Source organism: Opisthocomus hoazin, chromosome W (assembly GCF_030867145.1).
Source record: "Opisthocomus hoazin isolate bOpiHoa1 chromosome W, bOpiHoa1.hap1, whole genome shotgun sequence".
NCBI classification, from domain to species: Eukaryota; Metazoa; Chordata; class Aves; order Opisthocomiformes; family Opisthocomidae; genus Opisthocomus; species Opisthocomus hoazin.
Window position 1 is genome coordinate 21,109,314 of NC_134453.1, and position 71,584 is coordinate 21,180,897.

At 47.6% G+C, this 71,584-nt stretch overlaps 1 protein-coding gene and 1 long non-coding RNA gene across 3 annotated transcripts; one reads left to right on the forward strand and one right to left on the reverse strand.

Moving 5' to 3' along the window:
- Window positions 1-1,936: 1,936 nt before the first annotated feature.
- On the reverse strand, window positions 1,937-18,677 carry LOC142365602 (uncharacterized). Its single transcript, XR_012766502.1, has 5 exons — window positions 18,600-18,677; window positions 16,951-17,075; window positions 16,094-16,159; window positions 7,010-7,081; window positions 1,937-4,052 (listed from the first exon to the last, which is right to left on the reverse strand). It is a non-coding gene; the product is annotated as an uncharacterized LOC142365602 (long non-coding RNA).
- Window positions 18,678-18,691: 14 nt separating this feature from the next.
- On the forward strand, window positions 18,692-26,740 carry LOC104335587 (ATP synthase F1 subunit alpha). 2 transcript variants are annotated; one of them, XM_075446524.1, is made up of 12 exons: window positions 18,692-18,856; window positions 19,906-19,984; window positions 21,055-21,224; window positions 22,326-22,499; window positions 22,576-22,742; window positions 22,883-23,031; window positions 23,987-24,138; window positions 24,269-24,493; window positions 24,598-24,705; window positions 25,263-25,407; window positions 25,634-25,784; window positions 26,528-26,740. In XM_075446524.1, exons 1-12 carry the CDS (start codon window positions 18,797-18,799, stop codon window positions 26,610-26,612), a joined length of 1,665 nt encoding a protein of 554 aa, XP_075302639.1. In that variant the 5' UTR covers window positions 18,692-18,796; the 3' UTR covers window positions 26,613-26,740. The 2 variants fall into 2 exon arrangements, with proteins under 2 accessions (XP_075302639.1, XP_075302640.1); XM_075446525.1 differs by having other exon boundaries at window positions 26,531-26,740.
- The last annotated feature ends 44,844 nt before the right edge of the window (window positions 26,741-71,584 follow it).

A 71,584-nucleotide genomic window follows, 5' to 3' on the forward strand; every position in this document is an offset into this window, starting at 1 on the left:
GAGCAGGGCTGAGCTCCGGAGAGAAGCAGGCGAAGGCAGCAGGAGCCTGGCACCACAAATGCCTCTTGCCAGTCTCTTGGCCAATGCTCGTTCTCCCTCCAAGGCCAATGCCAGTGGTCCTGCCTCGGTGCTACCAGAGACCTGAGGGCTCGGTGGGGGAAGCCACCTGTGCAATTAGGGCAATGTTATAATGCATACATTAGACATCATTCTGATGTTTCTTAATCATTTACTTTTGCAGCCCTGGGCATCTGCAGCTCAGCCTGGCTCTGGCTCCAGCTCCACAGCATCCCGCACTGCAGGCAGCTGCCCCAGCACAGCTGGAGCCCTGCACGAAGCTCACAGCGAGCATAACTGCTCTCGGCTTGCAGGCATTAATAGACTGGTGTCTCCAAAACTCAGGCTGGGAGCTCAGAGCAGCTGTTGTCATCTGAAGTGAGGCTGAAGCAGTAGAGGCTTCTCCAGGCATTCGTGTCATTCTCAGTTGAGTGATTATTTCATAACATACAACAGCTGAGGGGTCCAGCTGGCAGCCTCCCTCCAGGCTGCCGCACAGCTCCTTGCCACCCACTGTGACCTCCATGGAAACACTCAACAGTTGCCAGGGCAGAGGGTGAAGCCCAAAAAATCAAACATTTTCTCAGCAGGATCTCTGCAAAGTGTTCCTGCACCAGCATCCCATCCCTGTGCTGGAAAAGCTGGGCCGCCCCAAAACACCAACAGTGAGGAAGGACATCTCTACTTGCCCTGCAAGGCACTCTGCCCATGCAAATGCGTAACTGAAGAGCTGAGAAATCTTACTGGCATGGCAGTCCACTGGCTGCATAAGTCATTTATTTGACTTTCCCCTTTTCCATCAAAGGCTGACCTGTTGGACCTGACAACTGGCATCTGACTGATGTTGCATGTGCTGCAGATGGCTCAGCTGTGGCACATAGTTCGAATGCAGCTGCTGAGTATTTTTTTTCCTCCTTGCATTTCCAGTGCTAGGCAGCAACACGTGGCTATCTTTGGACAGCTTCCACTGTCTGTGTTCGGGCTCTTTGCCAACGAGCAGGACACAGCACATGCTGTGAAAGAGCAGCAGCTGGGGAGCGGTGCAGCTGCCACACAGGCACAGGGGGAGAACACCCCCCAGGTTTCACAACTGGTGCAGTGTTACATGATGAAGCGGTGCTAAAGGAGCACCACAGCCCCAGGAAAACCTCCCAAGACTTGAGTCACAGTTACATGTGTGCAATAAAAAGCCTTCATCTAATGTTAGCTGAGTAAGTCTTGAGGCTCTCATTGAAAAGCAGGGCTGGTAGCACCCTCAAACCCTCATCTAATCCATCCTTCTGTCCCAAAACACGATCAACACTCTCTCGCATTATAAACACTTAAGCAAAGCATTTCTGATCTGCTCTTAAAAGCCTCCAGTGATTAAGATTACTTAATTGTCAGGCCATGACCTCCAGTGCCATACAAGGGCTTTCCTGTTAAATCATTCTCTGCTGTCTACCCAGCTATGTTTCAACACTGTGACTTCTTTCCCCTTCCACAACAGGAAAGATCAGATTATGCTCTTTCTCTTTCCAGATTCAAAGACTACTCCCCTTGCCTTCTTTTGGTGTTTTTTTTTTTCATAAGCAGTAGCTATACCTGTAGTCATCCCCGCACTACTATGCCTGCTCTAGATTTCACATCAGTTACCTCCGAGGTAATTTCCCTTTAGCCAGTTTAATCCCCATGTACAAAAGCTATTTTTTCCACTCGCTCTTGACATCTTGATTTCTAGCCCAGAAGGAACTGAAGATAAACAGCCACAAAACTAAGGCAACTAACCTTCTCCTAACGTCTCTGTTTAAAACCCTGAAACTAAACAGCAACTCCCTCTGTCACCGAAATCAGGAGTAAAACTTCTTAACACCAATGTAGTATTAAAAAGCAGGCATTCTTTATTATGGCACCGGATGCACGGGGGATCGCTCCTCCCAACATGCATGCCGTATGTCGCCTCACCCCAAGCTTATATCACCCTGTTACATACATGTGCATTAAGTTTCCCGGAATGTTCATACATATTTATTCTATTTCCTGGAACTAATTACCATATTTGCATAGTCATTACGCTTGCGGCCTGGATCTCTGTGGGGCTTCCATGGGGTCCTCGATGGTCTCTGGTGGTCCCTGGTGGCTGCAGAAGTGGTACTTCTTAGTGTCCTTTCCATGAATTGAGTCTTTCCTCCCATATATGGTCATGAGTTGGCTCACTGAGAAGTTTCTGAATTTCTCAGGATCTTGGTGTCTGCTGGTTTATCTGCACTTCTTTAGGATGTGCTTGTTACATGACCTTTGGTGCATTCTTGCCTGAGGCCTCTGATAGTCAGTCCTTTGTTTTCTGCTTAATCTTTGTGAAATTCCCTATCATTCTTATGCATCACGTACCCCTCCTGTACATCACATCAGGCACCCTGTTTTACACCACCTCCAGTGTATGGAAGATGAGGCTGAAGATTCCCACGAGCACTGGCTTTCTGAACATCCTCCAGTTCTTCCCCATCACAGTGAAAGAAATGAGGTGAAGAAGGTCACAAGGTGAGGCAGCTGTGGCACTTCACCAACACCCATGTCATTCTGAGCTTGCAGCTTCTTAGAAACCAGAGCTACACCCTAAGCATGATCAGATACAGATCTCATGATCCTATCACTTCAATGAAGGACATGAAGCAATAGAATCTCTCTTCCTGCAGATCAGCAAAATCAATTTCTACAGTGAAGTAACAGCTCCTGGGGACAGGCACACCATGCTAAATCATTACCATAATCTTTTGCAACTAATTGCAAACAGATGTAGCTACAAATTGTCACCACGCACACCACAGTTCTTTGTCCGGACATTGCCTGGTACAAACGGGCCCTAGTCCATGCTTCATGTTCTTAGGTGCTGCCACTATTTCTAGATTTTGCTTTTTCCCCATCCACAGGAGCTTTTCAGGTTTTTTGCTTTAGTACAAAACAGCTTTTAAAAGTTGGGGTGTTTAAGGCTGATGTGGTGGTGGCATGGAAGTAAGAGGAGGGCTCTGGGGACCCTTTTGGAAGATGACATTTGAGGTAGAATTGGAAAGGACAATCTAGCTTCAAAATGATCACATCCTACAGTGGTTCTGCAAAAATACCCATGTATTTTCAGAAATAGAAAGGTCTTACTGTAAAGCTCTTTTTTGTTTTTTTAAAGCTATCACTTCACTATCCATAAAGCTATTTATTACTTCCATTTGCTTAGCTCTATTTATAACGTAAGGAGAAACAACAAAGAGTCAACAGTAGACTGGTATCTCTCAAAGCCTTGAACATGGGCAAACCTTACAGGTTAGTGCCACGGGCTTCCATTTTCTCAGATGACAAAGAAACAACAGAACTTTAGGAGGCTGATACTGCTACATCTCATCTCTTACCTTCCAGCAGTAGTTTGCCAGTAAAGCCAGTACTATGACCCACGTAAGACAAGTCAGAGCTCAACCTGTTTCCATGAAGGCAGACAGCCATCATACACACAGGGCTCAGAGGCTGCACAATCTATCAGGGAAAAAGCACAATCCAAAGCCCAGACAGGAAAAAGAGGAAAACCAGACTCCCTGACGAGTTCAATTCTATGTGGTAATGGTGAACCAAATCCTGACAGGGACATCTCCTGGTGAAGGTGCCATCTGGAGGCCAATTACAGGTGTGTATCACATATGGAAAAAGAACTGATAAAGAAAACAGTAAGTTTAGGGGTTATTTTATGAAAAATAGGTGACGTTTACAAATGGAGGGCTACATGAACCCCTGAAAATGAGCATGCTTGCCGAAAGGTGACAAACATGCCATCCAACAGCAAGAAGAGTAAGACGGAAAGCTGCAGAAGTACAGTAAGAAGTCCAAAATGTTTTACTAGTGCAAATAAATAGACAATAGAAGGGAAATCATCTTCCACGCAGGACACTTCAGGTGAACTGGAGTTTGCTGGGCTCTGACATCTCAGGAGTCAGCATATCAATCTGCTTTGAGAACTCTGCCTCCAAGGCATTCTAGCAGGAGGAAAAAAAAAAACAAACACATGACCATGAAACAGTTTTCTTACGTTCTTGTTAGACAAACATACCTACAATGATCAAATCTTGGGATATTATTAGCCCTGATCAACCCAAGCATTGAACTGGAAGGTCTCACTACTGCAAACGGCAGCAGTCTCTGTAGACAGCTACAGAGAAATCTCCAAATGAAGGGCTAAACAAGCTCAGTGCCCCAGTGTGGTATTAGACACCCTCAAGCTGAACAGGTACACTCCAGAGGTGAGGGTTCTGACCTGCTAAAAGCCTCAGGCTGGTAAGGTGAGCTTGTATTTCTGAATCAAAACCCAGTGGCTTAGCAACCCGAGCAGTCCCATCTGAAAATGTACAAAACACTCTCTAAGAGCCGCAATTTTTGATCACAGCTTTAAGGCTTATCACCGACTTGTGTTGTATCTATGATCAAGCAGATAGTAGCCCAAAGAAATAAAGACAGGTTTTATGCTCAAATGTGGCCCAGCTCACTCAGGAAAGCTACATGTGAACTTCCCAACAGCGTGATATGAATGTTTCCCCAACAACTATACTTGCAGATTACATAAACATGGATGAAACAGGCATTATGTTTTATAGGGGAAAATCCCCATTGCAGTCTACAAGGCAACTGTTAAAAAAACATGGGCCCTAGAGCCCTCAGAGTTCAGGAGCAGCAAGGAAAGTTGTGAGACCAACAAGCTGCAACACAGCTGAGTGAATAAACATTCTGACAGGTGAAGCAGACAAAATCCAGAGGGATATAGATACCTAATCCCATCGATACCATTATGCCTAACTGCCTTTGTAGCTTAGATATCATTCTTCCACCAGTTCCTCCTACCAATATGTACGGCTTCTGTCTTACCAGAGCAAAATTTCCCTCTAGAGATCATTAAGACTACAATCTGAGGTAGATAAATCCACAAACAATTAACATATATAGCTTGTTTTGGAACAAGAGCACTCATTCAAATCTCTGTGAAAGATAAACTCTTAACAGTTCTCGTTTCACTTCTTCAATCTTCACTCGTGCAAGGGAAGGATTCTAATGAGAGAAAATGGCATAAAAATCAATATTTCAGCTGGAAACACAGAGTCCCTGCATCATTGCAAGAGTCTAATGATGTGCCACAGGGGAATTCAGGGATAATTAAATCAGTTTTGCATACACCGTTCACATGCAAAAGGTACAGACATTAAAAGCCTAGTATCAGTTTGGTTTGGGCAAGCATGTATTTTTCAAAAGTCTGTTATGGCTTAAAGCCTAAAAAAAATAAACCCCATGTTTTTAGCAAATTCCCAAACCTATCAGTTGAGGAACTGGATTTTAAACATATCTGTGCATGAATTTTCCAAAGCACAATAAGCTTGCAAGGATAAACCTTTCTCCCTCCTTCTGCCTGCACCAGAAGCGAGGCATCAGGGCTCTCCCTGTCTCCACCGACAGGAAGATGGGAGGGAGGGGGGAATCGGAGAACCTAATCCAATTTGAACATCATCCTGTTTCACTTGAGGAAAGGAGGCAGCTGCCTCTCAGGGTAAGATGGATTTAAAAGAGAAGCAGTACAACCCTCTCCCTTCATCCTTTTCTTCTAGGAGGGAGACATGTTGAGAGGCAGGAACTTGATGGAGGGGCTAAGGAGGTGAAGAGAGAAGTGTGGCCCAGCAGACAGGTCCCTAGTTCATAATACAAGAGGCATGGTTAATCGCAGAGTTTCTATGTGATTTTGGACAAGTCTCTATTTCTCTGGACCTCTATGCCCCACTTATAAGAACTGGAATAAATCTTTTTCACCTCTTACACAAAAAGGTCTGAGGTTAGCTCTATTAAAGGCTACGGGGCGCTCAGATGAGGAGGTAACAGGGGCCGTTTCAGGTACCTCAAATACAAAACTGCAAACTGAAGTTGCAATTGTATTTAATAAAACCAAAACCCATTCAACTATTCACCCTCCAGTTTTTTGCTACCTCTCCCCTGAATGACAAAGAGAAAAGTCCTTAATACTAATCTATAAAAGCAATGGCAATCTTCCAAAGGAGATTTGAAATACTTGGGTTTAGTAGTCCCAAATATCACAGGTGGAGATGTACAGACATCACACAAAGCCAATGCCTTCTGTTTCATGGACTAAAGCCTTGTTTACCCATTATTTCTTTAAGCCACTATAAAATTGTTCACAAAATTACCCTTAACTGAAACAATCTTTTGTAACAAGCATTCTAATTCGAAAAAAGTAAAATCCTTTTCATGAAAGATGCTTCCCACAGCAGTCTGATAGTGACTCCTAGCACCAATAGACACAGCAGCCAAAATATAAAATGAAGAGAAGATACACAGACAGGGGCTTTCAAAAACTGCAATTCAGGCAAAATGAGAAACCTGCGTTTTCAGAGAGCTGAGTACCCAGCACCCTCAAGAGAAATTGAAGAAAGTGATGGAGCAGCCAGTACTCACACAAGCTAGAGTACTTGTTTAGGGGACAACGCCTACATTTGGCTATTTCTTCATAATTGTTAAAATCTTGCTCGGAGCTCCAAACTCTGCACAATGTGCTGTGTCGACCATATCAACAGCCTGATCACATGTATAGCTAAAATATCAATAAATCTCAAAAAAATTGTTATACCAAGGAATTATATTTTCTTCCTCTTTTTTTTGTCTAATTTCTAGCTAATTCACCTTGACACTGAGCTCACCCAGCAAATCCGTGCGTTTTGTTAGAAAAAAGTTTGCCTGGTAAGCATACTTAATTTCTTGGCTTTCATTAATAAATAGCTAGCCTTCCATTTAAGCAAAGTCTTCTGTTTACACCACTAACAGACCTGTAGGACATCTACCTGTCCACTGAAACCATCACAATAATATCCTCTACATTCTGAAGTCCATTAAAATTAATCTGATGGCAAATACAATAGAACAGTGGAAAAAAAATAATTACAGGAGTTACATCTAGGTAGTACTCCAGTTTCTTCTTCAAATTTACAACTTCTTCCTGCAGTCCAGCCAGTTTCTGCAAAGAGAGCAAGGCAGATTATATCCTATAGTCTTACTTGTAGAAGTGACATATATCAGTGAAGTACATCCACAACTACCTACAGCATTTCAGAATTCACAGATGTTGGTGTGAGCTTTCGTTACCCTTCTCAAATCCCACGGAAATCTAAAGATCTGCTATTTGTTCAGTTATCAGTCAGTCAAACCCAGGTATCAATTTTTTTTTAATCTGAAGACATCTTCAGATATCTTTTCTTACAGTATAACCGCCTGATCTCACCTGCCTGAAAGGAGAGGGGATTTCAAATGAGAATCCACCAGACAGAGGACTTTCACTGTAGGCCAGAGAGAGAGAACTAAGCCCCAAGGAAGGGGATACATTCTCATGCCTATGCCTTCTGCGTGAAAAGTTTTGCACACGCAGCAGCAAAGAGACTCCCCTTACACTTCCACTGCTTTGCTTATTCTGTTAACAAGGGGAAATAATTTCTCTTTGGGGCTGAAAAATGAGCACCTTCCAGTCCTCAACTCTTTTCAAATAATCAAACAACCAAACCCCCAAAAACACCCACTCCAAAGATCACAGAATCACAGAACAGTAGGGGTTGGAAGGGACCTCTGTGGGTCATCTAGTCCAACCCCCCTGCCGAAGCAGGGTCACCTACAGCAGGCCGCACAGGACCCCGTCCAGGCGGGTCTTGAATATCTCCAGAGAAGGAGACTCCACAACCTCCCTGGGCAGCCTGTTCCAGTGCTCTGTCACCCTCAGAGGGAAGAAGTTCCTCCTCATGTTCAGACGGAACTTCCTCTGCTTCAGTTTGTGCCCATTGCCCCTTGTCCTGTCACTGGGCACTACTGAAAAGAGCTTGTCCCCATCCTCCTGACACCCACCCTTCAGATATTTGTAAGCATTTATAAGGTCCCCTCGCAGCCTTCTCTTCTTCAGGCTGAACAAGCCCAGTTCCCTCAACCTCTCCTCGTAGGGGAGATGTTCCAGTCCCCTCACCATCCTCGTAGCCCTCCGCTGGACTCTCTTCAGTAGCTCTTCATCTTTCTTGAACTGGGGAGCCCAGCACTGGACACAGTACTCCAGATGAGGCCTCACCAGGGCAGTGTAGAGGGGAAGGAGAACCTCCCTCCTCCTGCTAGCCACACTCCTCTTGATGCACCCCAGGATCCCATTGGCTTTCTTGGCAGCCAGGGCACACTGCTGGCTCATGGTTAACCTGTCGTCCACCAGGACACCCAGGTCCCTCTCCGCAGAGCTGCTCTCCAGCAGGTCCACCCCAAGCCTGTACTGGTGCATGAGGTTGTTCCTCCCCAGGTGCAGGACCCTGCACTTGCCCTTGTTGAACCTCATCAGGTTCCTCTCTGCCCAGCTTTCCAGCCTATCCAGGTCACGCTGAATGGCAGCACAGCCTTCCGGTGTGTCTACCACACCTCCCAGTTTGGTGTCGTCAGCAAACTTGCTGAGGGTACATTCTAACTCTTCATCCAGGTCGTTGATGAAGAAGTTAAACAAGACTGGGCCCAGTACTGACCCCTGGGGGACACCACTTGTCACCAGCCTCCAACTAGACTCAGCGACGCTGATGACAACCCTCTGAGTTCTGCCATTCAGCCAGTTCTCTATCCACTTCACCGACCACTCATCCAGCCCACACTTCCTGAGCTTCCCTAGGAGGATATCATGGGAGACTGTGTCGAAAGCCTTGCTGAAGTCAAGGTAGACAACATCCACGGCTCTCCCTTCGTCTACCCAGCCAGTCATGTCATCGTAGAAAGCTATCAGATTGGTCAGGCATGATTTCCCTTTGGTGAATCCATGCTGACTACTCCTGATAACCTTCTTTTCTTCCACTTGCTTCATGATGGCCTCCAGGATAAGCTGCTCCATCACCTTTCCCGGGATGGAGGTGAGGCTGACCGGCCTGTAGTTCCCTGGGTCCTCCTTCTTGCCCTTTTTGAAGATTGGAGTGACATTGGCCTTTCTCCAGTCCTCGGGCACCTCTCCTGTCCTCCAGGACCTCTCAAAGATGATGGAGAGTGGCTCAGCAATGACATCCGCCAGCACCCTCAGCACTCGTGGGTGCATTCCATCGGGGCCCATGGATTTGTGGACGTCCAGATTGCTTAAGCGATCCCTCACACAGTCCTCCTCAACCAAGGGAAAGTCGTCCTCTTTGTAGGCTTCTTCTTTTACCTCCGGGGCTTGGGATTCCTGAGGGCCAGTCTTAGCACTGAAGACTGAAGCAAAGAAGGCATTCAGTAGCTCTGCCTTCTCCGTATCCTCCGTCACCAGGACGGATCAAGTCATTTGTGCTACCAAATTCATTGAGCTCTTGGCAAAGCAGATATAGACATGTCAGGGAGTCAAACCTGCCCTTATGCTCAGGTTCTAGAAGATGACAAGTCTAGAAAATTGCCTATGACTTTTTGTACATAAAATTCCAACACAAATTATTACTGGTTAGTACTCTTCTGAAACACTGGGACAGTCAGCTACAAAGGAGCAAAAGCTCCATCAAGAGATTTTACAGAGAATTTTGAAAGAACAAGGCTTTGCAGTATCAGTTACAAAGTTGGTTAAATTGTTAGTTTGGATAAGAGACTATTGCTCGTGGTACCCTTCCTCAGGTTCATATGATAGCTCGTTGTGGGCAAAGGTGGGAGAGGAATTGCAGACAAAAAAGGACTTGCGACTTGAAGTCCCTGAGGAAATCATTATGACTTGGAAAACAGTGTATACAGCTTTAAATGCTCTAAAACCTGCAGAAACTATCTTACAAGTGTCGGCTGCCCCTCCTCCGTTCTCGCAAAAGCAGGAACAGACCGAGTTGCAATCTTTTGAAACATTTAGTCCTGCGTAGGATGAAACCCCTAACTCAACACAGGGAATGCGGGGGGTAGATCCGCCAGAACCTGACGATCCTTTTGATCCCGGGGAAATAGACACCGAGGACAGACCTGATTTATACCCGCCACTAACTCCAGTGAAGATTGTGGAAACCCCCGCACCCACAGCAGATGAAATATTACAGGCACAAAGACAAAAATCAATATCGTGCATGTCACTTATCAAATTCCACCCGCCCTTTTGCTCCTAAACTGCTCCCTTCTGCTCCTACACCCCCCTCTTTGGCTCCTACACAGCCTCTGACTCATTGAATGTTGTTGGACGGTCGAACGTATTGTTAGACAAATGTAGGATTGATGCGCTCTGCAAAGGAGATGTTTCCATCCTTCAAGCTATGCCTGTAGTATATAAGCCTAACCAAGCCCCAGAGTATGCTTATTTATCATATGAGGTTATTAAGGAAGTTTGGAAATCCATACAAGAATATGGTCTCCAGACTTCATTTAGTATGAACCTCATACAACCTATAGGAGAATCTTATGTCATGACCCCTTCTGATTGGCGACCAGTACTTAGAATGGTTCTGTCATCTGCACAATACACCATCTGGGCATCAGAATATAACGAACTTGTAATTGTACAGGTTATAGAGAATATTTCTGCTGGATTAGGTATTGGAGAAGACGAGTTGCTGGGTCGAGATAATTACACCACGGGGGGAGCACAAGTGGCATTGCCAAGAGCAGTATTTACACAAGCCTAGGGAAGCTCAGGAAGTGTGGGCTGGATGAGTGGTCAGTGAGGTGGATTGAGAACTGGCTGAATGGCAGAACTCAGAGGGTTGTCATCAGCGGCGCTGAGTCTAGTTGGAGGCCTGTAACTAGTGGTGTCCCTCAGGGGTCAGTACTGGGCCCAGTCTTATTCAACTTCTTCATCAACGACCTGGATGAAGAGTTAGAATGTACCCTCAGCAAGTTTGCTGCTGACACCAAACTGGGAGGAGTGGTGGATACACCAGAAGGCTGCGCTGCCATTCAGCGAGACCTGGACAGGCTGGAGAGTTGGGCAGAGAGGAACCTGATGAAATTCAACAAGGGCAAGTGCAGGGTCCTGCAGCTGGGGAGGAACAACCCCATGCACCAGTACAGGCTTGGGGCAGACCTGCTGGAGAGCAGCTCTGCGGAGAGGGACCTGGGTGTCCTAGTGGACGACAAATTGACCATGAGCCAGCAGTGTGCCCTGGATACCAAGAAGGCCAATGGGATCCTGGGGTGCATTAAAAGGAGTGTGGCCAGTAGGTCAAGGGAGGTTCTCCTTCCCCTCTACACTGCCCTAGTGAGGCCCCATCTGGAGTACTGTGTCCAGTTCCGGGCTCCCCAGTTCAAGAAAGATGAGGAGCTACTGGAGAGAGTCCAGCGGAGGGCTACGAGGATGGTGAGGGGACTGGAACATCTCTCCTACGAGGAGAGGCTGAGGGAGCTGGCCTTGTTTAGCCTGGAGAAGAGAAGGCTGAGAGGGGACCTTAGAAATGCTTACAAATATCTGAAGGGTGGGTGTCAGGAGGATGGGGCCAGACTCTTTTCAGTGGTGCCCAGTGACAGGACAAGGGGCAACAGGCACAAACCGAAGTACAGGAAGTTCCAGCTGAACATGAGGAAGAACTTCTTCCCTCTGAGGGTGACGGAGCACTGGAACAGGCTGCCCAGGGAGGTTGTGGAGTCTCCTTCTCTGGAGATATTCAAGACCCGCCTGGACAAGGTCCTGTGCAGCTTGCTGTAGGTGACCCTGCTTCGGCAGGAGGGTTGGACTAGATGACCCACAGAGGTCCCTTCCAACCCATACCATTCTGTGATTCTGTGATTCTGTGAAACCGTGTATTTAAGTCTCAAGGCCTTGCGAAAGGTGCCAGATCTTGGCTGGTGACAAGCGTCTTTTGCGTCAATTCGACAGGGATCTCAGGAACCCTATGTTCAGTTCCTAGATTGGTTACAAACTGCTATTATCTCCATCTTCAATGGAGATTATTACAAGATCTGCAGGCTATAAATGCAGTGATGAGCTGAATGCAGCCACTACACCTGATGTCCCTAACCCAACTATGATTCCAGAAGATTGGCCTCTTTTTATTAATGATTTAAAGGACTGGTTTTTTACAATTTTTTTGCACCCTGATGATTGTGCCCATTTTGCATTTTCTGCGTCTTCAATTAACAACAGTAAACCTATGCAGCGATACCATTGTGTCATTCTGCCACAAGGCATGATGAATAGCCCCACAATTTGCCAGATAGCTGTGGATGCAGAACTAAAAGAAGTGCGGCAATCTTTTAAACAGATCTACTTCTATCACTATATGGATGACATCCTCCTTGCTGCTGAAACACAAAATGTGCTGCTCACTGCTTTTGCTAAATTAGAATCGTCATTAAAAATCTACGGGATACAGATAGCCCCGGAAAAGGTACAGACAGAGCAGCCTTGGAACTATCTAGGATGGAAACTCTTTACTTCACGAGTGTTCCCACAACCATTGGGTATTGTTGATCAAGTCACCACTCTTCACGATCTACAAAAATTATTAGGAACAATTAATTGGGTATGAACCCTTTTGGTCATCACAAGTGAAGAGTTGTCCCCTCTATTTACCTTGTTGAAAGGGGACTCAGATTTGTTATCTTCCAGGAGATTGACACCAGAAGCAAAAACTGTCTTGCAGAATGTTTCTGATAAAATCGCAACTGCCTTTGCCTCTGTCCTGGGTTCGGCCAGGACAGGGTTAATTTTCACCAGGAGCCAGGAGGGGACACAGCCGGGCAGGCTGACCCAACCTGGCCAAACAGAACAGGGTTTTCAATACCATGTGCCGTCATGCTGGGTTCGGATTAGGGGGAGCTGGACGGAGGGAAGGCAGTCGCAGCTCGGGAGTGCACGGCAGTGGCAGCGGGCGGTGAGAGTTGCTCTGTGCGTTCTGCGGTTTGTGTTCTGTATTCTCCTTATTGGTGGTGGTGTTGTTACTGTTCCCTTTTTTTGCTGTTCTTCTTAAACTGCCCTTATCCCGACCCATCAGTTTTTGCCTGTTTTCTTTCCATTCTCTTCCCCACCCCAGTGGGGGGAGTGGCGGCAGAGCAGCCGCATGGCCTGTTTCTTGCCGGCCACAGCCAAACTACAACATTAAATTTGGCACCCAACGTGGGGCGGGGATAACGGCAGGGCTGAGCAGAGGGTGTTAAAACAGCTTTCTGAGATTTTGTTATACGCATTTATTGTGTTTGTTAAATAGTCGCTGGTAAAAAATGTTTCTGACTTTGATCAAGTGGCTGTGGTATGTAAACCCATACCTGCTGTATATGTTCCCTGTGCTGATGTTCATTACCTTGGAGAAAAGGATCAGGATTATGATTTTACTGTACTGTACGATATCGACTTATGACATGGTAACATCACTGGGCATGAAATTAGGCTTATATTTGTATGTGGCACTGCGGTCATTTCCATACCTCGGGTGTTATCTCTTAGAATTTATTAATAATCGAACCCACTCTGTGGGGAAAACCGGAGGGGATGCTTTCCCCCATTCTTTCACCCCTCTTCTCTCCTTCAGGCTAGTCCTAACAGCTTTCGAGAATTTTGAATACCCGTGGGATCCTCAGACCAGCATGTTTCTATTGTTATTCCTCCTGAATGGGTTTCAGGTCTTGTTTAGGGTTAAACAAGTAGTTAACAACAGCGCTCAAAGACCTGCCCCAGGGCTGGACAACTATGAGTGGCTGGGTGTGTGGGACAGCATGGGCAAGTACCTAGGGCAGTGGGCAACCCCGGTGTTTTTAAAACTCACTCCTGAACAAGTGCAGAATCACGACAAACTAGTAAAATATCTGCAAAAAGTGTGCTGCCACCCTGGGAATTCCAGGGAGACACAGATCACCGCAACGTGCTGGGGTCTGGCCCACACCTACCGAGCTGCCCTTGAAGGAAGGGGTTAAAAGGGATTTTAGTAGAAGTGGCATTACCTAATAGTTGTGCATTTAAAAAAAAACACAACTGATAATGCTTATCTATTGTGTAAATTAACTGAAGCAGAGGGTCTTGCATCTCCATACAAAGGGGTTAGTTCCTGATAGGGGCTGGGAGTCGCCTAGAACCAGTTAAGACCGACCCTGCTGTGTGGATGGGAGCCACAAGAGAACTGAGTTTGCACAGAAACAAAGGTCAATCAGCGAACACCGTGATAAAGAGGATGAGCCTTCATCTTGGGACCCCCGACGACCACCACCAGGAGGCACTGCACAAGCACAGCTGGGAGGAGTCTATGGAAATTACTTCTTGGAACTGATTTTAGTATGGAAATTACTTCTTGGAACTGATTTTAGTATGAAGCAGGGATAGGTTATGCATAGGTATAGGCGTACTGGTAAATCTAATGCATATGTAATACTTGATTGTATAAGTTGAAGAGACAAGTTACTGTCCGGCGCACACGACTTTGGTGGGACTACCCCCTGTGCCGCCCGGTGCTGAATAAACATACCTACTTTACAATCTTACAGATTGTGGAGTCTGCTTTCCGCACGTCAGTTTTCGTGAGCCAGCCAGGAGATCTCTACTCGGCCTTGGGAGCGACTGCAGAGCGGACATAGCCAAACTATAACAGCCTCCAGAATTAATGTCAAGTTACCAATAGATTTGTATATAATTTATGCTTTTTTCCAGCCTTATGCTCTTTTAGGTCAATGGTGTGCTAATGCGCAGGAGTTGAAGACTCTGGAATGGATCTTTTTGTCTCATACGCCCATGGAAACATTAACCACAAAGGTAGATATGATAATGTCCTTAATAGCACAAGGTCGGAATCGTTGTCAGCAATTGACAGGACGTGATCCTGATGCTATTTACCTGCTGCTGGCTACAGACGACTTTGTGGTATTAAATAGGGAATCCTTATCGCTGCAAGCAGCTCTAGCTGATTATTTGAATGACATACGTTATACCCTTCCACAACATAAGCTGTTACATTCCCTCTCTCAAATTCCATTGCAGCCAAAGAACCAATGTGTCCCTGTTCCTATTAAAGGAGCACGAACAGTATTTCTGGACGGATCAGGATAATATAGCCACAAATGTTATATTTAAAGACACAAGGAAAAAAGCACACAGTGACTCGGGATTTGGGCTTCACTCGACCTCCTCCCCTTGCTCAGAAGTGTTTGAAAGCAGGTTTATTTCACACAGGCTATGTGGAGTCCTGGCTGGATGAGAGGGGACATAGTTTGGTGCGTTGAGCAACCCAGGTTCCGATCCGGAAGTGAGCCTTGGGAGCGGCTGATACGGAACCCTGTTGGGAAGGCAGAGCGACGAGCTCGGGACACTGGAGCAGGGGGAACGTCACCATTTCCTGCCACACTGTCACTTCCTTCCTGCCACGCTGTTGTTTCCTGCCACAGCACTGTTTTCACATCGAGATGCAGCTCTGCACCAATCACAACGAGTTGCAGTAGTTTTGCCTATATATGGATTGGGGGTTTAACCATTCAGATGCTGTAATAGTTTTGCTATATAAAACCTTGTTTTTGCTGACTAATAAAGGTGAACGATCATACTCATATTGGGGTCACATCATTACAACGGATCCGTAACCCATGCCAACAAGGCTAGAAGGAATGAGCAGCCACACCTAACAGGATATAGTCCACAGAATATCCACTCTGTTTACAACGCTGATCACAGAGAGAAGGCAGATCACGGGCTGCCAATTTCCTTTCAGCATTGGGGAATTTATTCCATGGAAATTCTCCAATAGACTATATTCCCAATTACAGACATAGACAGAAAGAGGAGAGGAAAAACCAAAAGGCAACAAAAAAGATGCCAGTTGTTCCCCTCAAGCAGTCCAGAAGGAAAGCTTCTTCCTAACTCCAAAACAAGCCCACATTTAACTCTGGTTAAAAGGTGCCACTTCAGCACCCAGACGCTCCTCAGTTTCTAGGAGAGACAAACCCACGTAACACACCCCTGTTCAGAGGTATCTGCCTATGGAATTTTTATTGGTGGTTCTCTTTACCATTGCTATTTGTTCAGGTAACTAAATAGCAAACTACATTTCCTGAAACCACTCAACAAACCAGCCTGGTCTGTACCACTGTAGAGATATCCACCTTGTACCAAAAGACCTACCTCAGACATGCTCACAAGTGACTCGTGTGTCAGCGACTGGTCCAACCCCGTGGCAGCAAGCTGCTCCTACAAACAGGAAAGGGTTTGTTCATAACTGACCACAAAATATAACAGGGAGGAGAAAGATTTTACCATTTCCTTGGGTTTTGATCTAAACAGGCAAACAAGAACACAGCTTGTTAACAACAGAAACACGTGCTATTTCAACCACAGCTATAGCTGGTATATGAAATCAGTTGCTACTAAAATTTGTATAGAGAATATCAAGTCTTTCTGGAAAACTACTGGGAGAAGAGCACATGGCAAGGCTGGGAAGAGGCTTCTTAGTAAAATGTCATCAACTCTAATAAAAAATTTTCCATCTCATATTTGTCAAGGTATTGGACAGCATCCAAGTGTTAAATAAAGCATTCACATCTCCATCACGTATGAAAGGTGAAGGAGAAGACAGTACAACTTCTGACGTCTGTGTTTAATCATTCACTAATTTCAAAAAACTGCTATATTCAGAATTTTGACACACATTTTACCTCAGTGAATCAGTTGCTCTACTGGTAGCTGTTTGTATACTCTTACATGACAGTACCTCACAATAAGCACAAGGTAGTCCAAGCTAGTACAATTCTCAGTGCAAGAAGAGAAAGTGTCCTTGCATTTACCATAGGATGTCCTGGGGCGAGACCATGAATATAGCAGGAACAATGGAATTGTAGTAACACATTGTCCTTTAGCCCAAGATTCCTAAATCATGGAGTTTAGGAAGATCCAGGGATGTCTTTAACTACAATTTTGGGCCTGACCAACCATGACTGTGCCATCCTGTCACAACATCTTGTTAGAAAATTCCTTCCATCTACCTCAGCAGCCTTGATCCTGATTTTTAAATCCTCAGATTTATCTTTCAGGAACTTCAGGTTCTGGGATCGGCTGTCAGCTTTGGCCTTTTCTACTTCCAGAAGTTACTCCATTTTTTTTAAAATCCCTTAAAAAAAAATACAAAAAGAAACAAACTTTTACATTCAAAGAGATACCAGTATACAAACCCTGCTTAGTTATCTATGCTCAAGCTATACCCTGTAATACAGCCAACAGCAGAAGGGAGAGAATGGAGAAAAACTTGCATTTCCCTATGAGATTTCCTGGTGGAAACATCCACAGCTGTTACAACCAGAGTCCCAAAGGCCAGGGGAAAGCCATCTGCATAAAAGCAAAGAGTAATAGTCTTCTGCATAATTCCCTAATTCAGTCAGGGACTTGTTACACAAGCTAAACTTAAGATCACAGAGAGGGGCCATGGCAAGCCTGCATGAAGGTCTGGTGTCTTTGCTACAAGCAAACCACCACAATTACTGCTTTAAAAGGCAAAAACCAGAAAGTAATTAGAGTGGAAGGGAGCTGAGGAGATCATCTGGGCCAATCCTCACTCAAAGCAGGGGTTGATCCCGCTACGGTTGGCAAAGCACTTCAGATTACATCCTGTAGGGAATGGACTCAGTACCGATTATTTGTTTATTGTTATTATTATTTTAAGTCTCCCACACTGGTTAAAGGAAATTCTTACCTGGGAATGGATTTTGTTTTGCCTGGCTCCTTCACTCTGACTACAGAACCTACACTAAATGTGGTAAGAAAATCAGGTTTGCCTTCAAGCTCAGACGAAGGCAACTGGTGGAAGATGCCAGCCCATATCTTTGATGGTTGGACTTCATGATCTTAGAGGTCTTTTCTAACCTTAATGATTCTATGAAAACTTCTTGTAGACCATTTTTGGTTTAAAATAATGAGTTTGATGGTACCCCAAATCTCTTTTGGTTACTGAATGTGTCTATAGCACGTGGCTTTTGATAGATACAATACATGCCAAAACGGTGGAGGATTTTTCCCTCAACCTTTCCCGTTCCCTGGAGGGATCGGTGCTTTACCAACCTCTCCGGATAACCACGGGGCCACAATCATGCCGGCAGGCTAAATCCCACGCCTCGCACGCGGGACTTGCTGCTACCTGCGCAAGGCCCCCTCAGGGTCAGGCCTCGGCAGGCGGGTCAGGCCAGGGCAGAGGCCCCGGCGCGCCGTACACATCTTGCATCGAGGCTCTCCTCAGCTTGCTCTGCTGTCACCACCACCTCTTGCAGCACATGTGGGCTCAGCTTTTAAGTTTCACGTATTATCAGCAGACTGGCTAAAAAATATTAAGTTTCTCTGTAGTAACACACAAGGCGCTGCACATCACGTCCCTTTAACCAGTTGCTGTGCTTCAGCTGCTACGGGACAGGGCGGTCAGCAGCTCCCAGGAAAGCGGGGGGCTCCCCGCACCCCCCCCGCCCCACCGCCCTCACGCCCCGGTCTCCCACGCCTCACACCGGCCCCTGCCCACCTCACGGCCCCCCCGCCTCTTCCGCCCACCGGCGGTCGTTGCAAGGGCACCTGCCGCAACGGGGTATTTTTCTAGAAGCCTCATTTCTTTTTTTTTTTTAATTATTTTTTATATATCGATATATTCCCTCACCGCCTAGAGGTGCAAGAAAGGGGAAGGCTCCGCAACGCCTCAGGGAGAAGACACTTCCGGGCTGCGCCCCGCCCCGCGCCTTGAGCGTGGCCTCGCCGGCAAAAGGGGCGGAGCGCGGCGCTGCCATTTTGCGGAGAGAGTGAAGGGCTGGTAGCCGTCTTCTGTCTGCTTCAGTCTCGTCCGGAGGAGCTGCTGCTATGCTTTCCGCCCGTCTGGCTGCTGCCCTTGCCCGCTCCTTGCCGCGACAGGCCGGCCTGGTGAGCGCGTCCTCTCCTCCCTGGAGCGGGGGGGGAGGGGGGGGACGGGCGCCACGGGTGGGCGCTGCCGCCATCTTGGGGGCCGCGGTGACATTGAGGGGCCGCGCACTCCCTCCCTCTCTGGGGTGTCTGGGGCAAGGGAGGGGTGCGTGTATGTGGGGCTCGCCTCAGCGCTGGGTGCCAGCGGGGCCAGACCCCCAGTTGAGGAGCGGGGGTGCCCTCACCTGAGGGGTAGGGGGTGTAGGGGACGGCGTGTCGTTCCGGCGGTGCGGATTTGCACTGGTGGGGTTCGGGTTCGCGTCTGAAAGCTGCTAGGTCCCAGACAGGGTGAGGGATTTGAGCTGCGAGGCTTTGTCGGGGGGCATTTTTTTCCCCATGGTTGTGGGAAGGGCGAGGGTGTGGAGATTTGTCGGGACCCGATCCCGGCCGGCGTCCCTTGTGAAGGTGAACGGGGAGAGGCCTGCCCAGACTTTGAGAGAGATAGCATTGACGCTGCAGGGGACTGCACTGGGAGCTTTGAGATGCATGATTACAATAATCTTTCAATGCATTTGTTCTTATAGGCTTTTTTAATTTCTGCTCTTGTATATATTCTAGCCGTGCTTCAGAAATTCTGCTGTTAGTTTTTTTTTCTTAGAAAGGCCAACCCTTAGAAGACACAATCTTATTTCTCCCTTGTGCAGAACCATGAGGGGTGCACTGCTTTCTTTATGTCCCAGGCTTTTGATGGTCAGAGCAAAGGTGGCGAACGAGAGGAGGTGGTGCTGTGATGGTGACATCAGTGCAATGCAGGAAAATGCAGTGAGCAATTTGGAGCAATCTCCTTGCTCTAAATCTGTCTCCATTTAATCTCCACCTCTTCTTGCTTAGTAGTGCTGGACTCGGTTCCATAACTACAAATTGCGAATGGAGTGCTGTGGAGCTTAAAGCAAAACTGAGACACATCAAACATATAAGCTCATGATGAAAAATTTTAGTATGTTCTCTCTTAACGTTTTTTTGAATGGCTGAGGAAATCTCACTGTTACTGAAATAATTACCTATTTTAGATTTCCAGAAACACCCTGGGTGCAGCATTTGTTGCTACAAGAAACATCTATGCCTCCAAAACATGCTTTCAGAAAACTGGTGAGTCTGATAAAAGTCTTCATGTCAGAGTGCAGTTCAAGAACTTGCTCTATCAGACTAAAAGGAGTTTGAATCTGGAGTGTGGGATGTGCGCGTGTCAGTTGACAAAACACTTAAGGATATTTGTGTGCTGACAGAGTTTAACAGTGTACTATTTGTTACACAGTCACATCCAGGATACTTCAATAACTATCCAAACTATGCCCAAACCAATGGAGTGGTCGCGTGTCAGCTGGCTTACACCGCTTACCTGCTTCACAAGATCGGTTCTTCTACAGAATTATCTGAAAAAATGCCTCAAATTCGAGTTTCCTGTTTGTAACAGTATGAAGGAATGGATGACTTTCCCAGGCCTGCCTGGGTGTGACCTTGTGTCCTTGAGTATAACTTTTTTGCTGCCAGCATCTTGGTGTTTAGAGAAGGCAGTGGCACTGCATAGCTGTATTTTTGGTAGTAGTTAATGTATGATTTTTGAAGTGGTTTAGGGTGACTAAAAGTATTATTAGGCAACAACAATTTTATGGTGTTATTTACTGTATCCTAACTGAGGAAATAAAGTTGTTGGAGGTACGCTGCCAAAAACATTTGAGGACGATTGAGAATACGTTTTTATAGCTTATGTTGAACAACTGGTTCTGAAGATGTATTCAGTTCCTTTAAATATATGTGGACCTTGGATTATAAATCAGTCAACAGGGTATTTTGATGCCCCCAGTCTAAGTAAATGCTCTGCAAGCGGAGCTAGCGTGTCTGTTCTCCGAGTTAAGTCTAATCTATTTAATTGTGTTCTAGGAGGAGAGATTGCTAATAGTGTAGGACATACTGAAGGAAACTGAGAACTCAACAGGCATTAGTGTTTTGAAGCTGGCTTGTAGTGATGAGTTGAAGCTGCTTTTATTGGCTGTGAATACAGAAGCTGTTTATCTTGTGCATCATATGTAAGGGTGTTGCTTGCTAGATTTTGTGGCATACCTGAGAAAGGGTATCTTGGCTTGTGAATTCAAGACAAGCTTCCTGAATTCATACTGTGCCTTAGTGTGCTAAATCTGGTTTGAAACTTCTCTTTCCAGGAATTGCTGAGGTATCCTCTATTCTTGAGGAACATATTTTGGGAGCTGACACCTCTGCAGAACTTGAGGAGACTGGTCGTGTGCTCTCAATTGGTGATGGTATTGCCCGTGTGTATGGCCTCAGAAATGTCCAGGCAGAAGAAATGGTTGAATTTTCTTCTGGACTGAAGGTAAGCTTTCACTAAAGCAGTTTGTCTAGCCTAGAAATACAAATACTTTTTTGAGGAGAATCACAGACTGGTAGGGGTTGGAAGGGACCTCTCTGGGTCATCTAGTCCAACCCTCCTGCCGAAGCAGGGTCACCCAGAGCAGGCTGCACAGGACCTTGTCCAGGTGGGTCTTGAATATCTCCAGAGAAGGAGACTCCACAACCTTCCTGGGCAGCCTGTGCCAGGGCTCCGTCACCCTCAGAGGGAAGAAGTTCTTCCTCATGTTCAGACGGAACTTCCTCTGCTTCAGTTTGTGCCTGTTGCCCCTTGTCCTGTTGCTGGGCACCACTGAAAAGAGTCTGGCCTCATCCTCTTGAGACTATGCTTGGAGTTACCCATATGGACCTTTTACAGACTTTATTGTAACTTCAATGCATAGTAACTAGTTGAAATAATACTTTGCGAAAGCAAATATTCTTTCAATTTGTAATAGTGTGATTTCAGTATGAGTATGTGGTTCTTGGCCAACATCTGAGCTTTATCTGCCTTCATCTAGGAAGTATTAAGAACGAATCTGGCACTGGATTTTGTTTTCTTTGATTTCAGGCTGGCTTTTTTGCTTACTGTTGAATAATAGCTTCTATGCTCCTATACAGTGTGCAGTTTGCTGACTTCTTACAGTCCTAAGAGTAGACTAGAGTTAAAAAGCTGACCGTTCTGAGTACTGCAACATCTCCTCCAGTATTTTTAATCACCTAACTTGCCTTAGGCAGAGGAGAAGCCAGTGCTTTTTCCCTTGTCCAATTTCTAGCCAGGAGAGAAATATATTTGAACCCTGCTTATCTTTTCTGCTCTTCTTAGATAAGTGACTTAATTCTAGACTGCTGCAAGTATAATTAATTATGTAGCAAGCTGAAGGCTTAGGCAGGTTCTCTTGGCCAGTATGGAAGAACATAGCACACATTGTACATAAAAGCAGAACGTTTACTATTGTTGCAAATAAGATTGAGAGAGACTATGTTGGATGTTCTACACTGTAGAATAATCATATCAGTATTAAACTGTCAAAATTTTGTAAATATTGGCGTGATTTTTCTCAGGATAATGTGATCTTTGTCCTAGGGTATGTCCTTGAATTTGGAGCCAGACAATGTTGGTGTTGTCGTGTTTGGTAATGACAGACTGATCAAGGAAGGGGATGTTGTGAAGAGGACTGGTGCCATTGTGGATGTTCCAGTTGGGGAAGAGCTGCTGGGCCGCGTTGTAGATGCCCTAGGCAATCCAATTGATGGGAAGGCAAGTGTAACTAGGTGTTTGCTACCTCTGCTTGTATCTGTGATAGACTGCAACAGGTTGTTTCCTCTCTTTTAAGGGTCCTATTACATCTAAGACACGTAGAAGAGTTGGCTTAAAGGCCCCTGGGATCATTCCCAGAATCTCTGTGCGTGAACCTATGCAGACTGGTATTAAGGCTGTGGACAGCTTGGTGCCAATTGGTCGTGGCCAGCGTGAACTGATCATTGGTGACAGGCAGACTGGGTAAGTCAAATGCCCAAGCTAAAAATACTTCCTTAAACAGACTCGAGTACAGCGTGTGCTGATGTACAGAGCTGAACACAGAACTGCGTAGAGGTTGAGAGAACTGTAGACAGCTTAACTTGCCGATCTCTGTTACACAGGAAAACTTCAATTGCAATTGACACAATAATCAACCAGAAACGATTTAATGATGGAACAGATGAGAAAAAGAAGCTGTACTGTATCTATGTTGCAATTGGCCAGAAGAGGTCAACTGTTGCTCAGCTGGTGAAGAGGCTCACTGATGCAGGTACAGATTTTTGAAGATGGTTGGGCCTGGCAACTAGTGACATCCTGTTCTCATAATGCTGAATACTACTGTGAACTCTCCTAGCTGCAAGCATGGACAGAATTATTTTCTTATTAAATGGATGAACTACCTCTCTGGATGAGAAATCTTTCTAGGTATTTAGGAAAAAATACCTTCTTTTGCCACATTGCATTAGGAAGACTAGTATGAGGCCCCCAAACTGCTGAACTGCTTCTGGAAAAGTCACCTTCCATGCTTGTGTGTGGTTTTTTTAGAAGAGTTCAGAGCTTCCTCTTGGCAGTCAGGCAGGCCTGATGGCAAGCTATGGCCTACAAGTACTTATGGACTTGGCATTTGTTTCATAGGTCTGCAAGTCAATGTGAATAGCCATGGCAAATATAGTGGAGAGACTTTACTGCCAAAATATAGACTTTACAGCCTGAATGGAAGGGATTAAATAATAGCATCTTTTCAGAAACTCTGATCTCATTGACCAAGGCTGCATACATAACGGAGCTTGCAAGAGATTGGGCACCTTATGACTCTTCTTGACCAGCAGGCAAGACCTAGCAGGAAAAGAAATCCATTTTAAAGAGATAATTTGTTTGGTGCTATGAAACAAAAGGTAATATCTCATTGCAGAAGCCATGAAATCCCAGACTATAAGGCTGAGACACTTTGGTTCTATAAGTAAATCTTAATGAAAGTTTAAACTTCATTTTAAGTGGTAGTCTGCAAGTCTTAGACATTAGCTGCCATGAACTTGCTCTTGAAAATTCTGAGTTAGTTGAGCTAATGGATGTGTTAATCTAGTACAGTGTTCTTTCCTGTAACAGTGTAGTGATGCTCCCTGGGCTTGCTTCAGCAGCTAATACTTAACATGTGTGTTGTATTTGCTGATTGCAGGCATGATGAGGTAATGAAGTTAGTGTTGTGTGTCTCCAATTCTTTCCAGATGCCATGAAGTACACTATTGTGGTGTCTGCCACAGCATCCGATGCTGCACCCCTGCAGTATCTGGCTCCCTATTCAGGTTGCTCCATGGGAGAATACTTCAGAGACAATGGAAAACATGCGTTGATCATCTATGATGACTTATCCAAACAGGTCAGGAAACACTGTTTATAGGCCTTGTAGTCTAGTATTGGTGTTTGTAGCTGTAAGATCACCTCAGGTTTAGAAAATCAAAATTTTAAATGAGCTGCTAAAGTCTGAAAGCTTTCTTTACACCATGCAGGCTGTTGCCTATCGTCAGATGTCTCTGCTGCTGCGTCGTCCACCTGGTCGTGAAGCCTACCCGGGTGATGTGTTCTACCTGCACTCCCGCCTGCTGGAGAGAGCAGCCAAAATGAATGATTCCTTTAGAGGTGGCTCTCTGACCGCCTTGCCTGTCATTGAAACGCAGGCTGGTGATGTGTCTGCTTACATTCCAACCAATGTCATCTCCATCACTGATGGACAGGTAAGACTTCTTCACACATCAGTACTTTGGTGTAACCTACTAGCAGGTCTCTGAGGAGGCTTCCAAGCTTCTGACTGAGACAATAAAACAGTTTTCTCCTACAGATCTTCTTGGAAACGGAGTTGTTCTACAAAGGTATCCGTCCAGCTATCAATGTTGGTCTGTCTGTGTCCCGTGTAGGTTCTGCTGCTCAGACTAGGGCTATGAAGCAGGTAAGCATGAAACTGCTGCTCCTCCTCTTGCTGGAGATAAGTAGTGTGTAGGCTTCTCAACCCATTTCACTCTTTAGAGTTGTGAATACAGCGGGAATAAAGTTTTGGATTCCTTAGCATTATGAAATTACAAAAGAACGAACTTTGGGGATCTCTGATATTTCTATTGTCTTCTGAGAGTGGTGGGGTGGAGAAAGGAAAATAGTATCTGCTTGAAGATGTAGGACTGTTAAGTTTCAGCATGCTGAACTGGGTACTGATCTAACCAGAAATAGAGAATGCTCTCTTAATCCCATGCTTTTAGTCCAGATATGGAGTTGGAGAGGTTTAATATCAACTGTCACTGTTTTAGGGAGGAATAGCACGCTTATGTTAAAAGGCCAAGCAAACAGTGGGATTTTTAGGAATGCATTTAGTCATCTGTCAGAATCTTGAGATTCACTTGACTGGTATTCAAGGCAAAGCTGACTTGTAATGTCAGCTGAAGGTAACCTGCAAACTACTAGATACTTTTAAAAAGCAGTCAAACTCAGTCTGACCTGTATCGTGTGTTGTAGGTGGCAGGTACTATGAAGCTGGAATTGGCTCAGTATCGTGAAGTAGCTGCCTTTGCTCAGTTTGGGTCTGATCTGGATGCTGCCACACAACAGCTGCTGAACCGTGGTGTACGTCTGACAGAGCTTCTCAAGCAAGGACAGTATGGTGAGTGTCTTGGATGTAACAAGTCTGCGTTTCCCATTAGTCTCTTGTGCTAATGAGGTTGGTCTCTGTGGCAGCATTTACCATGTCTGTTCTGTGGAGATGATAAATGCAGACTTACCTTGAACTGTATTGTATACGTGGAGTTTATCTTCCAAGAAGGACTCTGTAGTACTGGTGTGTCCTGATGTAAGAGTTACCAATGGCGTGACGACTTTCTTCTCTGCAGTTCCCATGGCTATTGAGGAACAGGTTGCAGTCATTTATGCTGGTGTAAGAGGTCACTTGGACAAGCTGGAGCCCAGCAAAATCACTAGATTTGAGAGTGCTTTCCTATCTCATGTACTGAGCCAGCACCAGGCCCTCCTCTCCACGATCAGGTATGATGATTTATCTTTGTTCATCCTGAGGGTATTGACTTGGCAGCTGGAGTGCAGATAGTAGTCACTGAACTGTTAATTTAGTGTATCCTAGAACATCAGGCATTAAGCTGCCTCTATCAGAACTGGAGGTTAAATCAGCCTTCCCGCTGTCCTTGCACTGCTGTCCAGAGCTCAGCTTCTTGTTTCCAGTTTTTACTCAGGAAATCCAGCTGATGCTTAAAATGAACCTACCGGAATACATCTCCGCGAATCTGATACTGAAATCACTTAATCCAGTCAATTCCCATATTTTTGACAGCTTTAAACTATTGCAGTACTGTGGATTAAGTGCTGCTCACTGCCTTCCCTGTTGCTGAGTGGACTGTTGGGGACTGAGTATTTCCATAAACCCAGTCCTAGATTGTCATGAGCCAAACTGTGTGCCTTCTGTCTCTGGGGCTCAATAGAAGATAGAGCCTTGTTGAACTGCATACAGTTGTTCTGAAAGATTTGTTGACAAACCTGAGTTGTTAAACAGGACTAACTTTTTTAGGAGAAGGTATATTAGGTTAGCTTCAGTGGTATAGCTTCATGCATTGAACAGAAATGTGTTCGTTCATCTGCTAATTTCATTAGAAATTGGAAGGTTCATTGTAAAGTGGGTTTTTTTGGTGGTGGTGTTTTTTTTTTTTTTTTTTACTTTAGTCAGGGATTGACCATATATCTACTCCTGCATCAGAAGTTTAACTAAACTCTTTCAGCAGGACCGAAGGGAAGATCTCTGATCAGACAGAAGCTAAGTTGAAGGAAATAGTCACAAGTTTCCTGACTACTTTCGAGGCATAAACTCTTAAAACTGTTCCGACAGACCATCCTCTTGTCATGATCCTGTGCTCCAGCTCCATCCAAGACTTAAAAGTATGTGCGCTTTGAATGTACAGATCTCAATGAGAATAAAAATTTCCATGTAAAAAGGCTTGTATATTCTGTTCTAAATAATTGTTGCTTGAGCAACGCATGCGTTTAAAACCACAGAGTTAAACTCTCCTGGACGTAGGCTTGCTGAAGGTGTAATGATAAATCTGTAGGTGTAATCTGAAGGTGTAATGATAAATCAGGGAATGTCTTGTGGGGAATGACTTCACGGACCCCAGTCTTGTGCTCGATCAGAATCCTTTTATTGCTCAAGTGAATACCTTATATACTCATACAATAGTTACTAGAGCCAATCAGCTTTGGATTCGTGGCTTTGCGGATGCCAGTTCATGGTTGCTGTTTTCCAGGACCTTTTGCAGCTGGATGTGTGAAAAACAGCTGATCTCATGGGAACAGAGAAGGGAGGCACAGGATGCGCTGATCCTTCAGGGTCATGAGACAGTGCTGTTCTATCTCAAATTATATGGTTTCCCACATTTCCCCCTTTTTTGTTTAGCCAGACGCTATTGATAAGAGCTGACATAATTTGGCCTTCAGCTTGTTACCACTTTCTCAGAGGCCCACACAAACTACACTACTAAAACCAAACATAAGAACACAAATGTAAATAGAAGACATTGAGATGTGAAGTGCATACCATAACCTGCCAGGCATAAAGAAAGATCAAATTAGCCTGAGAATAGTACATATTGATAGCAAATCTGTTACCTAAAATATGAGTGTAGATTGATTTACTTGTATCCAGTTTTCTTTCTGTGTGGATGGTGGGATCCAAGCACTGCCTGACCACAACATATCATTATTGCCAATCAGAGGGGATGCATCCCGCTAAGTCAGGAGTTGAAATAAAGGTGGGTTAGTGACATAAGCTCAGTAAATTTGCACTTGGGTTATAGGTATACTCATCACACACACAAACATCCATAACAGTTAGTATTGGGTATCCATATTAATCACCTAGGCTAACATCAATGTATCTAAGGGTATAACTCAATAACTATATAAATAAAAGTCAATGTACATAAAAGCAGAAATCTATGAACTTCACCCCATCTATTCCCTGCTGCATCAAATGCTTCCGCAGCCCTGAGAAATCAGAATCCAGATACAACAATCCAAAGTCAAAAACCAGAAAAAATACCTGCAGAACTCACCAAACCGAAGACGCAAAGGCAGTTACTTAGTCCAGACAAATCCGTTAGATCACAGAAACCAAATAAATCCATCAGATCACAGAAATATAAGCACTATGACAACAAACACATAAAACCACACAATCATAGTCATGACTGCACAGGCACACCAAGTTTTCAACATAAATCCAAATATTACGAATAGAGACTTACAATAATATTCAACATTTAACAGACAAATTCCTGAGCCTTGGTATCAGGAGGAGTACTCTCTTTTAAATTCTGTTTTAGGAAGGGTAATTTCCCTTCTCCCCAGGGATATAGCCCAATGCTGTGAAGCCTTCACTACAACTAACAGGCAAGCAACAAGAAATAATACTAGAAGTATGCCTTTACTTTATTGATGGTCCTTGCTCAGAACCTCTTGGTCCAGGGATCAGAGGTTCTCCCCGAGAATCCCTCGGTGCCGGCTGGAGGTCCTGCGATCCCTCGGATCGTTGAGGCTCAGGAGCAGGATCCCATCTGGGGTGCCAAAATCTGTTACCGGAAAGCGGCAAAATAATTCACTCTCTAAAAATTAATTTTGGAGTTCTAGAAAGCAGGCGTTCTTTACTGCAGTACTGGACGCACAGGGGATAGTTCCACCCAAATGTGCGTACCAAAAAGACACTACTACTAGATTTTTATGCCATGTTAACATACATAATCATTACATTTCTGAGAAGTGCTCATCATTTTTCCCCCCTTTTTTAATATATATATATATATATAAAAATATCCTTTGTACATGTCTATTGGCACCTCTGGGCAGTTGTCGGGAGCCCTCAGAGGAAGGTTCATACTTTTCCTCATGGTGTCTGCTAGTTGACCTTTGCTCTTGTGCAAACTCAGTTCTAAAATCATGTATACCGTGTCCTCCAAGATTGCTTTGTTATACAAGAGCTGTTGTGGGACATAATTGCCAAATATGCAAGGAAAGTGTTAATCGGAGTGGGTGGTGCACCCACTGCAGTCATCAGAGTACTTGTGTTTGCTGTAATTTTTTCAGTTTTCCCTGTGTAATAGGATCATCCAGAGTGGATCTCTTCTACTTCCACGTCAGAGGTTGCTCCTTGAGAATGAGCGTGGTCATCTCTGGCATCGGATTCTGTGTTACGTTCTTTCAGCTCATGATATGGTTTCACATATTTTGCTGGTAACCATCGAGGGCCTGTTGAAAGAAGAACACACGCATACCCTCTTCCCCACGTTATTAGTTCTACAGGACCCGTCCATTGCGATTCCCCAAATTCTTTATACCATACTTTTGGTCGAGCCACAAATGGAGGGACCATCCAGAACTGACGGTCAGCTGCTGTTGTAAATAACTGGTGATCAGAAGGATTTAAAACTTTAAGTACATATGATGCTTTGTCTAACTGTTCCTGTGGGGTAACACTGCCCATAGGATTCCCCCTTTTTTGTTTATTTAGCATAGATTTGAGGGTCCCATGGACACGTTCGACACTGGCTTGTCCAGTGGGAGAATGCGGTATACCTGTAACATGTTGTATACCCCAGTCCTGTAGGAAGATAGAAATTGTCCGTGAAACATAAGCAGGACCATTATCAGTTTTAACTGTTTGATATGCCCATAGCGGCAAAACATCTTAGCCAGTGGCATTTCACATCGCGTGCCTTTTCTCCCATATGTGCAGTGGCTACCAGAAATCCTGAGAAAGTATCCACACTAACATGTACATAACGCTGTTCTGGTTCGGCTGCCGCCGGCAACAAAAGCGCCATGTGGCCGCCCCTCCCCCCGCTGGGGTGCGGAGGAGAATGGAAAGAAACAGGCAGAAACTGGTGGGTCGGGATAAGGGCAGTTTAACAGAACAGCAAACAAAGGGAACAGGAACAACAACGATACAGATAAGGGGAAAACAACACAAACCGCACAACCCACAGAGCCGCTCTCCCGGACCAGACCGGTGCCGCGCGCTCCCAAGCCGCGAGTGAGTTCCTGCCGCCCAGCTCCCCCCCACCGGAACCCAGCATGACGGCACATGGTGTGGAACACCCTGTTCTGTTTGGCCCGGTGGGGTCAGCCCGCCCGGCTGTGCCCCTTCCTGGATTCCGGTGAAAATTAACCCCGTCCTGGCCGAACCCAGGACAAGTGCCATATAGACACATTTCTTGAGCACCTCCAGGGATGGTGACTCCACCACTTCCTTGGGCAGCCTATTCCAATGTCCGACTGCTCTTTCAGTAAAGAAATTTTTCCTAATATCCAGTCTAAACCTCCCCTTCCCCTTTCCTGATTGGGAGAGGTAGGAACAATGCCACATGAAGCCCTCCTCCAGGAGCACAGCAGTATTCTGACATTTCCTCCTGGAAAGTCATCTGACACTTCTGGACTGAAAATAAGGGTTTAATTTTTCCTGTACTGCAGAAGCAAGAGCTCACACTCTCAAAACACTCAAGCCATTAACACAGAAGCTCATTAGCCTGGGACTGTGTGAAAGTCTTAGATGAAGTATTTCCAGCTGCTGGTAACAGCAGGTTTGGACCTGAACAAGTACAGAATCCTGACAAACTAGTAAAATATCTGCAAAAAGTGTGCTGCCACCCTGAGAACTCCAGACACACAAATCACCGCCACGTGCTGGGGTCTGGCCCACACCTACCGAGCTGCCCTGTTCAACACTGTTCAGTGCCTTAAAGGGGAAGGGGGAGGAAACGAAGCGGCAGGCACTGCGACTGGCGCTGCCCCCCTAGCCGGCCCTGCAGCCCCTCCAGCCCAGCAGGCAGTCACAGCCCCCCCGACCGGCACCGCTGCTGCCACTGCCACAGCCGCAGGGGTGGCCCTGGTTTCCCCGGCAGGCACGGCAGCGGCTCCAGCTCCAGTTCCAGGAGCAGGCATCGCGGCTGAGCCCAATGACCAACCTGTGCCAGTAGCAGTCACAGAATCACAGAATCACAGAATGGTAGGGGTTGGAAGGGACCTCTGTGGGTCATCTAGTCCAACCCTCCTGCCGAAGCAGGGTCACCTACAGCAGGCTGCACAGGACCTTGTCCAGGCGGGTCTTGAATATCTCCAGAGAAGGAGACTCCACAACCTCCCTGGGCAGCCTGTTCCAGGGCTCCGTCACCCTCAGAGGGAAGAAGTTCTTCCTCATGTTCAGACGGAACTTCCTGTGCTTCAGTTTGTGCCTGTTGCCCCTTGTCCTGTTGCTGGGCACCACTGAAAAGAGTCTGGCCCCATCCTCCTGACACCCACCCTTTAGATATTTGTAAGTATATATTAGGTCCCCTCGCAGCCTTCTCTTCTTCAGGCTGAACAAGCCCAGCTCCCTCAGCCTCTCCTTGTAGGAGAGATGTTCCAGTCCCCTCACCATCCTTGTAGCCCTCCGCTGGACTCTCTCCAGTAGCTCCTCATCTTTCTTGAAGTGGGGAGCCCAGCACTGGACATAGTACTCCAGATGGGGCCTCACTAGGGCAGAGTAGAGGAGAAGGAGAACCTCCCTCGTCCTGCTGGCCACACTCTTCTTGATGCATCCCAGGATGCCATTGGCCTTCTTGGCAGCCAGGGCACACTGCTGGCTCATGGTCAATTTGTCGTCCACTAGGACACCCAGGTCCCTCTCCGCAGAGCTGCTCTCCAGCAGGTCCGCCCCAAGCCTGTACTGATGCATGGGGTTGTTCCTCCCCAGGTGCAGGACCCTGCATTTGCCTTTGTTGAACCTCATCAGGTTCCTCTCTGCCCAACTTTCCAGCCTGTCCAGGTCTCGCTGAATGGCAGCACAGCCTTCTGGTGTATCAGCCACTCCTCCCAGTTTGGTGTCATCAGCAAACGTGCTGAGGGTACATTCTAACTCTTCATCCAGGTCGTTGATGAATAAGTTAAACAAGGCTGGGCCCAGTACTGACCCCTGGGGGACACCACTAGTTACCGGCCTCCAACTAGACTCAGCGCTGCTGATGACAACCCTCTGAGTTCTGCCATTCAGCCAGTTCTCAATCCACCTCACCGACCACTCATCCAGCCCATACTTCCTGAGCTTCCCTAGGAGGATATCATGGGAGACTGTGTCAAAAGCCTTGCTGAAGTTGAGGTAGACAACATCCACGGCTCTCCCTTCATCTACCCAGCCAGTCACTTCATCGTAGAAAGCTATCAGATTGGTCAGGCATGATTTCTCCTTGGTGAATTCCCCTGCTTCCACTAAAAACTAATGGAACAAGAGCCTGTGTTACATCTTCTCCTTGTTATTTTTCACCTTTCCTAAGGCAACTTCGCCAAATAAAAATATTTGAAGAAATTGCAAAAAAAAAACCACAACAAAGCAAATTTCACACACGCTCCATAATCTCCTCTTCGGAACTGCAGTGTTTCTGCTCTGAGAGCGCACGGCATCGCACCGACGGGCTGGGTAGGACGTGACGGCTGCAGGAATTCCGCTAGAAGACATGAATGAAGGATGCTCTCCTGCCAGGAGAGCTTGCACACGTACCCCGTGCACATGCGCGTGCCCCGCTACGATGCACGCAGCCGGTAGCAATCCTCAGGCAATCAACGCCTGTATTGTGCCCAGCTCCTCCGCAATCCCAGGGGATGAGTCCTGATCCCATGGGAAGCAGCAGCCGGGGTGCAAAAAAATAAAGCAGGCAGAGAGCACAGCCCGCGTCCTAAATAAAAGCATTTTAACAACCAGCTGGATCCTTACGCTTTGCAATCTCACGCTTTGACCGCGTGCTTGCGCGCCGGCTGCCACGTACCACCGTTTACAAATCACCAAAGGGAAACCATTATCAGAAAAGAGAGGTTTTCTTTCCAGGCACCCAGGCAACATAATGGGCACCTGGGTTGTGAAAAGCCCTGTAATCCTAAAAGACACATCCAACTCTAAGTTGAGATTTCAACCCGCTGAAGTAACCCATCGCGCGGGTCAGGAGGGATGGGGCGGGAGTGGCATACCCCGGTCAGCAGCAGGGCAGGCGTGGAGGGAACTTAATCCCTCTTAAACCATGCCCGCAGTTTGCTGGCAAAGAGTATTTTTGTACCCGTACACTGGCTTTTAGCAGCATTCAGAGGACGTAGCTCGGCCGCCAGCCAAAATGCATGGATGGAGGGGATGTTATGCTGGGAGGAGCCAGCTGATCCTCTCTTCCTGGGAATTACAGAACAGTTTGGGATGGAAGTGACCTTTGAAGGCCATCTGGTCTACCCCCCTGCCATAAGCAGGGACATCTTCACCCAGAGCAGGTTGCTCAGAGCCCCATCCAACCTGGCCTGGAATGTTTCCAGGGACGGGGCATCGACCACCTCTCTGGGCAACCTCTGCCAGGGTTTCACCCCCTCAGCATAAACAATTTCTTCCTTATATCCAGTCTGAATCTCCCCTCTTTTAGTGTAAAGCCATCACCCCTTCGCCTGTTGCAATAGGCCCTACTAAAAAGCCCGTCCCCATCTTTCTTCTAAGCCCCCCTCCAGGCACTGACAGGCTGCTCTAAGGTCTCCCCGCAGCCTTCTCTTCCCCAGGCTGAACAGCCCCAGCTCTCCCAGCAGAGGGGTTCCAGCCCTCAGATCATTGCTGTGGCCTCCTCTGGCCCCGTTCCAACAGCTCCAGGTCTGTCCTGTGCTGAGGGCTCCAGAGCTGGACGCAGGACTCCCCGGGGGGTCTCAGCAGAGCGGAGCAGAGGGGCAGAATCCCCTCTCTCGCCCTGTGCCCACACTGCTGGGGATGCAGCCCAGGGCATGGTTGGCCTGCTGGGCTGCCAGCGCACATTGGCGGGTCATGTTGACCTTCTCATCAACCAGCACCCCTAAGTCCTTCTCCTCAGGGCTGCTCTCAATCCATTCTCCACGATGAGAGAATAGATTGAGAGCAGCCTGTACTTGTCCTTGGGATTGCCCCGACCCATGTGCAGGACCCTGCACCTAGCCTTGTTGAACCTCATGAAGTTCACATCCTCACGGAATCTCACCTCCATCCCCACCGATTGCTTTCCTTCATTGTGGCTTTCTCTTGTTTAGAAATGAAGCTCTTCTGTGTGACAAGGCTGGAGGCAGGACAGTCCCAGGTGCCCCCCATATTCAAGGTCTTTGAAAGGTGAAATGGGAATGAGGAAGCAAGATGCTTTTTTCAGCATCAGCCACCTTCTGCACCATCAGCAATGGAGAAAAGCAAATCATCCCTGGATTCCTGCTGCTCCGGCCAAGGGGAAAAATCCTTCCCAGACTCGGATCTGGTGACGTGGGCCTGGGTTACACAAGCAAGACAAGGAGTAGATTTCAAGGAGAGACAACTCCCTACAGCCCCCACAGAAGCTGACTCATTCATAGGGGACCTCTTGTGTCTTCTGCCTAACATAAGCTGCTCAGCTGGAACTGGGAAGAAAAATCATGCAGTAAACCTCTGCCGTTTCGCAGAGGAAAGGGAAAATAAACAACTTACTGTCCTGATTTCAGCTGGGATAGAGTTAATTTTCCTCCCTGAGCTAGTTAAACTCATCTGAAAGACTCCATGCACAGATTAAGTATATTCAGAGATTTTTCTGAATCTTTAATTACCTTCAGTGCTAAAAAAAAAACCATAAAAAATCCCACTCAACAACACCCACAAACAAACAAGATTTCCAAACCCTGCCTCTGGATCCTGGACCCCCACTCCTCCACCGCGTTCAAATCTTCAAGTTCTAAAATAAGCAGCAGATTGGCTTCTACATCACAGCCACCCCAGAAGCATCAGTCGTGGACCTTATAAGTTCCCATACAGGCAGCAGCCATGGCATCGCCATCGATGAGATGGTCTAAATATTCTAGTGGAAAAGACCACGAATTGGGGAAACTGGAAATTCTGTACATGCAGAAGGAAAAGAAGTCCCTTCCTCGTAACGCTTCTGGTCTAATAATAATAAATTAAGAGGTGGGGAAGCAAACGAAACCCTGGGGAAGCACAAGGGGACGGGGAACACTGTGGGGATGGTGTTCAACACCACGCGAGCAGATCCAGCATGGCACCGAGCTGGTCAAGGAACGAGGACATCAGTGTCACGAGAGCTGAGATTTCCAGGAACGCTGTCCTCGCTTCTGGCTCCTTCCAGATTTAAATATACGAATATAAGAGCTGCAGCCGCTTGCAAGGACAGGGAAAAAGCCATGAGCATTATCTCCCACGTCCCACCTACTTGTTGAACCTTCTGCTTGGGAAAGAAGGACACGGCCCAGCACATAGCCCAGCAAGATGTCCAACCCTTGCATAATTAAGGACAGGTTTTTGACCCAGGACTGAGCTGGTTGCCAAAGCTTTCCCTTCCCCCAGAGCTGGACACAGTGTCCTCCTTAGCTCCTGCTCCTGGACACGTGGACAGGACGTGGTCCAGACAGCAGGTTTCCATCCAGCAAAGTAATCGCATTTCAGAGGAGTGATTCTCACTCCAACCAGAGGGACCATCTGAATTAAAGTCAGGTCCCTGAGATTGCTGTGGACAAAGGGCATCATCTAAGACAGCTCTGACAGCTTGGGAAGACGCCCTTGCAGACCCTAAATCCATTTTTCAGCTTACAAGGATCTCCTGCACATTTTCCCACGTAGTTTCCCATCGCATTTAGAACAGCAAATGTGATACCCAGCCGAACTCAGGGTTTGCACTGGGCTTCCAATAGCTGCCCCAGGAAGGGACATGACCCAGCGTAGACACTGCAGTACCTGCCAAGGGTCTCACCAAGCCAAGGGATGCTGCTGTGGGGCAGGGATGGGCTCCAGCTCCCTGCAGACCCACCAACCGCACTGGCAGGTGGTGATGCTCAGCCCTGGGGACCAGGCTTTGTTTTGCACAAGCAGCATGGACCAAGCCCTCCTTTTGAATCCATCCCCAGCTTTTAGCTCCTTCCAGCAGCTCATGAGACAGCTCGAACCAATTCACCAGGATAAAGCCTCCCTTAAGGAACCGGCCCCACAAATACCAAGCAAAGCACCTCCCCAGACAGGAATTTTCGGGAGTTACTGGCCAGCCACCAGCCTCCTTTTTGAGGCTTGAAGTGCATTTTTTCGCAATCGCTCACGGACTATCGCTCTGCTCACTGGATGCTCTGCAGCAGTGACGCAGCCGCACGTCTCCCCAAAAGCCCCTCCCGGGCGGTCCCACTCCCCCTTTGGTTTCCCCCCCTTCAATCGCAGCAAGTGAGGGGTGGTAAGAAACCAACGATGGGGGTGGGAAGAAGAGCAGCCTGTCGAAGCCTAGGGAGTAAAGATGCCGCAAGTATTTGCTCAGCTACATTTATCGCCCAGGGGACCGCTGGGTTTGATTAATAAGAGGTAAATGAAGCAGCTCAACTCGGCTGAGCCCCGGCAGGCAGGAGGAGGAGAGGGAGGTTTTCATTAACACAAAGCAAACGGTGACACAGGTATTTCCAGGACACGATAGCTGACCTCTTTTGAGATGAACATGAGATCAAGCGAGCTTTGAGAGTGCATATTTACCTCCACTAGCAGCAACGACAGTCTAGACGACTGGCCCAGATCAAGACAGCTGATGTTCAGCCTTGGAATCCACCAACCCTACATCCTAATGTGCCCCGCTGACAGCATCCTTGACACCAATCCCTTCTGCAAACCCCAGGTCTTGGATGCCCTGCTGAGCCCCAGCATTGCTGCCGGTGTACTGGGAACAAGAACCTCAAGTTCATCCCAAAATGTCCTTGAGCTGCTCCTTGTGTCCAAGTGCTCCATCCGTCACGGACCCAAGCACGCCACGCGCTGCACGTGGGATTGGGATGTATTGCTGGGTCCTCCAGGCAAGCCAACCACACCTCGCTTCCCTCTCATAAAACACAATAAGCCCTGCTAGGACTTATCTTCAATGCTTGGCTTTCCCTTCTAGCTTGGGGAGGAGGAAAGAGGTCTTGGAGCTTCAAGGGGCTACCGCAGGGAAGGCATCACAGATTGAGAGGGTCTTTGATGAATATCAGAAGTTTGGCCTTTGTTTTCAGAATGCCTCTGGGGTGATTGCACTGAGTAAGTACCCAGCAGCTCAGGAAAAGCAGGCCAAGAAGGCACCAAGAGAAGCTTTTTCTCCACAAACACAGCCCAGTCAGGGATAGCACCAGAAATACTTATTTTGGTAAGTTTGCCTCCTGACTCAAAAGGAAATGCTGTTCCTACAGGGCTGGATGACGACTGAAGGACCCAGGACCACCTGCAGACACCAAAGACCAACAGGATCCATCTTTCCGGACAGCTGTGTCCATCCCAAGACCCCACTTGCAGTGGAAAACCCACCAGCCATGCCCAGGACTGACACACCCAGCAACTGGGGGACCTGCAGGCATGAGGACAACCCAGAAACACATCCACGAACGAGTTTTATGCCATTTTTTGCTCTTCTGTTGAAGGGTCCTTCATGTTCACCATGAAGCTCTTCCCACAATGACCTCCACCATGCAGCAGCCCCACTGAATACAGCTGCAGGGACCGAAGGAGCTTGTGCCAGGCCACATCAGCATCTGAGAAAGTCCCCTCCTGCACCTCCCTGAGCTGGGCAACCTCTGCTTACACCCAAGGGATTAACAGCCTCGAAGTTAATCATAACGAGAACACGGGGGGAGGACCGTAATTGCAGCAAAGGGGAGCAGCATCAGCAGTTTCTGCAGAAACACCATAGCAGGACGCCTGCTATTCACATACCTTTGACCTCAGAGATGCAAATAGAGAGCCCAAACCACTCAGCTTTGAGGAAAAAAAAGAAAAGAAAAGAGGTAAGGGAGAATTTGATTAACCAGGAGACTGTACAATGCTACATACCCCGATGGTATCTCACCTTAAAGGGCCTTGCAGGTGGAAGCCCATCAATGCCGGCTCTCGGATGCCTGCACAGTGCAGGTCAGCTGAGGGCATCTAAGGGATCTTTATGACCCACTAATTAAGTACCTGAGCTTACCAAGGGACTGGAAAAGGCACTTCTGGAATAAATCATACAATATGAATGATCAAGAAAATAAACTATGTGCTGAGCCCTGATTTACTGCAAGCACTTGGAGGTTTCAGAGGAAGATGCAACCACTTCTAACACAACCACAAAACACCAGGGCTTGGGGCAAGCTTTCCCCACTCCCACCAGAGTCTTCTTCAGGATTCTTCCCTCCCAGAGGGAGCTTGAAGAACCTCTGTGCTTGCTGAGGAACCCCCGGTCCATGGAGACACCTTGCTGGTGGTGAGCCACACGTGTCCACAACGTCCACAGGAAGCCCAATGTCTTCCAGCACCAGGAACTGGAGGTGACACCTGGCACTCCAGTCCCATGTGTCCCCTCCTCTCCAGCATGGGATGAGGGACACATACCTCCCCTACCTGCATTCATCCAAGGAACTGAATCCCATTTTGCAGAAGAAAAAGGCTGAGCCTATCAAATAATTATTATTATTATTATACCTATCAAATAAAAATAATAATTATTATTATAAAATCTCTTGTTTGACAGCAGCCCAGCTTTGGCTTGGTGAATTCTAAATAGTTTTGGTCAAGTCACTGCAGCAGAAGAAAATGCTGGAAAAAGTTCTTTCGGATTTTTTTTAGGGTTTGGTATTTTTAAGCAGGGGGTTTTTTACTTCTGTTTCACAGTGACGCACGCTAAATTTCCACACCTCTCCATCACGGTGCAAAATACTTGAAAACATATTTCATTTCGGACTGAATAAAGCAATTTTGACTTGACATTATTTTGTCTCCTGCGTTGATGAAATAAAAATATCTACTCTGATTTACCCCAGCTAAAAATCCTCTTCTCCCCCGCAACCATCCTTACTATCACCATTTTTCTATAGGCTAATTAACTGAAACTAAAAATACAGTTAGCATTAATTTTTTGCTCTATGGGCTGATATTTAGGAGTATTCGGAAGACCGAAGGATAAGCTGGGGTATCCACCAGGATGCCCTCCAGGGGAAAGCACATAATTTAAAGCGTTACTGTAATTAACATATATATATTAGGAACTCACAGGAAGCTCAGGAAAGTGTCACGTACATCACATTTTTTTTTAAAGGAAGAAATCAGGGGAATAGGAACTTGAATCCCCCCAAAGAGAGGGGGGACCGCTGCAGCCCCAGTTCTGCAGGCGAGGTGAAACGTGGGGCAGAATCCCGGTGCCAGCCCTTGCGGGCATTATCCTGCCGGCAATGCCTCTGCTTTGGCTCGTCCCCAGCTCCTCCACGGGCTGCTCTGCCCCAGGAGAAAATATTTTCACTTTCCGGAGACTATCTGGCACTGCACAAGATAACACTCAGGGCTGCAGAAACTCCAACGCAGATAAAGCCCCGCTGATGCTCGGATGATGGCCCACAGCATCCTCTCCCGCTCCCTTCCAGGACAAACTGGATCTTGCACAGGACAACAGGATAACAAAAACCAGGTTTTCAGGATAACGCCGCTGACTTGTTGTTTTCCAAACCCTCTGCCACCAAGCCCCTGTGGCGCTGCTAACCTCTGCTGATCCCATCAGGTGGTTTAACCAGGGAGCTTAGAAATAAGCCCTGTCCCTGCAAGGAGGCACCAAGTTATCTTGGATTCTTCTCTGCCCGATGGGGACCAAAGAGCCTTCGAGATAGCACAGGGATAATTCCCAACGTCAATTTTCCAGAAGAAAATTAAGTTTATGAATGGAGGGAACTCACCCCAAAACACAATGTTTTGTTGGTGGGTTGGGTTTGGGTTTTTTCCTCTCCTGGGCTTTATTTTATTCATGCTGAATTAGCTGTTAAATCCTGTTAACGTGCTGCAAATCCCCGTCTTGCTGGAAAAAGAATTTGGCACCTTTAAAAGGTAACCGGCCCATATCTGTACCCAAATAAACCCCTCACGGAAAGGAAAGGGGGCAGGTAGGGAAGGGAGAATCCACAGCAGGGAGGGTAGGGGAGCAGGAGGGGTCTGGCAGAAAGAAGGAAAAAATGGGCTAGGGAATAAAAAAAAAGGGATAGGGAACAACAAAGAAAATGGGATAGGGAACAAAAAAGGTTGGGGCCACCAAATCCAGCAGGAGGGTCATCAAATCAGAAAAAGCAGTTCACAAGTATTGCACTATATCTGGCTACAAACCTTATTCTCTGGCTCACCTAGCCTGAGTGAACGAATAATATTATTAAAAGACAGAGGAGAAATCAAAGAGCAGCTTGGAGAACTCAGGGAAGCCTCCCGAGAGCCAAGGAAACCTGCTCTATCTAGGGAAGAGCGAGATTAGAATAATTAGGTCAGTTGGCGATAAGCCTTCTCGGTGCACAGACGCGCTGCCGCCTTGCTAGAAAGTGGTGATGTCCCCGAAGCACTGAGAAACCCAACAGCAATGTGCCAGGGGCAAGACCGGCAGGAGAAAGCCTTCTCCAGCTGCAAACCACCACAGCTGCTCACCTCAAGGTCTGAGGATCGGCGGCTGCAACATGGGAAATTTCGATGGGACGCAAGAAAAAATTCCTCCACTGAGCAACAGGTGACCCAAGGGGATGTGTGGTCTCCATCCTTGGAAACAGCATCAAGACTCAGTTGGATGAGGCCCTCAGCAACCAGGTTTGATGTAGAAGGTGGTCCTGCGCTGAGCAGAGGGCTGGACCAGAGGACTTCCAGAGGTCGCTTCAATCCAAACTAACTCCAGGATCTTGCCTAGGGGGACCTTCCCTTAGCCCGGACTTCCAGGACAAAGCTACCATGCCTGATCTCCAGCTTCATCAAAACCAGAAGAAATGTCTTCCCAGCGGCAAGCGGCCTGGAAGCCCAGGCTGACCTTTAGGAGAGGTAACAGAGTTTGACGTGAAGCTCCAATACACAACAATTCCTCACAGTGAGCAAAGCCTTCTGCTCCAGGAGGCAGAGGATGGTCCCACGCAGGGAGTGCTGTACAGGTTGTGTATACGCTTCTCCCTATAAAAAGGGAGATTTTCTATTGCCCGTCTCTTCCTTCCTGGATGGTTTGACATCAGCTCTGCCCATCCTGGCAGCCTCAAGGCCCGAGGAGTTGAAAGCGGCCCAGCTACAGCCCCAGAGCAGGAGCTCGACCAAGCTCGCATTCAGATGTTTGGCACCAGACTAAGCAAACAGGAAAGGGAGACCAAAGAGGAGGACGTGCTCGCTGCCCTGACCTCCGCTCCTCTCTTCCTCCCCACCTGTACCATGCAAGAGCCATCATCTGTCTCCAGTTTGGCTTTCCAACACCAGGGCCCAACCTCCAATCCAGAAACCAGTCACCTATTGCTCGGTCTTTGGGGTCTCCCTTTGAATGGTGGCCTGATTCAAATGCCCACCTTCCAAAAACCAGTTGCATTTGTTAACGGTGGAGGCAGATACTCCTTGACTGGTCCCTCAAAAATTTTTTCTAAGCTGCTTCTTCGCGAACACCTCACCAATATTCCCGCTTGCCCCTACAACCCACATCAGCTCCCTGAATGGGTCAGGGCAACCCATACACCAGCCAACGGCATGAGATGCTCTTGTGAAGCCTCACGCTTTCAGACCACGCAGCCAGGCGCGTTGATACCAGCAAGCTTTTCCCACCAGTCAACTGCCAAATACTCCATCAATACATGAAGTCCTTCAGGAAATTAGTGCTTCACTGATTGATTGATACCAAGAAGAGCATCCCACAGATTCAACTGTCCTGCACATGCTTCACACAACCATGAAGTTCCTGCAGCCACTAGAGCTCGCTAGCCAAAAACCATCAGCCCCTCCTTAAATATGCACAAACATTTTTCCCCTACTCCTAGGTCATGCAGAAGACCTCATGTGTGATGTTCAGCCAGCCAAATCCTCTCGTTAGCTTCCTGACCAATGTTTTCATCTGGTTATGCACTCTGACCGACCTCCAGCACATTAGAAAATGGTTTCTCATGTACTTTGAATCAAAGTTTGCTGCTTTTTTGTTAAAATAATTAGCTAATCAAACCCACTGCTTCCAAGCTGACGTTCCTCCTAATACTTTAATCAATAGACAGAGATGCCCAGAAGAGAGCAAACGTGGCCCGAGTTGAGTGCTGCGAGGACAAGCCTACGGCTTTTTATTCATGTCACTGGATGATGTGGAAGAGACCCAAGAACAGAGAAGTTGGAAGCACACAATGGATGTGTCTGCTGTAATAAAACGGATAAACAGACAGAATTAAGGAAATAAGTGGAAAATTTTAGTCTAAGGCTTACTAGCCTGTGGAAGGAAGGAGAGGAAGGCTTTACTGGCTGATACGTATTGTCAAGCTCAGCGTAACGCTTGTAGACACATAAAAAAGTCAGAAGAGTTAAGGGACAGAGGGGAGGACTCGCCAACAGATTCTCCTCTTGACCTCCAGTTAGGTGGATCCGAGAGTCACATCACCACCACATGGGTTAACTCGCTGCCTCTGACAGGCTCATGATTTGGTTGGATTTCTCAAAAGAAAAAAGACAAACACAAGCAAGCAGAACCCAAGATGGGTTACCGAAGCATTTCTAGGTGATGACCAACTTCGGACTTCCCAGCCCACTCGACCACCTGCACATAAATATTCACCTTGGCTGCTAAATTTCCACAACTCCTCAATCACAAGGTTTTTCATGACATCAGCCACCACCTTATCATGAAGCAAGTTCAAAGCACTTCCCATAAAACTTGGCTTTAATGCCTGTAGTGTCTCGCAACAGCCAGAACTGGACAGAAAAGACAACGCGACGCCCCTGGTCACCCACGCTCCACCTCCTGCAATGGGCTGGCCCAGGGCAAGGGATAAGAGACTTGAGGAATGAGAACAAGTGTGATCTGACATGGGTATTACAAGAAGCAACAAGCTTCATTTTCTGGAGTTACTTGTAAAAATATCTGGAAATTCTCAGAGTTTACATCTACTTACTAGAGAAAGCTTAACCATCAGCATCCCCATCAGCAAACCACCATATTTGTGGACTACCAGACCAAAGGGATGGCTTCCTTACAGAATGTCTCCTTCATCTTTCCAGCCAGACTCTCCTTGTGTATTTATGGTTGGCAGCGCCTGGAGAGAGCCTCCTCCACACACCTTCCATGGCGAAGAGCTCCTCGAGAAGGTAAGTAACATGAAGGGCAGGTGAAACCTGCCTCTTGCAAGGTTACCACACTTTCTCCAGAAACATCTGTCTGAACTGGATGGGTCTGATTCAACAGAGATCCCAATAAAGATCAGACGTAACTTCTGGGTCCTGGGCTCTGTGCTCCTCACCCAAGATCTTGAGCCAGCCAAGGCTCTGTTTTGGGGCACTCAACAAGATACCTTTGCTGCCAGCAAAGAGCATTCACTGTTCAATACGAGGACTCCCAGGTAGCCCCTATGTACTTGGAGGTACCTTAGAGGTGCTCCAGCCACACTACAGAAGCTTGGTCTAGCCCCGCTGAGCGAACAGTATTACCAAGCCATTAAAAGCTCTGCTGGCACCGATCCCACAACATGAGACCACCATCCATCGTGCCAAAATTTGAACAAATTAAACGGGAGATAGTTCATGCCATAGCCCTTGGTCCAGTCTGGTCAGGGCAAGATGTTAAAAACGTGCTCTACATTGCAGCTGGGGAGAATGGCCCAACCTAGAGTCTCTGGCAGAAAGCACCATAGAATCATAGAATCATAGAAAGTTTTGGGTTGGAAGGGACCCCTAGAGGTCATCTAGTCCAACCCCCCCGCAGCGAGCAGGGACACCACTAACTAGATCAGGTTGCTCAGAGCCCTGTCCAACCTGGTCTTGAATGTTTCCAGGGATGGGGCCTCCACTACCTCTCTGGGCAACCCGTTCCAGTGTTTCACCACCCTCATTGTAAAAAATTTCTTCCTTATATCCAGCCTAAACCTACCCTGTTTTAGTTTAAAACCATTACCCCTCGTCCTGTCACTGCTGTCTCTACTAAAAAGATTGTCCCCATCTTTCCTATAGGCTCCCTTTAAGTACTGAAATGCTGCAATCGGGTCTCCCTGCAGCCTTCTCTTCTCCAGGCTGAACAAGCCCAACTCTCTCAGCCTGTCCTCATAGGAGAGGTGCTCCAGCCCTCGGATCATTTTTGTAGCCCTCCTTTGGACCCGCTCCAACAGTTCCATGTCCTTCTTGTGCTGAGGGCTCCAGAGCTGAACGCAGTACTCCAGGTGAGGTGTCACCAGAGCAGAGTAGAGGGGCAGAATCACCTCTCTCGACCTGCTGGCCACGTTTGTCTTTATGCAGCCCAGGACACGGTTGGCCCTCTGGGCTGCCAGCGCACATTGCCGGCTCATGTCCAGCCTTTCGTCCACCAGTACCCCCAAGTCCCTCTCAGCAGGGCTGCTCTCGATCCTTTCATCCCCCAGCCTGTATTGATAGCGGGCACTTGCTTAATGGTGATCTCTAGAATGAGCTGCTCCATCATCTTTCCCAGGATGGAGGTGAGGCTGACCGGCCTGTAGTTCCCTGGATCCTCCTTCTTGCCCTTTTTGAACATTGGAGTGACATTGGCCTTTCTCCAGTCCTCGGGCACCTCTCCTGTCCTCCAGGACCTTTCAAAGATGATGGAGAGTGGCTCAGCAATGACATCTGCCAGATCCCTCAGCACTCGTGGGTGCATTCCGTTGGGGCCCATGGATTTGTGGACGTCCAGATTGCTTAAGTGATGTCTCACACAGTCTTCCTTGACCAAGGGAAGATCATCCTTTCTACAGGCTTCTTCTCTTACCTCCGGGGCCTGGGATTCCTGAGGGCCGGCCTTAGCACTGAAGACTGAAGCAAAGAAGGCATTCAGCAACTCTGCCTTCTCTGCATCCTCCGTCACCAGGACACCCGCCTCATTCAGCAGAGGCCCCACATTATCCCTAGTCTTCCGTTTGCTGCTGATGTACTTGAAGAAGCCCTTCTTGTTGTTTTTGACATCCCTTGCCAGATTCAATTCCAGATGGGCCTTGGCCTTCCTCGTTGCATCCCTGCATGCTCTCACCACATTCCTGTACTCTTCCCAAGTGGCCTGCCCCTCTTTCCATATTCCATGGACCTTTCTCTTCCACCTGATCTCTGCTAGAAGCTCCTTGCTCATCATGCGGGTCTCCTGCCTCCTTTGCTAGATTTCTTTCTCAGGGGGATGCACCGATCCTGAGCATGGAGGAAGTGATGTTTAAACAGTGACCAGCACTCCTGGACCCCCCTGCCTTCGAGAGCCCTGGCCCACGGGATTCCTCCCAGTAGCTCCTTGAAGAGGCCAAAGTCAGCCCTCCTGAGGTCCAGGGTTTTGATCCTTCTTATCGCCCTGCTTCCTCCACGCAGGATCCTGAAGTTCACCATTTCATAGTCACTGCAGCCGAGTCTACCTCCAGCCTTCACATCCTCAACCAGTCCCTCCTTGTTTGTTAATACAAGGTCCAGCAGCGCGCCTTTCCTTGTTGGTTCCTCCACCACTTGCATCAGAAAGTTATCATCGATGTTCTGTAGGAACCTCCAGGACTGCATGTGCCTGGCTGTGTGGTCTTCCCAGCTGATTTCAGGGTGGTTGAAGTCCCCCATGAGAACCAGGGCCTGTGACTGTGAGGCTGCTTTCAGCTGCCTGTAGAAGGCCTCATCAATTTCCTCTTCCTGGTCAGGTGTCCTGTAGTACACACCCACAACAATGTCACCCATAGTAGCCTGTCCCTTAGTTCTAACCCATAAGCTTTCGACTTGTTCTTCATCTGCCCCCAGGCAGCGCTTGATACATTCCAGTTGCTTCCTCACATACAGAGCAACTCCACCACCTCGCCTTTTTGCCTGTCTTTCCTAAAGAGTATGTAGCCTTCCATGACAGCATTCCAGTCATGCAAGCTGTCCCATCATGTCTCTGTAGTTGCAATGAGATCGTGGCCCTGCGACAGCACACAGATCTCTCATTCTTCCTGCTTATTGCCCATACTGCATGCATTGGTGTACAGACATTTCAGGCAGGAACTCGAGCGTGCTGGTTTCCCTGCAGGGGTGCAAGAGGGTTTGCCATGTCCATGCCCACCCTTAAAGTTGTTGGTCTTTTGCTTCTCAGCTTGGGACACAGCTGAGGAATATTTGTCCCTGCTCTGATTAGCCACTCTTAATCCCCAGCCAGATGGGATGGCTTGAGCATTATGACTTTGCCCCCCCACCCCCCAAGTCCTTCAGTTTAAAGCCCTCCACACCAGGTTGGCTAGCCTGCTTCCAAAGATCCCCTTGCCTTTTCTAGACAGGTGGGTCCCATCCCTCTCTAACAGGTTATAGTCATTGAAGAATGTCCCATTGTCATAAAAACCAAAACCCTCATGGTGGCTCCAGCCATGAAGCCAGGAGTTGATACCCATATTGCACCTGTTTCTAGCTGATTCCCTTCCTCCAACTGGTAAAATGGAGGAGAAGACAACTCGGGCACCAAAGCTTTTTGCTTGCACCCCCAGGGCTTTGAAATCTTCCTTAATTCTGGCAGCATTCTGACTTGCAGTGTCATTTGTGCCTATGTGAAAGAGTAACAGTGGATAGTAGTCTGTGCTCTTTACAAGTTGTGGCACCCTCTCGGCCACATCTCGGACCTTAGCTCCCGGAAGGCAGCACACCTCATGTGCCTCCCTGTCAGGTTGGCAGATGGGCGCCTCAGTGCCCCTTAACAGGGAGTCACCCACCATGAGCACCCATCGTTTCTTTTTACGGTGCCCACTGTGTGCTGCTGGCATAGATTCCTCTTGCAGACCTTGCTCCTGGGTATCTGTGGTTATTAAAGCCTCGTATTTGTTGTTTTTTTTTTTTTGTGATGCTGGAGGGTGGAGGCTGGAGCGGAGTCCTGCTTTTGTGGGTCCCCAGGGTCCAAGGTGCCTCTTTCTCATTGGTGGTCTCCAAGGATGTGTGCTTGGGCACGATGTACTAAATCTGATCAAAACTCCTGGGGGAAAACCATCTATATTTAGAGTTCTTTTACTGGGTTCTTCTTCATTTTTACAAATAGGTGCAACACTCAAGAATTTTAGCAAAAGATATTATTCTGAAATGAATATGTGTCTTTTTGTCATTTAGTTTGAAGGGAAGCATAAAAATGAAGCAGTGAGCCAGCAGCTTCATGCTTTGTGTAAAGAAGTGAGACAACTGTAGGCAGAATCTACGATGCCACCTCCTCTGGGTGTTGTGGAAGCAGCAGTACATGTGGAAAATTTTATAATGTAGGTTGTTCAGACACTGTTTTAGGTAGTGATGTTTCATATTTCTTTTTCTGCGTATTAGAGTTAAAATGTAGAACCTGTTTGTGAGGGTTTTGTAATGATTATCAGCTTGGGTCAACAACAGAGCTGGAATCCAGAGACCTGTATGTTTGCGATGCAGACCTCTAAAGGAAGAACTCTGTGTATTATCTGAAGAGCTAACTGCTGGTCATTCAGCCCCCACAGGGCACACGGTATTGTTTTCTACTTTGATTTATTGTACGGTGTATTAGAGTAGCCCTTCTAACCCTGCAAAAGCATGCTGAGTGATGACAGGAATGCTGTGTTAAACTTTAGGAAGTGGCAAACTTGTGCCACAGCTGTGTCAGCCATAGGCTAAACTATGTGTTTTTAATCTCTCTCTCTGTAGATTTTTCCCTGTTCTAGTGCAGGACACAATTCTTTAATAATGAGTGATGATTTGAAGTAGCTTTTCAATATGTGAAACAAAATTGTGCAGTGGAAGAGGACTATATAATACCTCTTTTTTGGGCGGGATGAATAAATGGATAGTCCAAGGCCCTCTTCCTCTTGAAGACCTTTTAAAGTTCATCCCAGAGGTCCAGTTTTGCAACACCATTCTTCTAAATATTCTAGATTTCTGCTGGGATTGTTTTAGTGTTGTTGGTTTCCTACACAGTCTACTCACTGTACAAGTGAAAATATTTGGTTACTATTTCTACATGTTCATTCTTGATCATTGTTATGGTTTGGCTGCAGCCAGCAACAAAAGCGCCACGCGGCTGCCCCTCCCCCCGCCGGGGTGCGGAGGAGAATGGAAAGAAACAGGCAGAAACTGGTGGGTCGGGATAAGGGCAGTTTAACAGAACAGCAAACAAAGGGAACAGCAACAACAACGATACAGATGAGGAGACAACACAACACAAACCGCACAACCCAGAGAGCCGCTCTCCCGGACCGGACTGGCACCGCGCGCTCCCGAGCAGCGAGTGAGTTCTCGACCCCAGCTCCCCCCCACCGGAACCCAGCATGACGGCACATGGTATGGAATACCCTGCTCTGTTTGGCCAGGTGGGGTCAGCCCGCCCGGCTGTGCCCCTTCCTGGATTCCGGTGAAAATTAACCCTGTCCTGGCCGAACTCAGGACAATCATTAATCTGAAAAATTCTATGGATGAGCTAGTTCTTGGGATTTACATCTGTGGAATTGCATGTTCTTCAGATGTTTTAATTCAGACTCAGTGAAGATTGAGGTTTGAGCTCAGTACAGCATTTACTTGGCATAAGAAAAGATTGATTCTGCTTACATTCTTTTATTGCTGAGCCTGTTACATAAAATGAGGTAAGTTTTCTTGCAGTACAAATGTAGCTGAGATGGCCTAAGAACATGATGAACACATGATTTGAGGGAGAAATAATCTGTTTGAACTATGCTGTGAGAAATCTTTTGATGATCACTTTCTGACTCTGATTATTGAGACTTTCTAAGGTTTGGAGATACCAGTTTCAGGCGGCAAAATTACTTGAGCTAAACCTGGGACTGTTCAGCCTGGATATGAGAAGGCTTGAGGGGTTTCTCATCAATGTATAGAAATACGTGAAGGGAAGGTGCAAAGAAAGATGGAGCCAGGCTCTTTTCAAGGGTAGCCAGTGACATGACAAGAGGCAATGGGCACAAACTGAGACACAGGAGGTTCCTTCTGAACATCAGGAAAGAGTTTTTTACTGTGAGGGGTGACAAAGGCTGCCCAGAGAGACTGTGGGGTCTGCATCCTTGGAGATACTCAAAAACCATCTGGACATACTCCTGGGCAACTAGCTGTAGGTGGCTCTGCTCGAGCAGGGGGGTTGGTCCAGGTGTCCTTCACAGGTCCCTCCCAGCCTCAACCATGCTGTGATTCTGTGAACCTGTTCTTGCTTATCAAACCACAAATACCCATCTCACAGCTATATATTACAAGAAATCTTTATTTATTGTCACAGATTATTTTCCATACCTAAATTTAATCTACTTTTTTTTTTTTTCAGGGCCTTAATAAATATCTACAAGGTGCAGCCTATGCCTGCAATTAAGAAAGTTGGAATTAGTTTGGTTTTTTACGTTAGTGGAACATGTGTGTGATGAAAGTCAGCGCAATCCTCCCACAAGGCAGTTCTTCACATCCTGCATTGAGATTCTAGGCCAAGTGAGTTTATTCTCTGACTTTTGGATGCCTGATGCTTATTCAATTCCCTGCTGATATTGGCGGTCTAAAACATTCAGAAGCCTGAAAATTAACTTCTAAGCTTCTATCCCATTTTCCTTTCAACTAGTTGTATAATATACAGAGTCTTTAGGGGAGTTTAAGCTTGCATATAAGCAAAATAAAAACTGTTACTTGGAGATGCATGCTTGGTACTAATAAATACTCACTGTGTTAGTTAAATGCTAAGGTAGGCTGGATTTTTGGGCAGAGAGTTAGCCAAAAGTTTGCTGGCAGAGAACATAAGTGCTTGTTGTTGTTGATAATGTTTGCTGCGGGGAACACATTATGTGGGTGCTCTGAGACAGCATTAGCCTCTGCTTTGGTTCCGGGTATTTATTTTCATCTCTTAGATACAGTTTGTTTCCATGTGCGGCTGTCCTTAAGCACCTCAAACAGCTGAAGTGTTGAAAAGCTCTTCATGGCCGTAGTTTTGTTTAAATTTTTCCTAATGTCAGGCAGGGCTGCTGAAATCTGGGTTCGTTTTCTTTTGCTATCCCATCAAAAAAAATGTGTTTCTAGGTATTTTTAGGCAACATGTGTGGTCACAAGTGCTGTTCTTAGGTGTGCTAGGGAAACGTGTTTATATTACATTGTGTCTCGTGGAACAGCAGTATATAGTTGATGTTGATCTTGTAACCAGGGTGACAGAATCAGCTAACAACGACAATGAACAATGCTGCTATATTCCTTGTACAGACCTATCCAACTGAACATTAGGTCTGGGAACACTGAGTATACGAAGTCGTTCAGGATAGATGTAGGTAATCATTAATGCGAACAAAACAACAGACAATGTGTTTCTGTCAAAAGACAATGATGGAGCATGGTTTCGTGTAGCAAACTGAGAAAACTAACCAGGACTGTCAAGATTGTGAGCCGAGTGGGTAAAAGGTAATTCCAGCAGGGGGAGATCGTGACCACCGACCCATTGACCACCTACCCAAGTAATACCACCTACTCAAAAGAGAACAATGGAAGAGGATGACTGAGTCTGTGCAATAACTTACATGCGAAGCTGTGGATAGTTAGGGCCTGGCGGTCGGAAGATGTCGTGCTGTACGGAAAGGTAGGCCCCCCCCTCCTCTCCTGATAACCAGTAGCGTTTAGCCCATAGGTGTAAGCAGACGGAAGTGACGCTGTAAACCTAAGCTATATAATACTGTGCTACCCGTCAATAAACGCCATTTGCCATCCACCACATTGGTGTCTGCGAGCTGATGGCCCGAGCGGCCTGGGGTTGGTCGCCGTGCCGTTCCTGAACCAGGTCGCCACGCCAACAAAGGCAACAAGTGGTGCCGAAACCCGGGAAAGACTCGCCTGGAGTCGGGTGAACGGCGGCCGGAGCGGCGGGACCAGCCCGGCGGGGAGGACGCTCCCGGACCAACAAGGAGGATGGAAGCCCTTGTGAAGGTCGTATCGCAATTACATAAGCAGTGGGGAATTGATTGTAAGCCCAAAGATTTTACGCTCGCAGTTGCGAGGCTTTTGCAAATTGGGGTCATTGACCAGCCGGTGGATATTCTCCACCCTGAGGTGTGGGATAAGTGCACTAAAGCGTTAGCCGAGGAAACGATGTCCTCGGGTTGTGGGAAAAAGCTTAAGTCGTGGGGGAAAGTCGTGCAGGCCCTGCAGAAAGCTATACAAGAGCAGGAGACCTGGAAGGCGGCAAAGAACTGTTTGTTAGCTACCCCAAAATTGGGAATCGGGGCAGCTACACAGACTTCGCACCCCCCAGACGATAACGGTTCTGCTGAGCCTAAAAATCAGCAAGAGGGCGACACGTCCCCTCAACTCCTGGACCCCGATCCGCTTATGGAGGGAGAGAAACAAGCTAAATCCTTCTGGGGCGGGTTAGCCGAGGAGGCTAGGGGCGCCGCGAAAGAAACAGAGTCTGATAAAGTCTGGGCCACACCACCGCCCTATGCGCCCCAAGATGGCACCGAGCACAAAGGGGAAAGGCGGGATGAAAATTCCTTTGGTGATAACAGGGAGGAAGCGCTAAAGTTATCAAGCGCACACAAAGGGGAGGCGGAGGAGAACAGGGGGGAGAGGAGCGGTAGGAGCGACCTAGAAGGGCAAAGGGGGGCCAGCGGGGGGCAGAGAGCCAACCGGCGCGTGCATTTCAAAAGATGCGCCTGTGAGGTGGGCACCCCGCCGAGCGGAGGGCGGGGCGGGCCCGGGCGGGGGGAGGAGCAGCCCGCCCATAGGGGAGGGGGCCAGAGCTCGGCAAAAACGTACTGGAGACCGGAAGTAACCAGTCAGTCGAGTTCCGACTCCGAGTCAAACACTAGCGGGGATGAGTGGCTCGTAACTAATTTAAGTTTAGAAGAGAAGAAAACAAAGATAAATAAAGTCAAGAGCCAAAATATCCCCATCCAAATTAAAGAGAAACCGCGAGGGGGAGAAATCCCTCTCACGGACTGGAGGAAAATAAAGATTATGTGCGCTGACTGGACCCCATCGGCTGCACTAGCGTTCCCGGTCCGGGTGACGGACGGGGGACAGAGGGTCCACACACCGATAAACCCTAAGGATATACAAGCGATTGTTAAGGCAATCGCAGATAAAGGCCTTAATTCTGCCATTGTCTCCGCCCTCATAGATGGTGTCTTCGGGGGAGACGATATGCTCCCGTTCGATATAAAACAAACTTGTAGATTGATCTTTGACGGGGCAGGGATGATCGTTTTTAAACAAGAATGGGAGGACAACTGTGCGAGGCAACTGGCCCAAGTAACTGGGGCAGACCATCCACTGCATGGCTCCAGCCTGCAGCGGTTAATGGGCACAGATCCCACAATGATTACTCCCCAGGCACAAGCCCAGGGCCTACGGGCCCATGAAGTCATTACAACTACTCGTGCGGCCAGAGAAGCTATTCACATAGCCTCTAAAGTCATTGCCAAACCATCGCCATGGTCCACAATTAAGCAAAGTGAGAGTGAGAGTTTCACAACATTTGTGGATCGTCTCCAAGCAGCGGTCGATTCATCAGCCTTGCCTGTGGAGGCAAAAGGCCCAGTCGTAGCAGAATGTTTACGTCAGCAGTGTAATTCGACAACCAAAGAAATCCTGCGATCACTATCAGCGGGGTCGAGTATCGCAGACATGATTAAGCATGTCGCGAAGGAAGAGCATCTAACCCCGATCCAGGTGGCTGTTCGCACCATACTAGCCAGAGTAAAACTAATGAAAACTGTGAGTTTTTGTTCACAGGACCGGATCATCGGACACCCCCGTAACCCGTATACCCCGGTGACCAAAGAAGATGACAAGTCAGCAAACGTTCTGTCCAAGCCTGGAAGTTCCTCACTATCAGAAGTTGTGTTACAAAATAGGAGGGGAATGGATATTCTTTTCTTGCGACAGGGAGGCCTCTGCGCTGCATTAGGGGAAGAGTGCTGTTTTTATGCTGATCACATCGGAGTAGTCAGAGATACCATGGCCAAACTTAGAGAAGGTCTAGAAAAAAGAAAAAGAGACAAAGAAGCCCAACAAGGATGGTTTGAGTCGTGGTTTAACCATTCGCCATGGTTAACCACCCTGATATCCACCTTGATAGGGCCGATCGTGATGATCGTAATGACACTAATTTTTGGACCCTGTATACTGAACAAGATCGTGTCATTCGTCAAGAGTCGGCTAGAGAAAGTTAACATCATGTTCGTAGAACACCAACAACTGCTTTAAAAATGTACCTACCCAGTGTTACCCTCAATCGTCCCTAAAAGTTAACTTCTACCTGTTTACTGTGCCTTATGTTTTCTATTCAAGTTTATAGCATATACTTTTTAACACTACTGTACAATATAGAATAAGAATAACAATAGAATTTTTAAGATTATATTTTAGCTAATTTACAAATGCATTTGTCTAAGGTACCTTATCTTTGTAATCGTAAGATTTTAATATTTACATTTTTTAAATTGTAGTTAAGGTTAAGTAAGGTTAAGTCTGGCCAGATATTAAGTTTAAGTCTTAAGGTTAAGTATTAACACTTTTATATTTTATATTAACCTATTTAGTTAAGCATAAGGAGGGGGGAAATGTGGATAGTTAGGGCCTGGCGGTCGGAAGATGTCGTGCTGTACGGAAAGGTAGGCCCCCCCCTCCTCTCCTGATAACCAGTAGCGTTTAGCCCATAGGTGTAAGCAGACGGAAGTGACGCTGTAAACCTAAGCTATATAATACTGTGCTACCCGTCAATAAACGCCATTTGCCGTCCACCACATTGGTGTCTGCGAGCTGATGGCCCGAGCGGCCTGGGGTTGGTCGCCGTGCCGTTCCTGAACCAGGTCGCCACGCCAACAAAGGCAACACGAAGCGAGCAAATTTGCACCAATCACCAAAGGGAATAATAATGAATATGCATAAATAAAATAAATATACATATTTTTGATCTATATAAACCGCATGGAAAAAGTATGAGTTATGCACGTTCAGTGCAGTTATCCCCCGTGCATCCAGCGCTGCAATAAAGAATGCCTGCCTTTTAACACTACATTGGTGTTACGAGGTTTTATTCCCAGATTTTCAGTGACAGTTTCTGGTGACCCAGATGGGACCCCGCCTGTGAATACTAACGGATCCGTGGGATCACGGGACCTCCAGCTGGCATCGAGGGTTTCTCGAGGAGAACCTCTGATCCCTGGACCGAAGGATTCCAAGTAAGTCCCCTGGAATTAAATAATAAGGCATACTTTTAATGGGTAATGAAGGTGTTGCAGCTGTTAAAGCTTCTACTTACAAATGCTTCCTGTCCTCTGTTCTAGTTTGACCTTACGCAATGGCTAAGCATTGCTAAGCCACCTCTATCTGAACGTACCAAGCTTCTGGAGTCTATTCACTTGGCTCTCAATGCATGTGGCCTTGAACCTGAGGAGGATATTCTGATGCCATTTAATATCTTCTGCAAGCACTGGACTAACCTTCTCCAGTATCAGTTCCCTGATCACTATAGTGATTTCCTAAGATTGTTCGTGCAAAGTGAGTATCTGAATTGATGCATACTAAGCCTTTCGTACAGAATTCTTCTGGCTTAAATATATGAACTGCATGCCGTAGAGTTAAATAGCAACAAATACATAATGATTTAAACTTTCTTAAGTTTCTATATGCACTTTTATGTGCATGCTATGTGATATGTTTTTATTAGACATATTTTAACTCTAGTAGAAAGAAACACTCTTCTGCAGATCAAAGTACACACATCAGTGACAACAGATTTTTCAGCCCATATTACAGGAGGAGGATGGAGGAGAGGTTTCTATTAATGGAAGCACTTACTAATTTATAATTATGCCACTATCTGTAATGCAGCATCCTTGTTGTTGAGCACACCTCAATGTCAAAATGAGAACTGGAATTATGGAGATCTGGCACTGATACTGAAATCTGCTGAAAATGTCCTGGTTGACATTAGATTCTGCCTATAATCTGCTGTGCCTCTAAAATGAGAACAAATGTACTTCCTTTCTGTCAAATCACATGTGCTGAGGCAGCAACTGTCTCTTAATATGCATATGTAGCCAGGGGTGTACTAGTTGCCTGGGAAACCCTCCAAGAAGAAAGCACGTACCTGCCAAAAGGGAATGTTAAATTACTTATGTTTGGGAATTAGAGATATCTCTCACCCTTAAACTTGTGGCTTTCAAACTTTCAAGCCTTGTCTAATTTTGTTTATGTAGTAGGCAGCTCTAATATCAACCTTTTCTGACTCTTGCTGAGAAAGATTAATATCCTGATTTTTACAAATCAATTCCCTTCTCTTTCTCCTCAGGCTCTTCAGAGCAGCTTCTAAGCCCTAACTGTTGGAAGGCATCACTTAAAGCTTTGGGATGTGGTTCATCAGCAACTGAACAGGGAAGCTTCAAGAAAATTTATTCTACTGAAAGTCCCATATTGCGGAATGCTGCAAAAATTCTCCTCTCTGCAGAACAGGTGGGTGCCTCTCTGGTTGATTTATTATGTTTGGCAGCTGAAACAGATGCCCACTGGTGACAAATAACACTGCTATGCAGTCTTTCTGTAGCTGATTAATAGTTTCCTTCTTTTTACAGGTCAGAGAGACAATGGAATGGCTTTCCACATCTTTCTGCAAACTCTGGCTGACTTCGATGGACTTCAGGAATTTTGGCCTGTTTTCAAAGTGGAATCCTTACGTGACTGAAGTGAATAGATTTCTAGAGTATCTTATTAAACAATTTACTGACACGGAAGTTGCCAATTTAGCCCAAGAGCCTGCTGTCAGTAGCAGAACTCTAACAGGTAATGTGTCTTAAAAGCAAATTACTGAAGAACAGACACTCAGGTTCTCTAATTTCCTCTGTTAAAGACCATTTAAATATACAGTAAAGTCCTCTTGCTCTGCATTTGTACAGCAATGAGAACATTAACATACAGATGGGATATGTTGATGATACTTAGCGGCCATGTGGAACTTTATGCTTTATCTTTATGCTTGTTGGATGAAGCTTGTTTACATTTGAGTTGCTTTAAAACTATTTTATGAAGACATCATACTTTCTTCAAAGAAAAATATGATCTTTTGCACTGAGCAGAGGTTTGGGAATGAGGGACTACTGAATTTTATCATGATGTGATTTTGATTTGGAGAAAATCGCCAAAACACCTTTTATTTCAGTATATGCAGCTTTAAAGTGCGAAGCATCATTACCCCCACAATCTCAGACGTGTTAAAGTGATATTAATAAAACATCTAAGCAATGTGAAATTCTTATGACTTGTTTTGGTTTAGCCTGGATAAATGCCAGGTGCCCACCAAACCGCTCTATCACTCACCCTCCTCAATTGGACAGGGGAGAGGAAAGATGATGAAAGGCTTGAGGGTCGAGATAAGGGCAGGGATAGATCACTCACCAATTACTGTCATGGACAAAACAGACTGAACTTGGGGAGAAAAGGGAGTTTAATTCATCACCAATAAAATCAGAGTAGGATAGTGAGAGAAAAATCCAGATCTTAAAACACCTTCCCCCCACCCCTCCCTTCTTCTCAGGCTCAACTTCACTCCTGTTTCTCTCCCTCCTCCCCCCCTCCTCCCCCCCTCCCCCTGTCCCCGAGCGGCGCAGGGGGACGGGGACTGGGGGTTACAGTCGGTTCATCACATGCTGTCTCTGCCACTCCTTGTCCTCCTCAGGGGGAGGACTCCTCACATTCTGCCCCTGTTCAAGCGTGAAGGTTCCTCTCACAGGAGACAGTTCTCCACAAACTTCTCCAACATGAGTCCTTCCCACAGGCTGCAGCTCTTCAAGAACTGCCCCAGCATGGGTCCTTCCCACAAGGTGCCGTCCTTCAGGAACAGACTGCTCCAGTATGGGTCCCCCACGGGGTCACAAGCCCTGCCAGCAAACCTGCTCTGGCGTGGGCTCCTCTCTCCATGGGTCCGCAGGTCCTGGCATGAGCCTGCTCCAGTGTGGGGCTCCCCACGGGGTCACAGCTTCCTTCAGGCATCCACCTGCTCTGGCATGGCATGGGGTCCCTTCCACGGGCTACAGGTGGAGATATGTTCCACCATGGATCTCCATGGACTACACAGGGGAACAACCTGCTTCACCATGGTCTTCAGCATGAGCTGCAAGGGAAGACTCTCTGCTCCAGCCTCTCAAGCACCTCCTCCCCCCTCCTTCTTCACTGACCTTGGTGTCTGCACAGTTGTTTCTTTCACATCCTCTCACTCCTCTCTCTCAGCTTTTGTATCACCGCAGTTTTTTTCTTCCCCTTCTTAAATATGTTATCACAGAGGCACTACCACCGTTGCTGATTGGCTTGGCCTTGGCCAGAAGCGGGTCCGTCTTAGAGCTGGCTGGCACTGGCTTTATCAGACATGGGGGAAGCTTCTCGCAGCTTCTCACAGAAGCCACCCCTATAGCCTCCCCGCTACCAAAATCTTGCCATGCAAACCCATAACAGACTGTTGTTAAAACAACCATATTGTTGGCCAGAGCTACTTATAAGCATTTTGTATTTAAAATTTTTGTTTGACCAGGAAAAACTGATTTACTGTTGGAATAAGCAAAGGACATTTTATTCAACTTCGGAAAACTGTAATATGTTAACTGTTGCTAATTTGAGAGGGGGGAAAAAGCGACTTCTGTGGTTTATTTTCTTCTATCATTGCAGTCCTTGTATTCGGTAATTGCTGGACTCTTTAAACCACGGATACTGGTCTTGGATAAGGAAGATGCAAGGTATATATTGCGTTTCAAAATTTAGTGATTGTTTGTGAAAATAAGGACTTCAACCCTATAAGAATGGCTTTCATTGTTATCTGATTTTTTTTTGAATTCATGACTGTGTTGTGACCTTCCATTAAATAGCTGTGATTTGTGTTATATCCTTAACAATTGCAGAACTAATTCATGAGTTCCTTAAGTCAATTTTTCCAAGACTTGGATTGAGTAATTGCTTTAGATACAAGAAATATCGTAGAGTCATAGAATGCTTTGGGTTGGAAGGGACCTTTAGAGGTCATCTAGCCCAACCCCCCTGAAGTGAGCAGGGATATCTTCAACTAGACCAGGTTGCTCAGAGCCCCCCTCCAACCTGGCCTTGAATGTTTCTGGGGATGGGACCTCCACTACATCTCTGGGAAATCTGTTCCAGCGTTTCACCACCCTAATCATAAAACATTTCTTCCTTCTGTCCAGTCTTAATCTACCCTCTGTTAGTTTAAAGCCATTGCTCCTTGTCCTATCGCAACAAGCCCTGCTGAAAATATTTTCCTCATCTTTCCTATAGACCCCCTTCAGTTAATGAGAGGCTGCTATTAGGTCTCCCTGCAGCCTTCTCTTCTCCAGGCTGAACAGCCCCAACTGTCTCAGCCTTTCCTCATAGGAGAGGTGCTCCAGCCCTCAGGTCATCTTTGTGGCCCTCCTCTGGACCTGCTCAAACAGTTCCATGTCCTTCTTGTGCTGGGGGCTCCAGAGCAGGACGCAGGACTCCAGGTGGGGTCTACCAGAGCGGAGTAGAGGGGCACAATCATCTCCCTTGACCTGCTGGCCACACTTCTCTTGATGTAGCCTGGGGTATGGTTGGCCTTCTGGGCTGCAAGCGCACATTGGTGGCTCATGTCCAGCTTTTCATCCACCAGTACCCCCCAGTCCTTCTCGACCGGGCTGCTGTTCACAGAATCACAGAATCACAGAATCACAGAATGTTAGGGGTTGGAAGGGACCTCTGTGGGTCATCTAGTCTAACCCTCCTGCCGAAGCAGGGTCACCTACAGCAGGCTACAAAGGACCTTGTCCAGGCGGGTCTTGAATATCTCCAGAGAAGGAGACTCCACAAACTCCCTGGGCAGCCTGTTCCAGGGCTCCGTCACCCTCAGAGGGAAGAAGTTCTTCCTCATGTTCAGACGGAACTTCCTGTGCTTCACTTTGTGCCCATTGCCCCTTGTCCTGTCACTGGGCACCACTGAAAAGAGTCTGGCCCCATCCTCCTGACACCCACCCTTTAGATATTTGTAAGTATATATTAGGTCCCCTCGCAGCCTTCTCTTCTTCAGGCTGAACAAGCCCAGCTCCCGCAGCCTCTCCTCGTAGGAGAGATGTTCCAGTCCCCTCACCATCCTTGTAGCCCTCTGCTGGACTCTCTCCAGTAGCTCTTCATCTTTCTTGAAGTGGGGAGCCCAGAACTGGACACAGTACTCCAGATGAGGCCTCACTAGGGCAGAGTAGATGGGAAGGAGAACCTCCTTCGACCTGCTGGCCACACTCCTCCTAATGCACCCCAGGATCCCATTAGCTTTCTTGGCAGCCAGGGCATGCTGCTGGCTCATGGTTAACCTGTCGTCCACTAGGACACCCAGGTCCCTCTCCACAGAGCTGCTCTCCAGCAGGTCCGCCCCAAGCCTGTACTGATGCATGGGGTTGTTCCTCCCCAGGTGCAGGACCCTGCACTTGCCCTTGTTGAACCTCATCAGGTTCCTCTCTGCCCAGCTTTCCAGCCTGTCCAGGTCTCGCTGAATGGCAGCACAGCCTTCTGGTGTATCAACCACTCCTCCCAGTTTGGTGTCATCAGCAAACGTGCTGAGGGTACATTCTAACTCTTCATCCAGGTCGTTGATGAATAAGTTAAACAAGGCTGGGCCGAGTACTGACCCCTGGGGGACACCACTAGTTACTGGCTCTCAGTCCCCTCATCCCCCAGCCTGTATTGATAGCAGGGGTTGCCCCGACCCAGGTGCAGGACCTTGCACTTGGCCTTGTTGAACCTCATGAGGTTCACACAGGGCCATTTCTCGAGCTTGTCCAGGTCCCTCTGGATGGCATCCTGTCCTTCTGGTGTGTCAACTGCACCACTCAGCTTGGTGTCATCTGCAAACTTGCTGAGGGTGCACTTGATCTCACTCTCTGAGTCACTGATGAAAATGTGAAACAGCACCGGTCCCAGTATGGACCCCCGAGGGGCACCACTTGTCACCGGTGTCCATTTGGACATTGAGCCATTGACCACTACCCTCTGGCTGCAACCTTCCAACCAATTCCTTAGCCACTGAACAGTCCATCCATCAAATCCATATTTCTCCATTGTAGAGAGAAGGATGTTGTGAGGGACTGTGTTGAAGGCTTTACAGAAGTCCAGATAGATCACATCCATAGCTCTTCCCTTGTCCACTGATCTAGTCATGCCGTCATAGAAAGCCACTAGGTTGGTCAGGCAGGACTTGCCCTTGATGAAGCCATGCTGGCTGTCTTGAATCACCTCCCTGTCATCCATGTGCCTTAACATAGTTTCTAGAAGGATCTGTTCCATGATCTTCCCAGGCACAGAGATGAGGCTGACAGGTCAGTAGATCCCAGGGTCCTCCTTCCCACCCTTTTTAAAAATGGGCACAATGTTTCCCTTTTTCCAGTCACCAGGGACTTTGCCTGACTGCCACGACCTTTCAAATATGATGGAGAGTAACTTGGCAATGACATCAGACAATTCCTTCAGGACTCTGGGATGCATCTCGTCAGGTCCCATAGACTTAGGTATGTTCAGGTTCCTCAGGTGGTCACGAACCTGGTCTTCCCTTATAGTGGGAGGGGCTTTACCCCCCTGGTCCCCATCTTGCAGTCCATCGACTAGGGAGGGGCGAGGAGACAAGTTGCCAGTGAAGACTGAGGCAAAAAAGTTGTTGAGTACCTCAGCCTTCTCCTCATCTCTTGATACGAGGTTGTCATTCTTGCTCATCGGGGCGGGTACGCTTTATGTGGCCTTCCTTTTCTGGTTGACATACCTGTAGAAGCCCTTCTTGTTATTCTTTGCATTCCTTGCCAAGTTCAACTCCAGCCACGTCTTGGCCCTGCTGACCTCATCCCTGCACAACCAGTCAGTATCCCTATACTCTTACCAGGATCCCTGTCCCTGCTTCCACTGCCTGTGCAGTTCCCTCTTGCTCATTAGTTTGACCAGCAGGTCTCGACTCAGCCATGATGGTCTCTTCCCTTCCTTGCCTGACTTCTTACACCTGGGGACTGAGAGCTCCTGCGCTCTATGGAAAGCGTCCTTAAAGATCTGCCAGCTCTGTTCTGCCCCCCTGTCCCTGAGGACCATTTCCCAGGGGGTCCTACTGACTAACTCCTTGAAGAGCTGGAAGTTGGCTTTCCTAAAATTTAGGGTCCTGACGATACTCCTCGCTTTTCCCATATCCCTCAAGACTGTGAATTCCACCAATGTGTGACCACTGCAGCCCAGGCTGCCTCCAGTCTTGATGTCACTGATGAGCTCACTTGCATTGGTGAGCATCAGGTCCAGTATTGCATCCCCTCGGGTAGGGGTGTCAAATACCTAGCTTAAAAAGTTATCCTCAATGCATTCTAGGAATCTCCTGGATTGCCTACAGCTTGCTGTGCTACTTTTCTAGCAGATGTTTGTGGGAATCGGCTGGGCCACGGGCGGCCTTGACTGTCTTGATGGATTAGAGCCATATCTTTGAGCTAATTATTTTGTGCACCTGTGGTTGAAAAACAGGAGGAAGGGAACAAAGCAACAGGATGGTGTCGCGTTAATTTGGCAGAAAATAAACCCCCTTGCTTTCTAACGCTCTTCACTGAAGTGAGAGGCTAGGTGCGGCTAGGTTTAAATTCTGAGTGATGTCCAGTTTGCCACTACCAGTCCAGTCGCGTTTAATACGTATATTAAACTACCACGATTCTGGATACACTAATAGCAGTCTGCACCTTCAGTCCAGTCGTGCTCATGAACTACCACGGCCGCATTGGGTCGCGTTCAGTGAGAAACTGTGACAACTGGCTACTTAAACAGTGCAGTTTTATTTGTGCAACAGGTATAGAGGTTTTTTGAATTGCCGGGGATAGTGACTGTCTGCAAGAAAGCACGTGCAAATATAAAATGCGTGAAAAGATTATAAATAATACAGCCTGGCTATAAACATTAGGGAGTAACTATTCCCGAGAAAAAAAGCGCTTAGTTTAAGTCTCACCCAAGGCGTCCCAAGGGGGAGAGAAGCAAGGCTCAGCCCGTTGGCCAATCCCGGTTGTCGGAGGCAGTCTGAGGTGGAGTTTCCCTTGACTTGCTCATGGTGTTATCTTCTTTTCCTCCAAAGATCTTCTTCTCCGAAAATCCCCCATTTCCCTGGCTATTTTTATATCCTTTCTACCTTTAAGGTGGAGTTTGAGTGACTGTAGTCATACATACCTTTTATCATGATTGGTGTAAAATTCTCTCGCTTCACGTTTAAAGGTATAGTTTACGAAAAATCGAGAGCGCAGACTCGAAGAGGGGTGGTCGCACCTCGGAGGCGGGTAGCCTTTGGGATGGAGATGTGTTTTGGTATTAAAATGATATTAAAACGAGCAAAGTTCACGAGAGGATAGCACTTTGGCAAGGTTTCGAAAACCTGTTGGCTCAGGGGGCCAGATGAGCTGCTTATCAGTTCTAGAGGACCATTTCTTCCCGCTTTATCATCACGGAGCAGGGCCACGGCGTCTCCACTCCGTTCCATCCTCTATGGTACATTTCAGGGAGTTGCTGTGTGAGTGTATTCCTTGCATGCCTGCTGCAGCTGTGTCCCATCCTCAGAGCTCCTTTTGATTTCATGCTTTTCCTCAATGGGTGAACACTGCTATGTTTTTCATATAAACCTTAATTTTCAGAGGTAAAACCTTAATTTTATTAGTAATTCCACAGATGGGAAAATCCAACTCTTCGATAAGCATGAAGGTCGTGTGAACGGACACATGATGACCAACCAGAAGAACGAAGGAGCTACATGCCAAAAGACCCTCACCAATGAGACTCTGGGGGTAGGGGACAAGGGGATATAAAAATGTTATGATTAACCATTAAAGTGCTTCTGCTGCTGCTTCTGCTTGCTTTTTCTTGCTTTGTGACTGCCGTAACTTATTGTGGCGTGCTGCCACAAATGGTGACCCTGACGTGAGTCTATCTCACTGAGGCAGCGATCGCGGACGGTGAGCGGGGACAGCAAAACCCAACGAAGCTGTTGGATGGATGAGGAGAGTCCGTAGCCGGCCGGCAATTTCGACACCTGGATAGGTGAGCCGTTGGGAACATGCGTGCGCAAATTTCTGTAGAAGAAAGGTCTATCCTGAATATACTAATGCGTATACTCAAAAAGTACGGCATTAAGTATGAAGAACGAGCAGTGTGCACACTTTTGTTATGGTGTAAGCGTAATGAGTTGCCTGCTACTGCTAAAACTGCCTTTGATATAGAGACGTGGGAGGAAGCAGGAAAAAACTGTTTGAGGTTGCTTCTAAAGGGGATCAGGTTGCAACCCAGTATCTGACGACATGGCGATTGGTTAAAGACTCTCTAGCTCAGCTGCAGGCTGTCGCGTTAAAGGGGGGGTAAGGGGAGTCTGATAAGCGGCAAAAGGAGAGCCCTCCTGTTGAGTCACGAGGTTCAGAGAAGATCCCCTTGCTTTCTAAACTCTCTCTGAGAGGAGAGTCTAGGTGTGGCTGGATCAACTCCTAGTCCCAGACTTGGTCAACGGTTTATGTCTAAAGGGTTAAGTGTGTAGCCACTTCTCAGATTTTGCGAGGTGGGACTACATCAATTATTGTGTATCGATTGGCTCTTGGCATGGAATGTCGTGTCGTCAGAAGCGGGACTCAGCAGTGTGACACGCCTATGGAGCGGGCATCTTGGTATGTGCATCCGGGGGTGACCTGTGCTTTATCCAAAGCAATCTCTGAAGCAATCTCTGGCTGCGCAGCCTCCGCAGCGCCCCACAGATCACTGGGTTTACAGTGATGGGCTATCCCCCTTACTTTTGTCTGATAAGATAAGCACCAGTTATTTACTTCCTTTGTTATCTCTTCCGCTCTTGACACCTCAGTCGAGAGACGCCTCAGTCCGTTTGTCTTTCGTCTTGCATTTGACAAGTCCAGCAAGGCCATCGACTACACACGCGGATAAAAAAGCAAAAGCTGCTGCTGCGAGTGCTACCGACCCCGAGCCTTCTCCTCAGCCAGTGTCGCCTTCTACCTTTCCCGTGCCCACAGCACCACAACTCCCCCCTACTGAAGGTGTCAATAAAAGTAGAACAGTTAATATACTTCCCAAGAACTCTGGAAGAAAATTAGCTTGACAAAATTTTCAATAGATTGGGATAAAATCTAAGTTCCTGAGTAAAATCCTTAATTAATACTGAGCTACATTTGTTAATCGTATTTTTAGTGATATTACTCATTTATTATTGTTTAAAAAGAAACTCACCTATAAAATAGCCTTCAATTGAATGATTATTCAGACAGTAGCCAAAAGACAAAATTTAAGTGATTCGGTGACGGCACTCCCACCATCATATAATAGACAGTGGATAACTAAATTGTTATAAAATCATTATTGACAGTAGAGTATTGAATTAGTGTATAACTAAAATAAAATTTAATTTAGAATGGAAGTATTGAAAATATTACTATTTCAAAACTTCCAAAGGGGGGAAATGTAACCAAGGTGATGGAATTAGTTAATCATAAAGCACGAACAATGCTGCTATGTCCCTTGTACAGCCCTGCCCATCTGGACATTAGGTCTGGGAACAGAGGGTTTAGTCCCTAGGTAATCATTAATGTTAAACAATAATGGTGGAGGGGGATTTTTAATAGAAATAGCGTTACCTAATAGTTGCAGGTGCATTTGTGGTACCTATCTATTGTGTAAATTAACTGAAGCAAAAAGTCATACATCTCCCCCCAAAGAAGTTAGTTTTAATTAAAACCAGCAGGTGCCTAGAACTGGTCAAGATGACCCGTGCCACAGGGACAAGAGCCAGAAGAGGACTGAGCTTGCGCAGAAACAGGAGTCAACCCGCGCACACTGTGATGAAGAGGATGAGCCTTCATCTTGAGACCCCCGACGACCACCACTAGGAGGCATTGTGCAAGCGCAACTGGGAGGAGTGTATGGAAATAGACTGATTTGACTATGAAAGGAAGAGCTTATGTAATCAGATGAATATGTATATTTTGATCTATATAAACTGCACGGAAGGGGTACGGGGTATGCACATTCGGTGGAATTATCCCCCGTGCATCCGGCACCGCAATAAAGAATGCCTGCCTTTTAACACTACATTGGTGTTACGAGGTTTTATTCCCAGATTTTTGGTGACAAAGGGGCTCAACAGACTGCGGGAGAATCGGTTGATCCTGCATCAATACCTCTCCCTGAGTCTCGTCCTGAGCCTCCGCTGATAGACTTGTCCGATACAGGGGGTACTGGGACGGGACGTACATGTTGTGCTGATAGCACCGGGGTGCCTGAGTCTTCTGTTGCTACTGAGTTGTGTAGTGTCTCCCCCGCGCGTGTAGCTATTGCTGGTCCTGATCCAGCTAAGTTCTGGAAACACCTATGCCAACAGGCTTGGGACGACGGTGATGTTGAAACAGCTAAGGCAATGGGGGGGGAAATAGCCGCTTATCTGGTTTATTTTGCCAACGGTGCAGCAGCAGAATGGGAACCTTTTCAGTGGGGAGTCATCAAGGAATTGCGTTCGACATGCATGCAACATGGCTTAGGATCCCCATATGCTCAGTCACTATTACGCTCAATTTTTACTGCTGAACTCACACCACATGATTGCAAGGGTATCGCACAAACCATCTTAACCAGGGGCCGGAGTCGTGAGCAGGGGCTGGGTCCAACAGACCCTGAGCGGGAATAGGGTCTGTTCCCCCCTGGCTCACTGAAGGATGGGACAGTCAGCTACAAAGGAGCAAAAGCTCCATCAAAAGATTTCACAGAGAATTTGAAAGAACAAAGTCTTGCAGCTTAAAATCCCTGAGGACATCATTACTTGGAAATCAGTGCATACTGCTTTAAATGCTCTAAAACCCGCAGAAACTATCATACAAGCGGCTGCTACTCCTCCACCGTTATCTCCAAAGCAAGGACAGAGCCGCAGTCTTTTGAAATATTTAACCCCACATAAGATGCAATTCCTAACCCAACACGAGAAATGCGGGAGGTAAATCCGCCAGAACCTGACGATCCTTTTAATCCAGAGAAATGGGAAGTGGGGTGCAAAACCCGGCACCCCGAAAGTGTACAACAGGGTCCTTCTACAGCAACCGGTGTACCCGACCCGGGATCGGAGCAGGGTGAATTCCAGCGTAAAACCGTGCAACCCCTCCGACACAGCACGGCCGCAGCGCCGGGCCGGGTCTGGCCGCAGCGCCAGCGGTCACCGCACCGGGCGGGTCAGCGAACCTGACAGTGCTGGGGCCCCCCCCGGGCCGCGCCTGCCGCGCGCCGCCCCTTCCCGCCGGCGGGCTCCACTGGTACAACACATAATAAATATAACAGTGATAACAGAGAGTGACAGGGTTATTTAGCAGTTAACTTTATACAATTTATTTATGGACTATTCTCCCCCAAAATCAAATCCCCATGAGGTACACATCGGACTTCCCCATCCTTCCGCATTACCCACCAGGTACACCCAGGTCCTTAAGAAAAGCAATCCCGCGGACGGGCTTGCCTTTGCCCAAGGCAGGACTAACCCAGACTGTCTTCCCTAACATGTTCTGCATGTGTGTTGGCGTGGGTTACGGATCCGTTGTAACGATGTGACCCCAATATGAGTATGATCGTTCACCTTTATTAGTCAGCAAAAAACAAGGTTTATACAGCAAAACTATTACAGCATCTGAATGGTTAAACCCCCAATCCATATATAGGCAAAACTACTGCAACTCGTTGTGATTGGTGCAGAGCTGCATCTCGATGTGAAAACAGTACTGTGGCAGGAAACAACAACGTGGCAGGAAGGAAGTGACAGTGTGGCAGGAAACGGTGACGTTCCCCCTGCTCCAGTGTCCCGAGCTCGTCGCTCTGCCTTCCCAGCAGGGTTCCGTGTCAGCCGCTCCCAAGGCTCACTTCCGGATCAGAACCTGGGTTGCTAAACGCACCAAACTATGTCCCCTCTCGTCCAGCCAGGACTCCACACATGTGCACTACGGGGATGTTGTCCCCTTCTACAGGGCGTGGAAGTCTTGATTGGGCAGAGCCAGCCCGATTGGTGGATACTCTGGTGTTAACCAACCAGGTGGCCTTTGCTAAATGAGTATCCCAGTTTTTGAAAGTCCCACCCCCCATTGCTCTCAAAGTGGTTTTTAGCAGCCCATTGTACCGTTCGATCTTTCCAGAGGCTGGTGCATGGTAGGGGATGTGATACACCCACTCCATACCATGTTCTTTGACGAGGGTGTCTATGAGGCGGTTACGAAAATGAGTCCCGTTGTCTGACTCAATTCTTTTGGGAGCGCCATGTCGCCACAGGACTTGTTTTTCCAGGCCCAGGATGGTATTCCGGGCGGTGGCATGGGGCACAGGGTAGGTTTCCAGCCATCCGGTGGTGGCCTCCACCATTGTGAGCACATAGCGCTTGCCTTGGCGCGTTTGTGGCAGTGTGATGTAGTCAATCTGCCAAGCCTCCCCATATTTATATTTTAGCCATCGTCCTCCATACCACTGAGGCTTTACCCGCTTGGCTTGCTTGATTGCAGCGCATGTTTCACATTCATGGATAAACTGTGCTATGGTGTCCATGGTCAAGTCCACCCCTCGGTCACAAGCCCATCTGCATGTCGTGTCTCTGCCTTGGTGGCCCGAGGTGTCATGGGCCCACCCAGCTATAAACAGTTCACCCTTATGTTGCCAGTCCAGATCCACCTGAGCCACTTCAATCTTAGCAGCCTGATCTACCTGGTGATTGTTTTGATGTTCCTCAGTGGCCCGACTCTTAGGGACGTGGGCGTCCACGTGACAGGCTTTTACAGCCAACTGCTCCAGACGGGCAGCAATATCTTGCCACAATGGGGCAGCCCAGATAGGTTTGCCTCTGCGCTGCCAGTTGTTCTTCTTCCATTGCTGCAGCCACCCCCACAAGGCATTGGCCACCATCCAGGAGTCGGTGTAAAGATAGAGCACTGGCCACTTCTCTCGACTGGAAATGTCTAAAGCCAGCTGGATGGCTTTCACCTCTGCAAACTGGCTGGACTCACCTTCTCCCTCTGCAGTTTCCGCGACTTCTCGTGTAGGGCTCCATACAGCAGCCTTCCACCTCCGCTGCTTCCCCACAATGCGACAGGACCCATCCGTGAACAGAGCATACTGCTTCTCATTTTCTGGAAGTTTATTATACAGCAGGGCCACTTAAGCACATGTCACCTCCTCCTCTGGCGATGCTCCAAAGTCTTTGCCTTCTGGCCAGTCCATGATTTCCTCCAGAATTCCTGGGCGACTGGGTTTTCCCATTCGGGCGCACTGGGTGATCAGCGCGACCCAGTTACTCCACGTAGCATCGGTGGCATGATGCGTAGAGGGGACCCTCTCTTTGAACATCCAGCGCAGGACCAGCAATCGGAGTGCTAAGAGGGGCTGTGCTTCATTGCCAACCACTTCTGAAGCAGCTCCAACGCCTTCATATGCTGCCAGAATCTCTTTTTCAGTGGGAGTATAGCGGGCCTCGGATCCTTTGTATCCCCGGCTCCAAAACCCCAGGGGTCGACCTGGAGTCTCCCCTGGTGCTTTCTGCCAGAGACTCCAGGTTAGGCCATTCTCCCCGGCTGCGGTGTAGAGCATATTTTTAACATCTTGCCCTGACCGGACTGGACCAAGGGCTACGGCATGAACTATCTCCCGTTTAATTTGTTCAAATGCCTGTCGTTGCTCAGGGCCCCATTCAAAATCATTCTTCTTCCAGGTCACGTGGTACAGAGGACTTACAATCTGGCTGTAATTTGGGATGTGCATCCTCCAAAAACCCACAACACCCAGGAAGGCCTGTGCTTCCTTTTTGCTGGTTGGTGGAGACATAGCTGCTATTTTGTTGATGACATCCATTGGGATTTGTCAATGCCCATCCTGCCATTTTATCCCCAAAAACTGGATCTCTTGCGCAGGTCCCTTGACTTTACTTCGCTTCATGGCAAAACCGGCTTTCAGGAGGGTCTGAACTATTTTCTCCCCTTTCTCAAAAACTTCCTCTGCTGTGTCACCCCATACAATGATGTCATCAATGTACTGCAGATGTTCTGGAGCTTCACCCTTTTCCAGTGCAGTCTGGATTAGTCCATGGCAAATGGTGGGACTGTGTTTCCACCCCTGGGGCAGTCGATTCCAGGTGTACTGGATGCCCCTCCAGGTGAAAGCAAACTGTGGCCTGCACTCTGCTGCCAAAGGGATGGAGAAGAATGCATTAGCCATGTCAATTGTCGCATGCCACTTGGCTGCCTTTGACTCCAGCGGATGTTGAAGTTCTAGCATGTCTGGCACAGCAGCACTCAGTAGTGGTGTGACTTCATTCAGGCCACGGTAGTCTATTGTCAGTCTCCACTCTCCAGCAGATTTTCTCACTGGCCATATGGGACTATTAAAGGGTGAGTGAGTTTTGCTGATCACTCCTTGACTCTCCAGCTGGTGGATCAGCTGATGAATGGGGAGAAGGGAGTCTCGGTTGGTACGATACTGTCGCCGGTGCACCGTTGTGGTTGCGATTGGCACCTGTTCTTCAACCCTCAGCAACCCCACAATGGAAGGATCCTCCGAGAGACCAGGCAAAATGGACAGCTGTTTAATTTCTTCCGTCTCCACAGCAGCTATGCCAAAAGCCCACCGATACCCCTTTGGGTCCTTGAAATAGCCTCTCCTAAGATAGTCTATACCAAGGATGCACGGAGCCTCGGGGCCAGTTACAATGGGGTGCTCCTTCCACTCCTGCCCAGTGAGGCTCACTGCAGCCTCCAACACACTCAGCTCTTGGGACCCCCCTGTCACTCCAGAAATACAAATGGACTCTGACTCTTTGAAATCTGATGGCATTGAATTACACTGTGCACCAGTGTCCACTAGAGCTTTCTACTCTTGCGTATCTGACATGCCAGGCTACCGAATCCACACCGACCAATAAACCGGTTGTCCCTTTCCTCCACCTGGCTGGAGGCAGGGCCCCTCTAATCCTCGTCAGAGAATTTGCTGCTCATCTGCTGTAAAAATGACTTGGAGGTCCCCTCCAGAGGATCGGAATTGAGATCAAACTGTCTACCTGGTCTGGAGAGCTGGCTGCTGGAAACTGGAGTGGCATTTTTCCTAACAGAATCCCCTATGGTGATTGTTTTACCTCGCAACTCACGCACTCGTGCCTCTCGACTTGAGGTGGGTTTTCCATCCCCCTTCCTCATGTCCTCTCCGTGGTCACACAGGTAAAACCACAGGGTGCCCCGTGGTGTGTAGCCTCTGTATTCTCTCTCCTGAGCAGAGAAACGCTTGCCCCTAATAGCTGAGATGCTGGCCCGCACAGGTGGGGAGTAATACATATCTCTTTGAATTGCTGGAACTCCTGGGAGAATTTATTCACAGCTGAGACAGGGGAGGAGGAGAGACTTTCCTCATATTGCCGGAGTCGGACAGCCACCTCATCCACTGTTGGTGCCTCCTTACCTTTCCAGTCTACTATTGGCAGTGAGTTGGCATATGAGGATGGTGCGCTGCGCACAAACTTCCTCCACATAGATGCTGTACACTGGACTTCATCTGGGTCTGTGGGTAACTGGTCATCATCGCCTGTGTCATAGTAAACCAGCTCCCGCACAGCTAATTCCCTCAAGTACTGAATGCCCCTTTCCATATTGGTCCACTTGCCAGGATAACATACAAAATCGTCACTGAAGGGGTACCTCTCCCTCACACCTGACAGAAGTCTCCTCCAGAGGCTGAGGACTTGTTCCTTTTTCCCAATGGCCTTGTCAATGCCCCCTTCCCTGGCCAGGGATCCCAGCTGCTTGGCTTCCTTGCCCTCTAATTCCAAGCTGCTGGCCCCATTATCCCAGCACCGCAGCAGCCAGGTGACAATGTGCTCGCCTGGGTGGCGGCTGAAATCTTTCCGCATGTCTCGCAGCTCACTCAGGGACAGGGACCGGGGGATGATCTCTGTCTCTATCTCCTGTGATGACCCTGGCTCATTGTCATCCCTCCCGGAGCGATCTGCTCTCTTTGCGTCTTTAGTTTTACAGGGGCGACTGCTACCAGCACAGGTTGGTCATTGGGCTCAGCCATGATGCTTGCTGCTGGAGCTGGGGCTGGAGCCGCTGCCGTGCCCGCTGGGGAAACAGGGGCTGCCCCTGCGGCTGTGGCAGCGGCAGCCGTGGTGCCGGTTGGGGGGGCTGTGACTGCCTGCTGGGCTGGAGGGGCTGCAGGGCCGGCTGGGGGGGCAGCGCCAGTCGCAGTGCCTGCCGCTTCGTTTCCCCCCCTTTCCCCTTTAGAGCACTGAATCAGGTTGAACAGGGCTCGGTAGGCGTGGGCCAGACCCCAGCACATTGCGGTGATTTGTGTCTCTCTGGAGTTCCCAGGGTGGCAGCACACTTTTTGCAGATATTTTACAAGTTTGTCCGGATCCTGTACTTATTCAGGGGTGATTTTCAAAGACACCGGGGGGTGCCCACTGCCTTAGACACCTGCCCATACTGTCCCACACACCCAGCCACTCACAGCTATCCAGCCCCGGGGCAGGTCTCTGCAGGATGTTCTTAACGACTTGTTTAACCCTAAACAAAAGCTGAAACCCATTCAGGAGGCAGAACAATAGGAGCGAGGTGGCCTGAGCATCCCAGGGGTACTCGAAATTCTCAAAAGCCGTTAGGACCAGCCTGAAGGAGAGAGGGGGGGGGGCGAAAGAGTGGGGGAAGGTATCCCCTTCGGTTTTCCCCTCAGGCTGGGTATGATTATTAATAAATTCTAAGAAATAGGATCTGAGGTATGGAAATGACCGCACTGCCGCATGCAAATACAAGCCTAATTTCATGCTCAGTGATATTATCATGTCATAAGGCGATATCGTACAGTACAGCAAAATTATCATCCTTATCTTTTTCCCAGTGACGAT

Bases quoted from the DNA above. Each gene is read 5' to 3' on its own strand.
- LOC104335587 (XM_075446524.1), top strand. From the start codon at position 18,797: ATGCTTTCCGCCCGTCTGGCTGCTGCCCTTGCCCGCTCCTTGCCGCGA. The intron at 18,857-19,905 runs GTGAGCGCGTCC...TACCTATTTTAG, and splicing joins TGCCGCGACAGGCCGGCCTG to ATTTCCAGAAACACCCTGGG. The intron at 25,785-26,527 runs GTATGATGATTT...AAACTCTTTCAG, and splicing joins GCCCTCCTCTCCACGATCAG to CAGGACCGAAGGGAAGATCT.